Source organism: Microcaecilia unicolor, chromosome 11 (genome assembly GCF_901765095.1).
Source record: "Microcaecilia unicolor chromosome 11, aMicUni1.1, whole genome shotgun sequence".
Classification (NCBI taxonomy): Eukaryota; Metazoa; Chordata; class Amphibia; order Gymnophiona; family Siphonopidae; genus Microcaecilia; species Microcaecilia unicolor.
The window spans coordinates 193,961,780-194,025,495 of NC_044041.1; the positions used below are offsets into that span (position 1 = coordinate 193,961,780).

The 63,716-nt window shown below is 44.1% G+C and overlaps 2 protein-coding genes across 2 annotated transcripts; one reads left to right on the forward strand and one right to left on the reverse strand.

Moving 5' to 3' along the window:
* Positions 1-2,902: 2,902 nt before the first annotated feature.
* On the forward strand, positions 2,903-20,919 carry KDF1 (keratinocyte differentiation factor 1). The gene is made up of 4 exons (XM_030218195.1): positions 2,903-3,036; positions 16,740-17,845; positions 18,511-18,585; positions 18,737-20,919. The coding sequence occupies exons 2-4, from the start codon at positions 16,747-16,749 to the stop codon at positions 18,817-18,819; spliced, it is 1,257 nt and encodes a 418-aa protein (XP_030074055.1). The 5' UTR covers positions 2,903-3,036; positions 16,740-16,746; the 3' UTR covers positions 18,820-20,919.
* Positions 20,920-36,110: 15,191 nt separating this feature from the next.
* Positions 36,111-59,925, reverse strand: NUDC (nuclear distribution C, dynein complex regulator). The gene is made up of 9 exons (XM_030218780.1): positions 59,712-59,925; positions 55,328-55,405; positions 50,919-51,122; positions 50,593-50,676; positions 49,818-49,931; positions 41,246-41,440; positions 40,145-40,228; positions 39,740-39,858; positions 36,111-36,949 (listed from the first exon to the last, which is right to left on the reverse strand). The coding sequence occupies exons 1-9, from the start codon at positions 59,784-59,786 to the stop codon at positions 36,898-36,900; spliced, it is 1,005 nt and encodes a 334-aa protein (XP_030074640.1). The 5' UTR covers positions 59,787-59,925; the 3' UTR covers positions 36,111-36,897.
* Between the last annotated feature and the right edge of the window lie 3,791 nt (positions 59,926-63,716).

The window sequence follows — 63,716 nt, forward strand, 5'->3', positions numbered from 1 at the left end:
AAAGAGGCCAATCAAATGGCTTGTTATTAGTCTTTATTATGTTAGACCATTGAACATAGATCTTACACCCATTCAAGTATGCTTGGATAGAGTAGCAGACTGGTTAACTACACATCAGCTGGTACTGAACCCGGATAAGACTACAACATCTTGGATAGTAGGGCAAGGCACATATCCCTCTGTAGTACCTGTGCTATTTGGTCAGAATATTCCAACAGTTAAGTCTTTTAGATATCTCGGGGTCATTATTGATTCCGCATTGACCTTTGAGGAACAAGTATCCGATGTAGTGAAAAAATCTTTCTTTCATCTGAGACGGCTTCGGTCAGTCAGAAATTCAATAAGTAAGGGCTCTCTCAAAACGCTGACATCTGCATATATTACTTCACGTTTAGACTATTGTAACATTATATATGCAGGGATTACCCAAGCAAATTTAAAGCGATTACAAAGAATTCAAAATACAGCAGCACGTATGATCTGTAGGGCCCGGAGGGATGATCGAGCAACACCTTTATTGCATCATCTGCACTGGCTCCCGGTTGAAGCAAGAATAAAGTTTAAGGCTCTTGTCCTTACACACAAAGCCTTTCACACATTAAACCCCAGCTACTTGTCGAATTTAACAATCCCCTACACCGCTATGCGAACTCTCAGATCCCTAACAGATAACAGGTTAGTCATTCCCCCTCTTACTAAGGCTAGGTGGGAATCTACACGGAGATCGGCTTTTTTCTACCTGTCACCCTCTCTTTGGAATAGCCTTCCAAAGGAGATCAGACTAGAGAAATCTTATCTCCATTACCGAAAACTTCTGAAAACCTTTCTCTTTATAAGCTATGTAGAACAGAACTTGGCATAATGAGATAAGGTCAAAAAGACAAAGAAAAATGGGATAGCTTAATTGTATACTAGATTTTTAATTTGTATTGATTTATTATGTAGTCTATCTTGATTGCTGTGCTTTCCTGTCACGAATGGAATTCCTATGTTTGTTTATTTGTATATACCAATTTTTTTATATATATGTAAACCGTTCTGTTTTGCAGTTGCAACAAGACACGGTATATAAATCAACATAAATAAATAAAATAAATAAATATTAGAGGATTATTCCAAATTGGTAAATCATAGAGAGCTTTCAATTGGTTTGAGAAGTAAAATTTGAGGGCCCCTTTTACCAAGCTGCGGCAAAAGGGGGTCTGTGCTGGCATCAGCGTGAGTTTTTGATGCATGCCGAGGCCCCCTTTTACCACAGCTGGTAAAAGGGTAGTCTTTCTTTTCTACAGGAAATAGCTGTGTGCCAAGTAAAGCACTTGCCACCATTTCGAGTGGGGGGGGGGAGCCTTTACTGCTACCCATTGAGGTAGCGGTAAGGGCTCCCGCACTAACCTGGCAGTGCAAAAATAAATATATTTTCGTAGTGCTGGATATGACGGCGTGCTGGGGGTGGAAGTTACCACCGGGCTGCTGCGATATAGGATGTACTAAATACCTTTCAAAAAGAAGCCAAGTAAGGAAAGAGGGAAGAGAGGATTTCAAATTTAAATGATCATCCATAATATCTTGAAATTGTTAGAGATGTCGCTTTGGTGATTATTGCTTTACCACCAGCCCAAGTTAGTGTTGAGAGGTTGTTCACAGATTTGAGGACGTCCATGAGGGAGGATCTGACTGAGGCGATTATTTATTTTTGAGGACAAATTCTTCAAAGATTTATTTAAAAACGTATCCTGTGTGCTATTCAATTCCCTAATTTGTGGACTTGAGCTGGACATATTACAATAATGTAAAATTTTTGATAGTTACCATGAAGATATAGGTTACTTTGTAACTTATTGTAATGTATTTGGGCCCTGTTTACTAAGGTGCGTTAGTGTTTTTAGTGCACCTACACTTAGCGCAAGCGCTAATCATGTAGGCGCCTATAGGGGATATTGTAGGCACGCACATAGTTAACGCGTGTTTAAAACGGTAATGCGCCTATAACGCTTTATAGTAAACAGGATTCTTAGGATATTTCTTTATGTACAAAATTAAGACTATGTTTCTGTAATTAATCTAATTTCTCATAGATTTACTACACATAGTAGAAGTTGGAGTCAGACAGTAAAAAATTGAGTTGGAGTCAGAGTGAAAGGTTTGGTGTACCAACTCCACAGCTCTGGTAAAAACAGCCCTTAGTTCCGTCACCAGTTTTGCCAGGTCTGACATACAAGATGATTATATGGGAACCTCAAAATGATTCTTTTACAAAAAAAAAAAAGTATATAGATTGATATAGCAGAAATGGGGAAAAATATAATACATCACTAAAAACGGCTGCAAAATAGAAAAATGCATAAATAGATACAGTCAAATGCACAATCTTGCACATCAAAAATGATTTCAAATGCTTACCCTATTAAAAACAATGCTTTAAAGTGTTTACATGATGGTGCTGCTCCTGGTTTTTAATGGGGCAAGCATTTAAAATCGTGGACTTGACTATATGTATTTTTCTACTTTGCTGCCTTTTTGAGTGCTGTATTATATTTAGCTGCATTCTTTTCTTTTCTTTATTTATGAATAATTTTGAGGTTCCCATATAATCGGAAAGGCCATGAATAGGGGCGAACAGTATTGTTAATGAGGGAGGGGGCGGGGACAACCAAGGAGGTTCAATAGTCTATGGCTGCGACCGGAACCGGAAGTAGCGGCGGTCGCTTTACAGCAGGAGGTCAGGCTGTGACGTTTGCGCGTGCGCGGAAGCAGGCTGCGTTTCGGAACCGGAAGTAGCGGCGGTCGCTTTACAGCAGCAGGTCAGGCTGTGACGTTTGCGCGTGCGCGGAAGCAGGCTGCGTTTCGGAACCGGAAGTAGCGGCGGTCGCTTTACAGCAGCAGGTCAGGCTGTGACGTTTGCGCGTGCGCGGAAGCAGGCTGCGTTTCGGCCCACACATTCTTCTCCTTGTCCGCGGCGGTAGTCGCGGGAGCTGAATGCCGAGGCAAGGAGGGAGCGAGGAGGGGGAACGGTGGCTGACTGGCAACTGCAGAGAGGTAACAGTTGGAAAAGGGGGGGAAAGCGCTCTCGTTTTAACGCTGCTCTGCCCTCACTCCTTCCTCTGTGGCAGAAAAGTCGGTAGGGCCTGGCCCGGTTGATCCTCCCCCTTCGCAGCCTACAGAGATCCCAGTGCCAAAAAAATGGGAATTGTTTTGGGTTTCAATCCCATTGCACCATTACAGTAGGCCATGTTATTATTGCCTTTGTACCCTGTGCTTTCCCACACAATGCAGGCTCACATAGTAATTTGAAATACAAAGTTAATAGAATTGTAATAAAACAGTAGTAAAACAATGTAAAGTTGGGCTTAGCAGTGTGTGATAAGTTGAGCTAGATAATATATGACTAGGATAAAAGAGGGTAGACAGGATAGGATAGTGTAATTTGGGAGACAGGGTAAGGAGGGATAAAATTAAGGAGAGATGGAAAGAGAAGGATGGGAGGTTGGTATTTAAGTCAGAACAGAATTGGGGGTGGAAGTTGGCGAGATTGGGTTGGGGCATTGTTGTCAACACGTTTCCCGTTTGTTTTCTTAGACACAAAAACCACGGCAGATTGAGAGGCTTGTGAAAGCATTTTGAACTTTAAAGCTTCTGGGGAGGGGGGGGGGGGGGTCCTGATAGCCCTAGGATTTATCATGAAGTATCAAAGCTTTCAAAAACTCCATCATACTGATGCCATAGAAGAGGGCTGGGGGGGGGATTGTATAAGGCAGCGAAAAGTTTCAGGTTGGCCCTAGTTATGAGATCTGCACCATGGCTGTCCAGTCCATTGAATTTTACTGTTGTTTGTACTTAGCACACCACTTTATCACTACTGCCAAGATCAGCTGGTGCATTTGCACACACACACAAAAAAAAGGAGCTAGGAAGTGTTGTAAGGATGTGCTAAAAGAAGAGAAGGAATGCAGTGGATCATCAAAAGTGTAAGACTAGCAAACTTCTCTGTTCTCCAGTTTCTCTTGGCTTAAGGATAGAGAAGTTGTTCGGGGGGAGGGGGAATGCATTTTGGATTTAACTCATGCCATTTTTCAGTAGTAGCTCAAGGTGAGTTGCATTCAGGCACAATGGGTATTCCCATCCCTGGAGAGCTTATAGTGTAAATTTATACCTGAGGTAATGGAAAGTTAAGTGACTTGCCTAAAATCACATGGCGCAACAGTAGGATTTGAACTGAGTTTCCCCAGGTCTCCCCCTTGTTTATTAACCCATTAGGGCCAAACATTCCCATATGGCTTAGTATGGGAACATTGGGCACTAATGGGTTAAATTGCAGTTTGCTTTTAAGTGCATGTTACTAAAACATGTCACCAAATAATGCTGCTTATGTGTACAGTCTTCCTAGCCAAATATGTAAAAATGGAATAAAGTGTTGATAAGAGATCTACCTCTGACACGTTTAAGAAATCAAACCAAGACTTATGCATCCAGCTTCTCCTATATAAGCACACAACTATGGAACGCACTGCCAAAAGCTGTGAAAACAACCTGCGACCACCTAGACTTCAGGAAATCACTAAAAACCAACCTGTTCAAAAAGGCATACCCCACGGACCCAACATAAATGCCTACACTCTGCAATACAGCAAAACCAAAGCTCACAATGGACACTATATAACCTTTCCTCTCTTTGATCCCCATTGTGCCTAAATACACATACCTTTATTCGACCATAACATCACCTTCTATTTGTTTCTTTACCGGACTTGGCTAACGCCTTTACGGTACTATGTAAGCCACACTGAGCCTGCAAATAGGTGGGGAAAATGTGGGATACAAATGTAACAAATAAAATAAATTATAATGTTTTGAATATTTTAATAGGTTTGGGTGGAAAGGTGGATGTGGGTTGCCCTCTGCTTGGATGGTTTTTTTCTGTGTTTGTTTTTTTATCAGTGGAACTTAATTTGCAGGGCTTGTTCTGCTTAGAATCCAGATTGCAGTTTTTTTAGTAAGCCGTACTTCCTTCCAGTTACAAATAAGACGCATACAAAATGAGATAGGAGGTGTGTTTCAAAATGAAATGCATGAATGAAAATTTCGAACTGAAACAAGTGGTGTGGTACCTGTGTTAATCCACTTTTAAAGGTATTACATAAGAAACATGTTCTGATCTGAAGGGTTACCTTTGAAAGCTAATCAAAAAAATGTATTAAGTGGGTCCAATAAGAAAAGTAGCTTATTTTCATTTTTTATGTTTTGTTTTATTTCTGTTTATTACCTGAACTGAACTGGAGAGAACAAGGTATATGTTTATTTTATTTCTTATTTATTGGGATTTATTAAACGCCTTTAAGAAGAGATTCACCCAAGGTGGTGTACAGCAGGTACAGTTTAATATAAAACTTTCAATTTTGTTAATAGTTTAATAGTAAAATGACCAAATATAAACATAAATACAATAAATAAGGTAAAGTTGGAAACAGCAAATTGAAACCTAATAATAGGACTACAATGAAACAGTATCAAAAATATACACATTTAACAGTACTACAGAACAACCATTTGACAGAATTATGATAAACGTCAGTGCAATACCATGATAGCACGGAAGAACATTCAAATAACAGTATGACAGCAGAAGGAGGACTTGCATGATCCATCCAGTCTGCCCAGCGAGGCGTATTGGGTTTGACAATTTAATTGCTGACTAGATTCTTCTTTTTCTTTTTAATTTTTATTATCAAGACCCATTATTTATTTTTTTGCACACTTTTGAAAGCAAAAGGTGCACTTGGAAATGTGCTGTAAGTAATACAGCAGAATAAAAAAGGATAATAGTATGCTTTATACAGAACTTTATAACCACACAGTTTCAAGGTGTACAAGTGCTTAAGTATTCAGCTAACCCTGGGGATGTGTCATGGCAGATTATTTCTGGCATTTTGTAGAAGATGATGTGTATGTGTGTGTGCTTGTTTGTTGGGGTTGTAAGGCTAAAATAACTGTTATTCCACAGCTAACTGGGACCTCCTGTCTCTTGTTATTTTTGGGATTAGAGCCCACAAGTTTTTAATATTTCACCGACTTATTCTCTAATATAAAAACTAGATCATTCTGTCTGAGGAAAGGTTTCGATGTGACTGGGTTAAATTATAACAGCTTTATGGTCTGTTTTATTTACTCTACAGCAGTATTTTGCTTATAAAATACATAATTGGCAAGCTGTATTTTCTTGTGCTCTAGACAGTCGCAAGGTTGGGCATCCAGAATTAAAAGCAGAAAATCTGGTCAGACATGGTAGGAACCTGGGTTTGATTCCCCAACTCTGCTCCTCCACTTACTGGGTAAGCCAGGGCTGGAGGTGCTGTAGGGGCAGCATTCACAGCACATGTGGAATGCAGTAGAGACACCTAGTGGCTGGAATGGAATACAATACAAGTTTTATGTACTGCAGTCACCCAGTAATTTATTTTTATGTATTCTTTTGTTACATTTGTATCCCACATTTTCCCACCTATTTGCAGGCTCAATATGGCTTACATGGTACCGGAGAGGCATTCGCAACTCCGGTGAGAACAAATACAATGTGATGTTGTGGTAAGACAAAGTTCATGTGACACAGTCAACGGAAGAGTAGTGAAGAAGGGTAGATAGTGGGGTTCCGCAGGGGTCTGTGCTGGGACTGCTGCTTTTTAACATATTTTTAAATGAACTAGAGCTGAAAGTAACTAGTGAGGTAATTGAATTTGCTGATGACACTAAGTTATTCAAAGTTGTTAAATCACAAGAGGATTGTGAAAAATTACAAGAGGACCTTACAAGACTGGGAGACTGGGCGGCTAAATGGCAGATGACGTTTAATGTGAGCAAAGACGAACCCGAACTATAGCTATGTGATCCAAGGTTCCACATTAGGAGCCACCGACCAGGAAAGGGATCTAGGTGTCATTGATGATATGTTGAGCCCCTCTGCTCACTGTGCAGCAGCGGGTAAGAAAGCAAATAGAATTTTAGGAATTGTTAGAAAAGGAATGGAAAACAAATTGTAAGCTCTTTGAGCAGGGACTGTCTCTCTTTGTTAAATTGTACAGCGCTGCGTAACCCTAGTAGCGCTCTAGAAATGTTAAGTAGTAGTAGTAAAACAAAAATGAGGATGTTATAATGCCTTTGTATCACTCTATGGTGTGACTGCACCTTGAATACTGTGTGCAATTCTGGTCACCGCATCTCAAAAAAGATATAGTGGAATTAGAAAAGGTACCGAGAAGGGCGACAAAAATGATAAAGGGATGGGACAACTTCCCTATGAGGAAAGGCTAAAGTGGCTGGGGCTCTTCAGCTTGGAGAAAAAACAGCTGAGGGGAGATATGATAGAGGTCTATACAATAATGAGTGGAGTGGAACGGGTAGATGTGAATCGCTTGTTTACTCTTTCCAAAAATACTAGGACTAGGGGGCATGCAGTGAAGCTGCAAAGCAGTAAATTTAAAACTCTATTGGTTCAGAATGGTTTATGAACATCAAAACCACCAATACAACATGTGGACATTTAAATCTTAGAGATTATATTAATTAAGACATTTCTTTAAAAGGGAAAAGACTTCAGCTGCATATAGTTAGTTCATATTTTATTAGTAGTAGTAAAGAATTCCATCTTACGGCTGCTTGATACGAAAAGGTAGAAGAGAGTATTTTTCTTTTAAATCTACACCTTTAATTGAGGGAAAATTAAGCATCAATTGATCTGAACTTCGTAAAGTGCAGCATAGATGAGAATAATTTAATAAAGTTGTCATAGAAGGTGGAGCCAGTCCATGAAATATTTGAAATTTAAAAATACACAGCTTAAAGACAGATCTAGCTTCTATTGGAAGTCAGTGGAATGGCTCTCACGTTTGTGGGCTCCGCAGCCGTATTTTGATTTGTTTGCAGTTTTGTTTCTTGGACCATCTGTATATCCAAGGTATAAAACATTATAGTAGTCCTGTTGTGTTATTACTAACGTTTGAACCATTGGTCTAAAAGAAATATCGTCGTAATCAAAGTTTTAAAAAAAGTTGTCTTTCTTAGTGTGTTAACCTGGTCCTGGGAAACAAAACAAGCAGATCCTACTGCACAAATAAACCAAGACCAAAACTGCTACAGGGAAAACAAAACCAGTTGTAGGTATAGGCCAGTTCGTTGTTTTTACTACTATTAGATTTTAAATATTTTCCTTGAATAATCAAGGCATCATACTACTTCAGGCAACTACCTGGTATGTTTTGGTGACTATCTGTATCAGGAATATTGAGTATTAATATAGACGAAGATATCTATCCTTCCACCACATCTAAAGATAATCACTAGTCTATCAGCAACCTAAAAGAAAGGAGAACCAGTTCATGAATGGCTTCGGAGCATATAATAACTAAGAACAGTCTGGTGTATCTCCTTCAAGCCCTAGTTATCTTTTCACATCTGGTGAGTAATGGAAGGGATGCAGCAAACCGCCAACATTTTAACCAAAATATCAAACGATACGAAAAAGACATACAAAGCCAGGATAACAATTTTAAAGCCATCATCTGAATTAAAGATCAGAAGCCCAAGTTTAAAATCAGTAAACCTGAGTTTAAAATGAACATCAATAATCACTGTCAACTTCGCAATAACACAAGAGACTTGCATGAGGCCCAAATATCCTACATAGCACCGTCACTTTCAAATATAACTGCCTCCCTATGCTGTGGGTTGCCTTGTACACCAATTTTCCCCATCAAGCCTAGTGCCTGCGATAATGGGACCAATTGTTCAGGCAATCTAATAACGTTGTGCTTTGAACAAACATTTTAAAAAACCCATTACCCCCCCCCCCCCTTTTCTTTCAAAGCTATCTATGCTTTTATTACTGTACTCTATCCCTGATGCAGGCAGTCGTTGAAACGTCAGCTAGTTGGTTAATGATTTTATATTACTACTGCTACTACAAATAATTTCTATAGCGCTACCAGTTGTACGCAGTGCTTCCCAATTGAACATGAAGAATAGACAGTCCCTGCTCAAGAGAGCTTAGTCTAATTCAGGACAGACAGGACACATAGGGATAAGGGACTATTGAAGAGAGGAAGACAAGATAAAGGTTACGAACAAGTGAAAAGTTAGGAGTCAAAAGCAACATCAAACAGGTGGGCCTTTAGCCCGGATTTGAAGGCGGCCATAGATGGAGCTTGACGTAGCGGCTCAGGAAGTCTATTCCAGGCATAAGGTGCAGCAAGATAAAAGGAACGGAGTCTGGAGTTAGCGGTGGAGGGGAAGGGTGCAGTTAGGAGAGGTTTACCTAGTGAACGGTGTTCCTGGGAAGGAGTGTAGGGAGAGATGAGGGTGGAGAGGTAGTGAGGGGCTTCAGAGTGAATGCACTTATAGGTCAATAAGAGGAGCTTGAATTGTATACGGAAACGGATAGGGAGCCAGTGAAGTGACTTCAGGAGAGGGCTGAGATGAGCATAGCGACAATATTTATAACATATTGTTTGTGGTATACTGTTGAAGGTTTTAAATATCCTTTAACTGGTCTGTGCCTATGATTGGTGTTTGGTCTTGATATGGAACCCTATATTTATGGACCCTAAAAGGGAGCCCTGGTTCATGGCTTTTGGTTGAGGACTGTCACAGCAGAAACTGGACAAAACTAATTCTAGTCAGGAGTTGCTACATAATAGGAGAAAGATCCCAAGGTAATTATGACCTAAGGCTTTGGTTCCAGTTGATCTGGAAGCCCAGAGGAGCAGGAAGAAATTGCCAGGTTAAAAATAAATCCTTATGACATCCAGTTTCTTGTTTGTGAAACTTACAAACTTGGACCATTTCCTCTGTCTCTCATTCCATATGCTGTGAGTGATGCCCTCGTTATGCCATTGCATAGTGGCTAGTGTAAGCTAGGCTTTCTCATTGGGCTTTGGGCACTGACTCAGGTCATCTGGATAAGTATCTACCATGGGAGCGTGATGTGTGGTGATCATTAGAAATGCAAGTAGCAGGCAGATTATCTCCCACAGACCCAAACTGCCATCATTTGTGACCCTGAACCGAGGAAAGGAGGACAGCGGGGTATACCTATCCGATCTCCTCTGTGCTGCTTTTATTAGAAACATAGGAAGGATAATTTTTATTGAATATTGTACAGCTTTGTAATCTGAAAGAACGGTGGCTCACAAAACAGAGAAAAACAGTATTAATTGCAGGCCTTCCATGGTTCAGCCCAAGGCAAGTCGAGCACCGAACAGCCATAAAGTGATTTGAGCTATCAGGAGCCACAGTGGGAGATCCGGATAACACTAAAGCTTGTTGTGAGATGATAAAACAGTATATGAAAATTCCAGAATTGCTGGAAAGATCAGTCCTCTGAGACAAAATTGGATGGGCTCAGCCAAAGAACACAGAATGTCACAAGCCTTAGATGTCAGGTTGTGCTTATTTATTATAGAATTGGGACCATTTTCAGTCGAACCACACAAAAAAAGAAGGTGGCAGCTTAGCTTTATGGACTCAAGTTGTGAAATGCAAACTCCCTTCCCAATTAAATCAGTTTGTTCCTCCACAGAAATAAGTGACGTTTTACACGATGAAATGTGAACCAGCACGTTACACAAACTTTTTAACTCCTCTAACTTTTATGTATGATCATAGGTCTCTGCCCATTACTGATCTACCACCCCCTCCATTCACCAGTATCATTCCAGAAAGACAGAATTCCTCTTCTATGCACAGCTCTGAGCCATCAAAAAGTGCCCGCATCTGAAACTGCATGCATATGGAATGTGATTAATTTGGGGTGTATCTGATGATTCACAAATGCTGTTGTTAAATTAAATAACAGTTTCATATTGAATATCCTCATGAGCAATGTGTAGCTGGTGGCACAAGTTTAGAACAATTACCACTCTGAATGTTTTCTGCTTCTGGTTGACAATATCTTTTTCTGAGTTTCACCTAGTTTGAGCCCTTGTTAACTGTTACAAGATTGCACCTCTTCTTGTTCATATTTTGAACCCTTGACTTTTCTTTTCTGCAACCAAGTTGGAAGAGTGGTAGACATAAAACGCAGCTTGGAAAAAAAAATACCTGGAAGAATGGTCCAGGGTTGGGAAAATGAGGCTTAACTTGACAGATCTATTAGTGTCCACTTCCCACAGAGAGTCTTGCAAGTTTCTTTACTGCATAATGTGTACAGTTTTCCTTCTAATAAATCAGAAACCAGTCTGTTGGTTGTTTTGATGGCTGGACAGTTCTAATAGTCATTACTTTATGGAATCTCTTGCTACCCTCGCTCCAATTTGACCCATCTTTTGCCAAGTTCAAGGCAGCCTTAAGAACTCACCTCTTCAGATGAGCCTTTGGAGATGGCATGCAAGGGATGGCTCTGCATTCCCCTCTCCTTTCATGCTTCTCTGCCCCTCACCTTTTGTTTCCTTCATTTTTTGGTTTTCTTGTCCAATAAAATGAAATTCCTTTACAGTTTCTGATTTGATTTGTAAACCACCTTGTTTTGACCTCAAAAAGGCAGTGTATCAAATGGAATAAACAGTGGAAAATTATGCCTTTGGGAGACAAAAATCCATATATTAGCTAGAAAGATTTAAACAAAAGGAATCTAGGTGTAATCATCTCAGATGAGCTGAAGGTGGTTGGTCAAGATAGTAAAGCTATTGGGATAGCTAATAGTAGAGGTGCGAAGGCCAAAACTTTTCATTTTGTTTCGTTTCATGTGCCGTTTATGGGATTTTGCACTGTTGACATGAGGAAAAAAACTTTTGTTTTATTTCCCTGCCATTTTCATTTAAAAAGGACATGGGGTATGTCATGACATGGCCCATATTTCAGACAAATGCACAGCCCTAGTGCTCATTCACTCAAGTAGAAGTATTATCAGTAGGAATAAGGAGAACTTTTCTTTGTAAGGTGAGATCCAAGCATGAGTCTTGTGTTCATATCTGAAGAGTGTATCTTCATAAGGGCATTGGGATTCATAAAAGGTCTACTAGAGTGACACAAGACTAAAAAAAAAAAAAAGCTAAAGACATTTTGTTATTTTTTAAAAATTTATTACAAAAAGTAATTAGTCACCTCCCAGATTTCCTTGAGTTAACGTATGTCAATCCATAAAATATGTGCATGCAAAAATATACTCACTGCATGAAAGAGAGAGAGGATGGGGCATAAAAACTTTCAAGTACTTGATGGCTTCAGTAAAGGTACAGGAAGTTGAAATTTGCAATAGAAAAGGAAGTTCAAGGACAAGAGGTTATAATATCAAGTTTGAGATGAGGGTATGAAAGAAACTTAGAAACTACTTGTTTATCAAGAGGGTAGTGGATGCATGAAATAGCATAAGGGCAACCATGACAGTTCTCATACCTCACACTAACATTATCGGCTTCTGTATCATCCAGATTGTAAACGTCACTGAACCTTGGAAGGGGATATTAGCGGGTATACATGAATTGATTTGATTCACTGCCCAGTGTCTCTGCCTATTGCAGCAGCATTTGGTTTGTCTGACTTGCTACTAATGGAGGCCTCGACTGAAGCAGTTGAGCGGTGTTGCAGGCCCCACTGTTCTTCAGGGAAATTCAGTGCTTGTTAGAGCCTCTCAGGGACAGTTAACATAGCATTCGGTCTTGGGGAGGGAACTTGGGAGCTTTTATTCAGCCTCCACCATTGATGCCAGTGCTGGCTTCTCCACACTCTGCCACAGTTCTCATCAAGAAACCACAGGATTGGTGGCCATTTTGGGGTCTTGACTTCATGGTAGTGATTTCCCTCTGCTCCTGCTGTTTCTGGAGAGGCACTTTCACATCCTCCGAGTCAGTCAGAGGCTGCCTTGGGCTGCCAGTGTTTTAACACCAAAATTTGTTTTGCTGATGCATCAAATATATTTATTGAAGCGGGGTCATGCTTATACTACTACTACTTATTTCTAAAGCGCTACTAGACGTATGCAGCGCTGTACACTTGAACATGAAGAGACAGTCCCTGCTTTACAGAGCTTACAATCTAATTAGGACAGACAAACAGGACAAACAAGAGATAAGGGAATATTAAAGTGAGGATGATAAAATAAGGGTTCTGAACAAGTGAATAAGGGTTAGGAGTTAAAAGCAGCATCAAAAAGGTGAGCTTTTAGCCTAGATTTGAAGACGGCCAGAGATGGCGCTTGACGTACCGGCTCAGGAAGTCTATTCCAGGCATATGGTGCAGCAAGATAAAAGGAACAGAGTCTGGAGTTAGCAGTGGAGAAGAAGGGTGCAGATAAGAGAGATTTACCCAGTGAACAGAGTTCCCGGGGAGGAATGTAGGGAGAGATGAGAGTGGAGAGGTACTGAGGAGCTGCAGAGTGAATGCACTTATAAGTCAATAAGAGGAGTTTGAACTGTATGCTGAAACGGATAGGAAGCCAGTGAAGTGACTTGAGAGGGCTAATATGGGCATAACGACACTGGCGGAATATTAGTCGTGCAGCAGAATTTTGAACAGATTGAAGAGGAGAGAGATGGCTAAGTGGGAGGCCTGTGAGAAGTAAGTTGTGATAGTCTAAGCGAGAGGTGATAAGAGTGTGGATGAGGGTTCTGGTAGTGTTCTCAGAAAGGAAAGAGTCTGCTGTCATCGGCATTTCTTCCTACTGAACTTTCAGCTGCTAAACGAGTCTGTTTGGATCAGGCAGATCTTGCTGATGCCGAGTCTTTTTTTTTTTTTCTTCCCAAATTGCATTTGTTTATTTTATTTTACAAAGCTTGATATACTGCTTTATGCCAAAAACATGACTTCAATGTAGTTCACAATAAAATAATGACATGCTGATGGAGAGGTCTGAACGAGGTTCAGGAGTGAACAAACTAGGCAAGAGAGAAGTGAATGTTCAAGGAAGATTTGAATTTAGTGTAAGAGGGTTCAGAACGGAGTTGGGTGGACAAACCATTCCAAAGCTTAAAACCAGCATAACAAGGCAGATGCACATGAGTTCTGATAACAGAGAGAGGAGGCAGTTGAAGAAGGTTAGCATCTGTTGAACGGAGGGAATGACAAAGTGGTAGAAATAATCTGGGGCAGTTGGAAGGCGAGACTTAAAGACCAAAATCAAGAGCTTATACTGGATGCGTGCAAAGAGGGGTAACCAGATGTCAGCTGTTCCAGGTATTCTCTGCAGGAACCCCTGGAAGAGGGGAAAGTACTACCAGAAGAAGGAGAGGACCCTAAAGTTCTTTGTTTCATAAAGAGGAGCTTTCAACTCTTAACTTCTAACGCTGTAAAGGTCCTCACTGTTGCTGACCCATCAATTCCTCCTCCCAGGGCCCCTCTATTACGGTTGGACAGGAGTCCTTCAAAAGTGTTTTCTATGCATTATGCTAGTCAGGATTTGATTTCAGCTGAGTGGCAGTCTCCGGATGTGGGACTAAGGGTAGGCAGGGCAATGGCATGGTTGTACCTGTAAATTCCTGAAGAAAAGGAGAAGGTGCAATTGCCCAAGGTAGACGCCTTGTTGACTATGGTAACAAAAAAGATTACTATCCCTGTGGAAGCGGGTACAGCACTTGAGACTGTAAGATCAAAGCAGTTTTAAAGCAGTCCTTTGAGGTTGCTTCCCTTGGCCTTCAAGCTACTATTTGCAATTTATTTGCAGCATCAAAAGAGCATATCATTAGAGTCAGATACAGAAGAACCAAGTAATTCTTACGTTTTTCTCTTAGAAGCAGGATTAACTTATATGGCAGATGCGTTCTATGACTCAATTTACAATCTAGCTTGCTGTATAACTTTCTCTGTAATGGCATGTCGTCTGCTGTAGTTGAAAAGTGTGTCTAAAGATGCTGCCTCAAGTCTTACCTGGTCAAACTGCCATTTAGAGGCAAGTTGCTTTTTGGTGAAGATCTGGGGGAATCTAAGCCACAGCGATTGCCAGCCTAAATCCTCCAATCATTCCTGTTCTGCCTTTTCTGTCTCTTGGTTGAGGTATAGAGATGTTAAGGGCTAGAGACCAGGCCATCCTCGGTATCAGTGTTCTCAATTTCAGGCCAGGCAGCCCTCCTTTCCGATGATAAGCTTGTTCCCACCCAGTATATTCAGCAAATATCTCATGCAAGTCCCAGTGATGGAGTTCGGGTCCATATGTAATTCATATTACATGAATTACAGGCAAAGGAGTGGAACTGTGGAACTTAGTGCTGCGAGACACGATTAATAACAGATGATATTTATTTCAGACGCTCACTTAAAACTTGGTTATTCCCTACAGAAACAGTTATGCTCAACTATGTCTAGCTAGTTGTTAAGATGTAATGTAATATATACTGTATACTGAACAGTTCCACTGTAAGTTATTACTAATTAATGTTAGCTAATCTTTTGATAATATTTGTTACATCTGTTGTGTTTGTATTGTCAGAGAGAGCACAGTGGTAAGATACAGCGTCAATGAAGAGTAGGAGAAAGTAAGGGGCTTGGATGCTTAAAGTCTCGTATGATTGAGCAGAGGATGAAAACACACGCCAGTGGACAGAGTGGATGTGCAACTGTATTGGATTAGTTTAGAGCCCTAACAGTAGTAATGGCTGCATTGGACTACCAGGTACCAGTTGGGTACCTGAGAATCATATACTTTGTATAACTGTGGTACCTTATATAAATTTGATTGAAATAAGCCATTGATTGTGCATTGGACTACCAGCGCATGGGTAGCCTTCATGGAATATCTGTGACAACTCTTAACAGAAGCTCTGTGGGAGCACTGGGCTTCCTTGGAGACTAGTAACCCGCACAGAGCAGCTTTGGTTACAATCTTAGCAAAGATGGGGAAGAGAAAGGTAAGGAATATGGCACGGATTATAAATGGGGAGGGGGGGAGTAGAATGATATTTCGGACATCGATATTTTGTATTTGATGCCTTATTGACCCAATTGAAATGTATTGAACAGTTTTAGTTGTAATGGTTTATGTACTGTTTCTTTTAAATATATATAAAAAGCAAGGGTACAAGTGCATCAGGATCTCTGAAAGACTAGGGCGACTTGCCCAAAACAGGCTGTTAACAAGAAAGCTGGGGTAACCTGAAAGCACAGTGGTAACACATCTCTTCAACAAAGCCTACAAGAGTCATCCTCAATGAAACAAATCATTCCTTAAACCAAAAACACCTCTCACACGACCTTACCTGACACCTTTCCATCTAAATCCTCTTATACCTCAGCTTATGATCGACTGTATTTAAATCATGTAACGACTTTATCATAACAATACTCTGTAAGCCACATTGAGCCTGCAAAAAGGTGGGAAAATGTGGGGTACAAATGCAATAAATAAAATAAATATCAAGCTTTCTGGAAGGTTGGAATAGCTTGCATGGAGCACCCATGGGTTAAACCAAACATCAATGAGCATGCAGTAGCAGAGCTTGAACATGCTTGAAACATTTTTACCACTGCCCTCCATACCTAAGGGTTAAGAGTCTGAGTGAAATATAAGGCAGGTGAAAAGGATTGAGGTCAGTTTTTAAGGACAGGAATCTGGATGCTCATCTATGCAATAAAGTAGAGAAAATCTAAATGGGGCAGAATGGAAGCCATCCTTCACATCCATGGAATAAAGAAAACAGACACAGAATTTGGATTACTCAATCCCCCTTTATTGGTCTTCAAGATATAGGTATAAAATGTACTCATAATCTCAAAACTGCAGTTCTGCCTGTATCCTCCTTGATCTGTTGTTTGTTTTTGTTTTCTAGGTAGGCCATGCTGAATGAGAACCTAGGCAACCCCCAGGAATCATGTGGCAATCATCGAACGTACACCTCTCTCCAGGATGGCACACGTAAGAAGAGCTACTTATCTGACACAACTGACATCAGCTTGGAGGTATTTGGGGGGTCGACCCCTGAGCTCAGAACCAGTCGCAGGCTGGCAGCACAGCAAGCTCAGAACCGTCGAGCCCGGAAAGCCAATCCTAAGGACTCCGATGAGAAAGAGTCCGAGACGATCACCTTCATCTCTGGCACGGCCGAGAGAACCTCAGAAAAGACAACATGCTGTTCTTCCACACCGTCTCAGGCTTGGCGCTCCTACAAATCTGTGTTATGCTGTATCATGAGTTGTGGACATAGATTCCAAAAGGATTCCGACTACTATCTGCCCTGTGCACATCCAGCTGAGAGCTCAACTGATGATGTCAAAATTGGAGAAAATGGACGCCCTCCCATCAGTCCTGCCAGTATCTCCCCTAAGGAGACACCTCAGAACCACAGCAAGAAGCCTGACATGAGCGGTAGCTTCAGCTACACAGATGTAAAAATAAAGGGAATGCCAGTAGTCTCTAACATAAGCCCTAGCCACCAGTCTCCTGAAACAGAGTCATGTTACAAAGAGCCACTGCCAGAGCATAATATCAATAGAGACAGTGTGGTGAAACCTCTCAGCCATCGGGGATCTGAAGAGTACTATTCGTTTCACGAGTCTGATCTGGATTTCGAGTTGAGCGGCTCCATGTCCAGCATGGAGATCGATATTCTGATCTTGCGAAAACTGACGGAACTTTTCACAGTACATCAGATTGATGAGCTGGCCAAATGCACGACGGACATGGTATTCCTAGAAAAGACCAACAAGATTTCTGACCTGATTAGCAGCATTACACAAGACTATAACCTGGATGAGCAGGACGCAGAATGCCGACTAGTTCGTGGCATCATCCGTATTAGTACGCGCAAAAGCAGGACCAGGCCAAATATTTCCAAAAACCCTGCCATCAACAGCCGAGAAAACAAGGTCAGCCAGGGAGTCTTGCCAGACAGTGGCAATGAAACCATGATAGAGTCCTTCATAACAAGCCAAGATGGTATGTGCCAATGAGAATGAGATCATGCAGCCTTTCAATTTTATCTGCTTCCATTTATACCCAGCAATGTGCTATCGTAGACTAAGAAAAAGCCTTCCTGTTAAACTCTGAACCAGTTTAAAAAAATGTGAAAACTGTTTTTCCTTAAAGCTACCATAGCCAACACGTAGGCTTTTTCTTTGTCACGTGTCTTCATGCTAACACCATATATTTAAGTTTTGGATTGACATTCCTCCGAGTTTTATGTTTATTGTACAGTTTTAACCTTTTAAGCTAGTTTTAATTGAAACATTTCAAGAACTTCATTCTTAGCTGCCTACTGGATGTTCTAACTTCCCTAGTGGTTTTTTTGTTTGTTTGTTTTAAATATAGAGGGTGGATTAAGGGCAGGATGGGGAGCAATGGTGTTTAGGGATATTGGGAAATCAATGGGAAGATGGGATGGATTGGAAGCTGTGGACTAAAGGACATTCAAAGTAGTCATATTAAGCTTATGCTGATTAAGGACACATTTTGTGGGTAACAGATTTGTGAATAATAATTATGGGACTGTATTGTTTCTTTGTTGCACTGTCAGATTTTATAGAGATTAGTTCCTAGAAAGGCATTATGTGAGCTCCATACACCACCTGATGTGTATACTGTCTTGTTGCTCCTGTTTTTAGATTTAGATATGCAGATTTCTAGCGAAACTCCATCGGACATGATAGCAAGGAAAATGCGACCATACAGTGCCTCAGGTAACAACTTTACAATTTTCTGTTTATATGATGAACGGGAGGATTCAGAAACTACAGTGCACAAGGCTTGTCTCCTGTTACTAGATGTTTCATCTTCTCAGTTCTCTCTTGCTTCATAGGTATTGTATTTTCTCTCTCATTTCATTTTCAGAGTCTCCAGTTGGTAAGGACGATTCTTTCCAGGACACAGAGACTGATTCCTCTGGGGCACCACTGCTCAAAGTTTACTGCTAGGAAAATGGAATCGATGGGATACTTACAGACTCAAAGGTGGCATTCATGTGCCTCATTGCAGGTGGATCCAGGCTTATGACCTGGCCAAGAAACCTGCCTTATCACACTACCTTCCTTTCTTTTCATCATTGCCAAAGCTGGGTTTGGAATTAGCCTCATGAGGGTTATGCGCTGCAGAAAAGGTGACGGAAACAGATTTTGAGGTGTGTAAGTTACAATGCTAAACTTACTCCAGAGTTGATCCGTGCATAAGCAGCATCATGGAAAGAAACAAGGCTGAGTCCTAGCCTGGTTTCTCAGCGCGATTTCTTTCAATTTTAATATGCAGAAGCAAGAAATAATCTTAAATTAGCAAAGGGTCATGATTTGGGATTTAGCTGAGGTCTGCACTCTGTGACAACAAGGCTTCTTCCAGCAATGCTGAGCCAGCGGTGTTCTCACCAGGAAAGGATACTGCAGCTCTAAATGTGTATTTTTTGAAGCTTTGTTGCAATATTTATCATTTTCTGTTTATTGATGAACACTTTTTTTTTATATTAGTAACATTGTCCTTTGTAGCATTTTTGTCAATGACTGACAGGGAGCAAGTCTGATGAGATAGAGCAGTAAAGAGCTGCTATTAATTTTGCACCTACATGAATGTGATTCCAAACTCTGCTTCCTAAGTGCTGTTTGATTAATTTAAAACCTCATTGTGGAGTGTTTCCAGGCAAAAAAGTATCATAGGCAGAACTTTAGTCTTTTAGGAACTGAATAGTTTTTGGAATAATGGGTGGACTTTTTCGGTGGTGGGAAGGACTAGGGGTGCAGAAAGGTTCGAACAATAATCTTTAACAAAGGTTCAAGTGTCTCTGTTGTGTTGCAGTTGCAAAATTGGTGAACCTAATCCCAGCCCTTGTTGGGTGTTTGTATCACAAAACCAGTATACACTTAGGGTTAAGAGTGCGACACATGCCTTTTTTTTATTCCATGTTGTCCCAGTCTCAGATTATCACCTCATTTGTGCATAAGGTTTGGTGATCCTAGAGGCAAAATATTCATAAATTTGAGGCTGTGCAATGGTGTTGGATGTAAAACTGCAGCACATCCTCGTCAGCATTTGATGCAACAAGCTTCATCTTGGAATAACGTTGTTGCCTGTGGCATGCTGACACCTACTACTGCTAAAAACGGTTGTTGGCTTTGTGAAACAGTCAGAATTCAGCTACAGAGGGGGTGTGGCTGGTCAAGATTCAAGTGTATTGGGAGAAATGTATGAATTTCCTTGCAGAAGCAGCAGTGGCTACGGATCAGGATTGGAGAGGAAGAGCTAGTACTCATGTAGCAGGGAGTGGTAAAGGTCAGGATTAAAGTGGCACTGGAAGCGGCCGGTGTGGACTTCCAATACTTGAACCTTAAGGGGGGGCCCATCAATCTGTAATGGAGGTGCTACATGCCACACTGGCAGACCTAGGTGGGAAAATTTACACTGAGTGGTGCCTTATTACTTCTGATTGGTGACATTTGTATGTCACTTAATGAGCACTAAAATTCACCTTGCACTTAAAAACCAAAAGGAGAATAGTCAATCGATGGAGGTATATAAAAGACACATGCTACACAAGACATCCATAATCGGAGCATCAACACTAAGCTGGTGGCATTGAAGGCAGCTGCCCTGCATAACATTTAGATTTATGTTTTTCATAGGAAACTTACTGCCGCTTCACTTTTGAAGGTCTTTTCAGATATAATGTGGAATCAGTGTTGCTGCACCCTTCAAAAGCTCCAGTGCCTTTGCTTCTGGAAAACAGGATTTGTAGGAGGGAAGGCAGAGATTGCTGCCTTGTTCCAATATTAAGTACCAGATTCTTTCTTTGCAGTTGGTCGGCCAGAACCCAAAACCAGCATTAATACTCGTCTTTTCCTGAACCAATATCTGAATGTCTCTGAGCCTAAACTGGAACCAAACTATAAAATAATTGGCACGGGTTCGGAAGGGCAACTGCTGTGGTTTCTCTGGAAGGGAAGGAACCAACGTGGTGGTGGTTGTGAGGGTCCTCTGGCAGCAGGAAAGGGATGCTGACGCTTGTTTTGTATTGTGAAGAAGTAGAATGTAAATTTTTTTTTCAGTCTCAGTTCATTCCAAACCAGCATCAAACTGCAGCAAAATAATTCTGGTTCCCCAGTTTTTATTGGTATTAACTGGAAGTACTTGAGTAAAGCTGAACTGCTGGCTGATCTGGCCCCATTTCCAAAAGTTGTCATTTCTGCTTTTGCCTCTGGTTCCCTCTCGGGAAGGGAAACATTTCAGGTATGTGCTTGCCCTTCACTTTTCATTGGTGGTGGGACTGCTGCTATTGGTCAAGGCCGTGTACAAAGACCAAAGGTGAAAACTAGATGTGGAACCGGTTTCCTTTTGTTAAAAAAAAATATATTACTACTTATCTCTGTAATATGTCTAGATGTATACAGTGCTGTATGGAAGGGCATAGGTTGTACACTTACAGCCTATTTAAGATTTGTACATTTATGAAACTTTCCACTTTTGTACTACTGATTAAAATCAACAAGTCCATACTCTGGGAAAACAATCTAGTCTCAAGACCTGATAATTCTAGAGCCCAACTTGACACCACTCAAGTCTAATGTACTGTGTAGATCTGCTTTTTACCCAGATATGGTCTGGGCCAGTGCTGTTCCTGAAACGAGGGTGAATAAAGTGTGTGAAATGTTGTTACGTACTCTAGATTGGATTGAGGAGACGCATGGGATAGTTTGGCCGACATTACCCTGTGAATGTATTCTGTATTCTAAGCCTCGGTGGTTCTCTGCACAATGCTTAGGGAAATACCTAAAAAGTACTAAGCAAACAAAACCAGCATGACCAAATGCCCAAGTAAGTAGCAAAGCAGGTGCATTCCAGAGATTATGGATTAGACGGTTGACATTTTGGCATTTGAGGCTGCTCTCCAAAGTTTCTTGTCTTTTTGTCTAGAAAAAAATATTCACATATACAATGAAGGCCAGGCCGTTAAGCTCAGCATTCATTTTTACAACTTACCCCTAAAGACAGATGTCTATGCAACTAAAACTATTAGCTATGGGATTCCGCAGTGCTCTCCTGCTGTGCAAGGCAAGGTTTTTAGCAAGTTTTGGGGGGCTAGTGCAGCCAAGAAAGCAATAATATATCCCCATAATTAGTGTTTGTAAATCTATCAAATGGCATTTTCAGGGGAGAATAAAAAAGAGGTTTGGCAATCAAGACTAGATTCTGTATAAGCTCAGACAGCCCTCTTGAGACTTGTTCAATACACTTGACCTGATATGGTTGTAATTTCATACTTCTTTCGGAAAAACCATAGCACGTTCCGTAAAATTATCTGTAATTTCACAAGGTGTTACTGACCCATTTAATTCATTTTGACTTGTACTTCTTTTACAAAGCCACGCTAGCAATTGAGAGGAAGCCCGTAGGAACTGCATGCAAATCTAGCTCATGAATATTCATTGTGGGTATACTGAAACCTGACTGGCTGGGGTGCCTCCAGGACCAGGTTTGGGAACCACTGAGCTATGGGTTTCTTTTACAAAGCCACACTAGTGCTTCCTGTGCAGCAAATGCGAGGAAGCCCGTTCAGTTCCTATGGGCTTCCTCTCAATTGCCATGTGGGAATTGCTAGCGTGGCTTTGTAAAAGAAGCCCTATATTATTTAAAGCACAAGTCAGAAGGAATTAAATGGGTCAGTAACACCCGGCACTGTATTCCTTGTGAAATCACAGATAATTTTATGTTTTTTCAGAAAGAAGTATGAAATTACAACCATATCAAGTCAAGTATATTGAACAAGTCTCAAGAGGGCTGTCTGCGCTTATACAGAATCTAGTCTTGATTGCCAAACCTGTTTCCCCCCCCCCCCCCCCCTCTCATGAAAATGGCATTTGATAGATTTACAAACACTAATTATGGGGATATATTATTGCTTTCTTGGTTGCACTAGCCCAGAACACTTGCTAGAAACCAGTAGTCCAATCTCAATTGCCTTTAACTTCATCTTCATTTGCACATCAGGAGAGCACTGCGGAATTCCATAGGCCAATTCTCGGACCTGCTGGGGCACGTAAGAGATGGGTTAACAGTCATGTACATCGTCTTCTGACCTGACTGCACAGATCTCTGTGCATAACTGCCATTCTTGAATTTTTGGCAGTATATAGTGTGGTTTAGGTGTCTGATGCTTCTTCGAGTGTCATGGGTTAGACAGTGCCTTCTACATGTATGTGAAATTCTTAAAATTATTTTAAATAAAACCTTTTGTGGATTTTTACCTCTGGTATTTCTCTTTCAGTTGTAATTTTTTTTTTTTTTATATTTATTATTTTCAAAATAAACATTTACATAATATAAATGTAGGTAAATCAGGAAAATATATAAGAAAATGTTTATCCTTTACACCAAGGAGAAAGAAATCATATTGTTACTTAGTCCACAATAATATGGTCAAGACACAAGGAATTTTTACTTTATAATAAAAGGGAAAAAAAAAAAACTCTATGAGGGCAGAGACCGTTCACAGCTTGCGGTTTCAGCTCCCTTCTGGGGCGGCCAGGCCTCTTTCGCCTCCACTCTCTTTGGAAACAATAAACTGACGCAGTTTATCTGGTTCAAAAAATACATAATATACAGCATTTAAGGAAATTAAACACCTGCAGGCAAATTTCAATTGAAATTTGCCTGCAGTTGTAATTTTATTCCATATTCCAGGAACCAAACTGCATCCATTGTAATAACAAGGTTTATAGAGTTACAGATCACAGCTCTGCAGATCAGGAGGCTCCCAGAGCTCTAGCAGTGACTCATTTATGTCATACTAGCCGTTGAGCCCGTAAAAACGGGCTGGTATTGGGGTTTTCCTTCCCCCTCCCCGCGAGGTCGCCACCGCTACCGTTCCCCCCCCTCCCCCACCTCCAGAGTCGCCGCCATCCCTCCACCCGGCCCGGGCCCTCTCTCCGCTACTAAACTTACACATCCATTCGCCGGAACGCAGCACGCACATCAGCTGAGATGCAGTCGGCCCTTCCTTCTCTGCCTGTGTCCCGCCCTCCTGTGACGTAACGTCAGCGAGGGCGGGACACAGGCAGGGAAGGAAGGCCGACGGCAGCTCAGCTGATGTGCTTGCTGCGTTCTGGTGAATGGATGTATAAGTTTAGTAGCGGAGAGAGGGCCCGGGCCGGGTGGGGGGGTAACGGTAGCGGCGACCTCGGCGGCGCGATTTCCCTCTCTGTCCCGCCCTCGTCATCACGTATTGACGTGGGGGCGGGACAGAGAGGGAAGTCTCTACTGCGCATTTGCGAGTGAGTCGGTCACTCGCCGTTTATATGTTTGATGATCTCTGATTTAAAGAGGTGGAGCCATCAACCCGACGGGACCCGCTTTCACCATTTAGGCTTCCTGAAACCCGTTCGGGATGCATAAGAGAAGTGCCTGCTATAATATTTTTAAGCTGATCGCACATGTCTATTTTCCCTTCCCTCTTCTGCTTCAGATCCTTTCTTTCTCACTTGTGTTTCTCAAGGATTTGTTCTGTCCTTATTTCTATTTAATCTCTTCTTTAGCCCGCTAGTCACCCTTATTCAGAGTTTCTCTATTAAAGCTCATATCTATGCAGATGATATCCTGTTAAGTTCAGATTATAACACTGAATTTAAAAAAAAAAAATTGTTGCTTTCTGGATTATTTGGTCATCTATCCACCCCTTCCATTGTTCTTTCTCTTTTGGGTTCTCCCCTAACGCTAGCTAACTCTCAAGTAACTTGGAGTCACCTTTGCTTTTTAGCTCCTAGCCACTACTCAATTGCCCTCCCCTTGTTCCTTCCTTCCTTCTCACCCATTACTTCCCTCACCTGTAACTGTCTTGTCTGTCTGTATTATTTAGATTGTAAACTCTTTTGAGCAGGGACTGTCTCTTTGTATCAGGTGTTCAGCGCTGCGTGCGTCTGGTAGCGCTATACAAATGCTAATAATAATAATTTATTTCTCCCAATACTACAACCACTAAGTCTTGGTTCTGGTCTCTCCAACTTATTCGTTCTGTTTGTCCATGTTTGGCTGACAAATCTTGTGCCACTCCTCTATATGCATTGGTAGCCTCCAAATTGGACTACTGCAATGTAATCTACGCCGGTCTACTGCTTACTTCATTAGAGTCTACAGATGGTGCAAAATACAACCATCCGTGTTCTCACGTATGCCCATACATTTGGTCATATCACCCCACTTCAGCATATGATACTTAACTACAAGTCTCTCCATTCCAATTCTCCGCCTTACCTTTCCTCTCGCATTGTTCCCTACACTCCTGATTCCTACATAATCTCGTCATTCCTTCCATTCACAGTTCGAGACACTTCAGTCTACCAGCCGGGCATCATTTTCCTTTACTGCACCATCCCTCTGGAATTCTTTGCCTATTAGCATTCGCTCAGAACAATCCTATCCTAGATTCAGAGCCTTATTGAAAAAACAATTTATCTTTTTGGTCAAGCCTTTCCTAGTTGGCACAGATTTTGGCAGGAGGGAGCATTTGTAGATAGGTCTTCCAAAGCTAAGCATCCCAAGGATCTAACAGCATTACTGTCTTAGTGATCAGTTCTTTTCCATGTGCTATAGTATTTAAAATTGTGAACTGCTTTGATTTTCCAATAGGACAGGTGGTATATCAAGACTGTTAATAAACGTAATACCTTGAAGTGTGGCCGCTTAAGATTACATATCTGGTATTTTGAAAGCACATTATAGACACTTAAAAAGCACTATCAGAGAAAACGTTTTGGAGATTTTTTTTTTTTTGACCGATGAAAGAAAAATGGAACCTGACATAAGCAGGGTTGCTGGGGTCATTTTTCCAACTTTAAAACTAGGTTTGAATTCTCGCTATTTAATTCAAGGTCAGACTTTTCGTTATCTGGGAAGTCACAAAACTTTTACTGTAACTTATCGCTGCCCTTTGAGAGGCTGATTCTCAAAGCTGCGCGCTAAAACCCACAATGTAACACCACCATCAAAATATAGCTCGTGGATGCTTGAAGGGAAGCAGTATGCAAATGATATGTGTGCTTAATCGCACTAGTAAACCAAAGGTAGAGGAGGAATGTGCCTGGCATAAGGCAAGGTAAACAACAAAAGGAAAGTTAGAGGAATAGAAAAGAAAACAAGGAGGCCCAGAAGGAAAAGTCGGACAATACGCACAAAGGTTTTGAGGTAAGTGCAGCCCTTGTGCACATGCCCAGACAAGACCAGACGTGCAAGCACACATTAGCACTGTTCTTCTGCACCTTTTAAATGAGCCTTTCAAAAATAGCACTTAACATTTTGAAAGGCTCATATTTACATGCAGAACAATAGGCACCGATGTGTGCTTTCACTTTCGGTTTTGCTTAGACTTGGCACACATGCTCATCTTCTCACTTTCAGACCAGCATGAGCTTCCTTCCACTTGCAAGAGAACAAAACCTTAGGTTAATGTGACAAATTGATAAGAAGTCTTCTGAAAACCTTTAATGCTACCCCCTGAGCTGGCAGTAAGTTTTTGGCGTTAGAAGCCATCATTTGCTTCTGCGAGTGGCAGTGCTGCTGTCTGAGCATTGGGAAGGAATACTGACCGCCTTTGCATCCATTTAAATGGCATTTCAGTACAAGGTGCATCTGTGTTTTCTGCCTACATCTTAACACCTGCACTCCGCCCCTTGAGCATGCTGATCACAATAATGTGCAAATTGGGCACTAACCCCCTTTTCTGCCGATGTTAAGCTCTGAGCATGGGCCCCTAATTTTGGCAAGTCGGCCACTCCAGGGAAAACGGATTACTTTTGCAGGTCTGGAGAAAAGGGCTCTTGGTGTGGTTCGGTGGAGCCCCAGAGCTTTAGAAATGGCTTGTTAACCCTTTCCAGACTGATAATTTCAGCAACTTTTTCTGTCTCTTATGGACTTTCCTTTGCTTGTGGCATAGTATTCTTGTACAATCTTTGTGATGACTATTTCACTCTTAGGGTAAGGATCAGTATAGAGTAGGGATGCATCGACTATTTGTATTTGGGCACAGTGATTTAAATTTGAATACAAATAATTTGGGGCTGTACTTGATCTCTGATTTCACATTGCTGCTTTTGTTATGTTAAGGCTCAGTGCCTAGTATTCGTATTTGACCGAATAGTAAAATATGCTATTCGATACAGCTCTAATCTAGAGTGAGGTTTAGATTCAATAGGACAGGTTATAATCGGGCCTAGCTGTCTTTAGTCAGCTGAATCCAATTAATCAATTAAATTTGATAAATCATTGCTTAACTAAGGAGGCAGTTACTTTTTCATCTGTGTGTTATGGGTGTTGGATAACTTTGTTCCTTTACACAGTACTTTGTGTTTACTCAGGTTCCCTTTGTCAAATAGTACGTTTCGGATAAAGATCAGAAACCATTCATGTATGCAATAATAGGAGAAATCAAGGGGGAGGAATTCCCCCCACCCAGGAGCGATGCCAGACTAGGACTTTGGTGCCTTTAGCACTGGCATCCTGCTTCAGTACCTCACCTAGTCCATAGGTTGAGCTGGCCCCTGCACAAAGGAAGAATTTCTCAGGAATGGGAAGGGATGGTGAATAAAAAGTAAAGTAAAATTAAATTAAAACACACACACAAAAAAAAACTTCTCCATGTAGCAAATATGTTTACTTTTCACTTGAGAGCTGCTAGACAGTGTAGCCGAAATGGTAAAAATTATTTCAAACATTGGACCTCATACCATCACAGCTGTGCAGCAACACCTCAGCATAACAGCCACTACTACTACTTAACATTGCTAGAGCGCTACCAGGGTTACGCAGCACTGTACAATTTCACAAAGAGAGACAGTCCCTGCTCAAAGAGCTTACAATCTAATAGACACGTGAACGGTCGGACCGATAGGGGCAGTCTGGAGTCACTGAACGGTAAGGGTTAGGTGCCGAACGCAGCATTGAAGAGGTGGGCTTTAAGCAAAGACTTGAAGACGGGCAGGGAGGGGGCTTGGCGTAAGGGCTCAGGAAGGTTGTTCCAAGCATAGGGTGAGGCGAGGCAGAATGAGCGGAGCCTGGAGTTGGCGGTGGTGGAGAAGGGTACTGAGAGGAGGGATTTATCCTGTGAACGGAGGTTACAGGCGTGAACGTAAGGGGAGATGAGGGTAGAAAGATAGTGAGGGGCAGCAGACTAGGTAAGAAGGAGAAGCTTGAATTGAATGCGGTATCTGATCGGAAGCCAGTGAAGTGACTTGAGGAGAGGGGTGATATGAGCATATCGGTTCTGGCGAAATATGAGACGTGCAGCAGCAGTGAATAAGGGTTAGGAGTTAAACGTTTTTAGTGATCAGACTGTTATGACTGTTGGTTGGGGTTGGATGAACGGGCAGGGGATAGGGAAGCCTTGTGGGGCCCTTATCCAGTTATGGGCAGCTCCTTGAAGTCACCTAAGTGCACCATATCCTTTTTTTTTTTTTTGTGGTAATCAGCACTTGCCCCTTTGCTGTTAGTAATTCTACCACAGTAACATACTAACTACTACTACTACTTAACATTTCTAGAGCGCTACTAGGGTTATGCAGCGCTGTACAAATTAACAAATCAGGATGGTCCCTGCTCAGGAGAGCTTACAATCTAATAGATAAGAGTGAGCCAAGAATAGGACAATCAAGCCATTGTGACATCACTGATGAGGTTGGCTCTTAGGCATTGGTGGAATGAGGCATTATGACATCACAATCTCAGCTCTGGTTAAATCACTGCTATATGTACTACTACTACTTAACATTTCTAGAGCGCTACTAGGGTTACGCAGCGCTGTACAAATTAACAAATCAGGATGGTCCCTGCTCAGGAGAGCTTACAATCTAAAGGACGAAATGTCAAGATGGGGCAGTTACGGATTCCTGGGAAGAGGTGTAGTGATTAGGTGCCGAAGGCGACATTGAAGAGGTGGGCTTTGAGCAATGATTTGAAGATGGGTAGGGAGGGGGCCTGACGTATGGGCTCGGGGAGTTTGTTCCAAGCATGGGGTGAGGCGAGGCAGAAGGGGTGAAGCATAGAGTTGGCGGTGGTGGAGAAGGGTACTGAAAGGAGGGATTTGTCTTGAGAGCGGAGGTTATGGGTAGGGACATAAGGGGAGATGAGGGTGGAGAGGTAAGGAGGGGCTGCAGATCGAGTGCATTTGTAGGTGAGTAGAAGAAGCTTGAACTGTATGCGGTATCTGATTGGGAGCCAGTGGAGTGACTTGAGGAGAGGGGTGATATGAGTATATCGGTTAAGGCGGAAGATAAGACGTGCGGCAGAGTTCTGGATGGACTGAAGGGGGGATAGATGGCTAAGTGGGAGGCCGGTGAAGAGTAGGTTGCAGTAGTCAAGGCGAGAGGTAATGAGAGAGTGGATGAGGATTCGGGTGGTGTGCTCGGAGAGGAAGGGGCGAATTTTGCTAATGTTATAGAGGAAGAAGCGACAGGTCTTGGCTATCTGCTGGATATGGGCAGAGAAGGAGAGGGAGGAGTCAAAGATGACACCGAGGTTGCGGGCAGATGAGACGGGGACGATGAGGGTGTTATCAACTGAGATAGTGAAGGGAGAGGAGAAGTGGGTTTGGGTGGGAAAACAATAAGTTCAGTCTTGGCCATGTTTAGTTTCAAGTGGCGGTTGGACATCCAGGCAGCAATGTCGGATAAGCAGGCCAGTACTTTGGCCTGGGTTTCCGCAGTGATTTCTGGTGTGACCTATATAAGTGACCTATATTCCTATGGATGTCTTGTGCTAATCGTTAGTGCAGGCGGAGGGGGCCTTTTACAAAGGGGTGCTATTGTTTTGAGCACATGCTAAAACTAAGTGCACGCTGAGCCTTTTACAAAGGTGCGCTTGCGTGTTTAGCACCCTCTCAGACACCCATATATTCCTGTGGGTGTGTCTAGCGTTTAGCACATTCTAAAAACACTACAGTGCCTTTGTAAAAGACCTCCCCCCCTTAAATCTGTTAGCATACTTTATTTAAAAGGACCTTGTTAGCGCACACCTTTCCAGTGGTAGAAAAGTTAACGTTCAGATACAGTAGATATTTCCTATCTCCAGAGGGTCTACAATCTAAAGTTGTACCTGAGGCAATGGAGGGTTAACTGGTTTTCCCAAGGCCACAAGGAGCGTCAGTGGGATTCGAATCCTAGTCTCACTGGTTCATAGTCTGCTGCTCTAACCACTAGTCTGCTTCACTGTGGTGGATACTTGGAATGCCCTCCCACGGGAGGTGGTGGAGATGAAAACGGTAACAGAGTTCAAACAGGCGTGGGATAAACATAAAGGACTCCTGTTCAGAAGGAATGTATCCTTGGGAGCTTAGCCGAGTTTAGGTGCCAGAGCTGGTGGTGGGAGGCAGCTCCTTTGAGCAGGGACCGGCCTCCTTTGTTAATTTGTACAGCGCTGTGTAACCCTAGTAGCGCTCTAGAAATGTTTAGTAGTAGTAGGTGGGGCTGGTGGTTGGGAGGCAGAGATAGTGCTGAGCAGACTTATACAGTCTGTGCCAGAGCTGGTGGTGGAAGGCGGGGATAGTGCTGGCCAGATTTATACAGTCAGGTACAAATAAAAAGCGCACATGAATTTATCTTGTTGGGCAGACTGGATGGACAGTGCAGGTCTTTTTCTGCCGTCATCTACTATGTTATCTAGTCTGCCTAACAGTCATATTTATTATCAACTCAAGATTAAATCAACAATGAACATGATGTTATATGATTGATCATGGTCTTTCTAGGACATAGACTGTAAAAGTCTACCCAGCTCTATACTTACGTTCCGACTACTGGTGTTGCTGTCAAAGCCTACTCCAGCCTATCCGAATCCTTGTCATTGGCGGGACACGGACCATAAATGCCTGTCCAGCACTGTCCTCACGTTCCGATGGAGCTCTCTCCAGCTCATCCTACGACCAGATTGCTATATACAAGACTCTGACCGTACAAGCCTTAGTTGATTCAGCCAGAGTTGCCCTCTACGCACCACTTGATATGGGTTAAAGGTCAAAGGATGAAATTTAATGTGGACAGATGAAAAGTGGTGCACAGTGGGAAGAATGATCTGAATGATAGTTGCATGATGCTACAGTCCACTGGGGGGGGGGGGGGGGTCAGCACTCAAGAAAATGAGCTAGGTGTAGTTATAGATATGCTGAAATATTGTACCCAGTATGCAGTGGTGGCCAAAAAACGCAAACAGGATGCTATGAATTATTAGGGAAGGGATGGTACATAAGACCAAAAATACTTTGAATGCTTCTGTATCGCTCCATGGTATGACCTCACCTTGTATTCAGTTCTGGTTGCTGTATCAAAAAAGATATAGTGCAATTAGAAAAGGTTTAAAGAAGAGAGACTACAGTGTTGTTGTTTTTTTTGTTACATTTGTATCCCGCGCTTTCCCACTCATGGCAGGCTCAATGAGGCTTACATGGGGCAATGGAGGGTTAAGTGACTTGCCCAGAGTCACAAGGAGCTGCCTGTGCCTGAAGTGGGAATCGAACTCAGTTCCTCAGGACCAAAGTCCACCACCATAACCACTCCTCCACTGTTGCTACTATTTGAGATTCTACATGGAATGTTGCTTTTCCACTAGTGCAACATTCAATGTAGAAGTCGGCCCTTGCAGATCACCAATGTGGCCGCGCAGGCTTCTGCTTCTGTGACTCACAGAAACAGAAGCCTGTGCAGCCTTCTACATGGAATGTCGCTAGTGGAATAGCAACATTCCATGTAGAATCTCCAATAGTAGTAACATTCCATGTAGAAGTCGGCCCTTGCAGATCACCAATGTGGCTGCGCAGGCTTCTGCTTCTGTGAGTCTGACGTCCTGCACGTACGTTCTACATTCCATGTAGAATCTCCAATAGTAGCAACATTCCATGTAGAATCTCCAATAGTATCTATTTTATTTTTGTTACATTTGTACCCCGCGCTTTCCCACTCATGGCAGGCTCAATGCGGCTTACATGGGGCAATGGAGGGTTAAGTGACTTGCCCAGAGTCACAAGGAGCTGCCTGTGCCTGAAGTGGGAATCAACCTCAGTTTCCCAGGACCAGAGTCCACCACCCTAACCACTAGGCCACTCCTCCACTGTTGCTACTATTTGAGATTCTACATGGAATTTTGCTATTCCATGTAGAAGTCGGCCCTTGCAGATCAGCAATGTGGCCGCGCAGGCTTCTGCTTCTGTGAGTCTGACGTCCTGCACGTACGTGCAGGACGTCAGACTCACAGAAACAGAAGCCTGCGCAGCCTTCTACATGGAATGTTGCTAGTGGAATAGCAACATTCCATGTAGAATCTCCAATAGTATCTATTTTATTTTTGTTACATTTGTACCCTGTGCTTTCCCACTCATGGCAGGCTCAATGCAGCTTACATGGGGCAATGGAGGGTTAAGTGACTTGCCCAGAGTCAGGGAATGGAACTCCTCTCATCTGAGGAAAAGCTAGAGGTTAAGGTGCTTCAGCTTGGAAAAGACAGATGAGGGGAGATATGATTACGGTCTGCAAAATCCTGAGTGGTGTAAAACAAGTAGAAGTGAATCTATTTTTTTTTTACTTGTTTCAAAAGTACAAAGACTAGGGGGCCAACTCAAGGAAGTTACATGGAAATATATTTTTCCACTCAGCAAATAGTTAAGCTCTTTACCAGAGGATGCAGTAACAGCAGTTAGCATATCTGGGTTTAAAAAAGGTTTGGCCAAGTTCCTGGAGGAAAAGTTGATAGCCTGCTATTGAGACAGACAGGGGGAAGCCACTGCTTGCCCTGGGATTGGTAGCATGGGATGTTGCTACTATTTCGGTTTCTGCCAGGTGGAAACAGGATACTGGGCTAGATGGAACATTGGTCTGCCCTAGTATGGCAGTTCTTAAGAGTTAAAATTTAAAGATCAAAAGTTTAGAAGGTTAAAAGTCAAATGTAGCTAGACCTATGCAAATGAGGTCCTTAGCTATTCCCTCCCAATACTCAGAAATGAAGCCCTGCCCTTACTGCTGAAAACTTAATGCCAGCTCAGTGCTGGAGTTTGGTACATGAGAAGTCAGCCACCTAACCTGTAGGGAGCAGGGGACATGTGACAGTGATGCTGAAGGTTACAAGTGGGAAGTGACAGTAGATAGTTTTTTTGTAATTCTCATAGGATGATTTTTTGCACCTCCGTGTATTGGTCCTGAAATTTGCCCCAAAGCTCCATTTTTAAAAAATATTTGCCTGGCGCTACCATCCCTGTCACTGCTAACCTATAGCACGTGTGCCAGAGAAGGCACGCAGAGCCCTCTCTGTTGGCACGTGCACCGTCGCCAGGGGCGGGCCTGGTTGGGCCCAGCCACTTTCCCTCCAGGCCCGCCCGCCCACCCAACATCCCCTCGCCTGTCCTCTCCGACGGCACTGATTGGCTGCGTCTTTGAAAGCCCTGCCCGTCTCTAGCCTTCCCTTCGTGAGTTTGTTCCCTCAGAGTCAATTCCGCCCTTGTGGAAATGTCAGAAGGCGGGACTGACTGAGGTAATGAACTCACAAAGGGAAGGCTAGAGACGGGCAGGGCAGAGAAGAGAATTGCTGAGGATGGATGGAGGGCAGGGGAGAGGAGAGTTGCTGGACATGAATGGATGGATGGAGGGGGAGAGCAATTGTTGGATGGAGGGGAGGGAAGACAGGCAGGAGATGCACATGGATGGAGGGGGAGTTCTCAGCATGCATGCAACAGCAAAAAATCACAATTATTCAAAAGCATGGCAAATGCTTTTAAAGTTCTGTTATTCAGGTTAAATTGCCCTGTTGGCACTTTGCGATAAATAATTAGATTTTGGGTTGCTGTTTGGGCACTCTGTCTCTGAAAGGTTTGCCATCACTGGCCTAGAGCCTCTGCCTGAGCATGTGCACAAGAGCTGTGCTTACACCACAGCTCTTCCACACATGCACCGGGTACATTCCTCACACTTAACTTCTCACTGCTCAACATTAACAGCACACACATAATTTGCATGCTATACACTCGTAGTAACTACACTACAAGGCTGGTTTCCTGCCTTCCATTTATCTTTAACATAGTATCTCAGTCTTCCTCTGGTGGAAAAGAAAAATAGGGTCACTGACACATAGGTAACGGAACAGGACGAGGCCAAATAGGAAAAACAACTTCCATTCTACGCCCTGCAAGGTTTGAAGTTCAGGTTAGTGGCTCTGCTGGAAGAGATTAGCTCAGTCACCGTGCCCAGGAACTTCATTCCAAACAACGGTTAGCAAGTCAGGGCCACGTACGTGGCAATGAACAGCAAATTGGTCAATGTTAAGTCCTTTAAAATATTTATGTATAAACACAGCTGCTGCCTCCTGCTACTCTAAGCAGGGAGAGGATCTGAAAAGTTAAGAACCATTTTGCCAAAAGCACACCTATAGTATAAGTAATTCAGTTACTGAAAATAATTCTAGTTCAAATCTTTCAGCTTCAGTGATATTGAGCCCTAGGTAGCCTAGGGGGTAGCAGGAAGGGGAGAAATTTTAATTGTTGTCTTACTGCAACTAGACTAACTTGTGGACTCACTAGATCCATGCAACTCTCCCGAGCATGGAAAAAAAAAATTTAAAACTTCACACTTGAAATGTTAACCATTCTCCTCCTGTCTCAAGGACAGCCAGAACACTCACCAGTCTCAGACATAAACAAACAGTTCTTGGCAGGATGAAAAACAAATACAGCTGGCCCTAGAAAAACAGAAAAAGGCTAACCAGCAGCCTTAGCCCCAGCCTAGGTCTAAGCAAGATAGTCCCAAGGGTAGGATGAGATCAGACTATATTTATTCCACCTTATGTATACACTTAAGAGATGTTTAAATACCTGATTGGCATAAGTGCACCGAAGGCAATCCTTTTCAATTGAAAGGAAGCCCTGCCATGAGGGGGCATAGGATGAAGGTGAAAGGAGATAACTTGGCTGTAACTGGACAAAATACTTCCTTTACCGAAAGGGCAGTGAATTCATGGAACAGCCTCCCGCTGAAGACAAAAACTGTACCCAAATTTAAGGAAGCTTGGGCCAGGTACATAGGATCTCTAGGGCAAAAGAAGGGATAGTAGATGGCATTGCTGGGCAGACGGGGTAGGCCACATGGTCTTTATCTGCCTTCTGTTGTCTCTTTCTATGTCTTACCTCAGAAGCTCACAAGCACTGGGCTCAGTACTCGATGCACTGCAATCGTGTAGGCTCTCAAAGCTGTGGATAACAGAAGAAGGGATCTAGAATTTGGCAGATAAAATTTAATGGTAAAAATGCAAAGTCCTGCATTTGGCCTGAGAAAACCAAAGGGTGTATGGTGTAGGGAGTGAATTTCTAATTACAGAACAGTGGAACCTGGGGGATTATTGTATCTGATTATCAGAAGGTGGCCAAACAAGTAGGTAAGGCAACAGGAAAGCTATACTGATACATTGACAGACAGATGATCAAAAGCCCCGCGCTGTTCCAAACAGCGCTGTAAAATAGCGCGGGGCACTATTAGACCTATGATCAGAGATAATGCGTGCAAATTTAAGCACCACAATTATCTCTGATTATGGGGTAGAAGTGCGGGAGAATTGTGCCTAAATCCTCCCGCACTTGTTTGACAGGTCTGGGCTGGAGACCAATGAAAACATAAGGACGCTGATCACTGGGGATGAATGCGTTAAGTGCTGATTAGCATGCATTTGCAGGCTACTTGCGCTAAGAGCCCTCTGATCATGGGGCGGTAGCAAACGCCGGCGCTAGTATGGCGCTAACAGCCTCTAGCGCCGGCGTTTGCTTTTGATCATCTGCCTGTAGGAGATAAGTGACCCACAGGATAGAGGAGCTGATAAGTGTCTCTGGTGAGACCACACCTGGAGTACTAAACTGGTCAATAATCACAAAGCATAAAGGGACCGTGTTAAAAACATCTAAACATGTATACACTTGAGGAGAGGCAGAAAAGGGAAGCTGGAGATGTTTGAACCTCCAAATGTATAAATAGCCAGAACTCTTGTCAATAAAAGGAGATTCTGCAACAAGAAACAGCAGGGGGAGAGGTGCAGGAGTAGTCTAAGGCAATAGAATGATGGAGGCATGGGCAACCTTCCCAGCAGCAACGAGAACAGTGCCTTAATAAAGCAGAGGACAAACACTAAGAAATTCAGAGGGGAAGGGGATGCAGAGACTGGGCCGTTGGTTGGATGAGCAGTTTGGCAAGGTCTTGTTGTTACTTGAACCAACATGAAGACATCAGATTATCAGTGTTTATTTTTCTTAATACACAGTTTCTATTGTAACAATATTCTCAACATGCAGAATACAGCATATAAAAGTTCACTAAGGAGAAAAGAAAGGGGGGGGGGGGTGGAGGGGTCCCAATAGTGGCAATACAGAAGGGGCTAGGGTCAATTCCAAGATTAGAGATAGCCCCGGCCACTAGCCAACACTGGCTCCTACAGGAAGGATTTAGATTAGAATCCGATTACAGGACTCTAGTCCATGGCCCCCAGCCAAACACTGTCTGTGTAATGACTAGAGCAAAATTGGGACAGGAGTGCCAAAGGAAAAATCCTGATGACATGCCTTATTCTGATTTAGCCACAGACAAATGAGGAGGAAACTGCTGGATGCAATTACAAAAAAAAGGTTAGGAGAGTCAGCTTCAAGCAAACAGAAACGAGGAAAGACAGCTGCTAAGCAACTCTTGCTTTGTGTCTCTGGAAGAAGGTTCATTCCACACCTTGGCTGTGAACTTGCATTAACAAGCCACTGTCCTGTTTCCAGAACTGGTCTTGGGACAGCAGCAGATTCCAAGCTGTGTTGACACCACAGTGGCTTGATAATCTTGCTTCTATTAAATAAGGCTAAGCTCGCTGCTGTTAACAGGACAGCGGTAGAGGTCAGGGTGGGGAAAAAGTGCGGGCAAGTTTCATGCACCGGGTTGCCTGCGTCCTTCCAAAGGCAGAAGTCCTTCCCCAAGTCTCTGTTCCTCAGTTTGATGCCAGGGGTTTTTCCTGGGTTTTGTTAGCATGGAGTTCTAGTTAAATTTGGCTTTGGAAAAGTCCATTTCTGGGTGCTGTTCCATAAACCTAAAGGAGGAGGAAAAAGAACCATATATAAAAAGCAGTTAATAAATCCCAGGAACTAATCAAACAGGTAAAAGCACTAAGCGAGAATCTGCACTAGCACATCAAGAGGAAAAAGGAAAGCCTGGACAGGACTAAGGCCTAGGATGTATGATTAAAAATGTAACTGTTTCTCATAAACTATTCTTATACAAGAAAGCTTAAAAGTATTTTTTCTTAAGACAGTAATTTACCAAGCAGCAGGTGGATCAGTCCAGTGGAGGGGGTTCCGATGATGGCTGCAATCCCTCCCCCCAGTCAGTAGTAAAGCCAATTACCTCATTTAAGAGAGAGGGGCTCTAGCTGCATTGTACTGCTGTCTATGGAGAAGCTCCATTATATGTAAGCAACTCCATCGTCTCCAATCGACACGCAGCATACGTGCAGCTGCACAGGTGGTGATTATCCAACCTAGAGAAGTGGAAGTACTGGGGTAAAGGCACCAAGCAGACACGTTTTGGAGTACAGTTTGTCCAAAAAGTGCGACTGAGGATGAATCAAATGTACGGATGCAGGACTGGGCTTTGCACATATTCACCACATTAATCATGATAGGTTGGCAATGGAGGTAGGCTTGAAGAAGAGGTGCAAAAAAATGACGACACCAGACCGTGGCAGTGGGGTACCTCAGAGGTGGTGATGTTCTGTCTGTCCTTGTGGGGGTGGTGGTATATTGACTCAATAACTGATAAACAATGCAAGGATGCTGTGTGCCAAGGTGGACTAAATGGCTGATGGTAATGGTTTGCAGAACGTTTTCCTTTGAGTGAATTCCAAGGATTGTGTAGGGACAAAGGCCAGCTTTTCCAGGTTGATCAGAAACCGAAGAGGCTATTAGTGTTTTCATTGGTTGGGGGGGGAGGGGGGGCTGTTTCTCATGATCTTGCTGTCAACCAATTGTCCAGGTAAGATAACAGTAAGGCATTCTGTGGCACTGATAACTACTACTACTACTTAACATTTCTAGAGCTCTACTAGGGTTACGCAGCGCTATACAAATGAATAACTAAGGACAGTCCCTGCTCAGAAGAGCTTACAATCTAAAGGACGAAATGTCAAGTTGGGGTAGTCTAGATTTCCTGAGTAGAGGTGTTGTGATTAGGTGCCGAAAGCGACATTGAAGAGGTGGGCTTTGAGCAATGATTTGAAGATGGGTAGGGAGGGGGCCTGGCGTATGGGCTCAGGGAGTTTGTTCCAAGCATGGGGTGATAAGAGACCAAATGGAAGCATGTAGTAGTACTGATCATGCTGCCCCAGGAAAGTGAAGCACAGCAATTTCCAGGGCAGGGGAGGAATGAAAGCTGGACAGGCTTTGCTTAGGAGACGTAGGATGATGCCCATGGAGTTCACTTTGAAAATTTCTCCTCTTATAAACCGAGGCCCCCTGAGTTTTTGAGGAATTAGAAAACACCTGGAATAGCCATTTACAGATCATCAAGAACACAGCTGCTAAGCTTCTTTTTGGGGCAAAAAATATATATATCATGTAATACGTCTAATGGCAACCAGTAATCATTTAAAATCATTATTTCAGCCTATTGAGCAAGGTCTTGGAATCACTCATTCCACATGACTCCATCAGTTTTACATTCATCTTACTGCATATGCATGCACTGCTCTCTCCCTAAGGGGATGGGACTTGATATACCACCTTTCAGCGGTTACAATCAAAGCCGCTTACATATTATCTGGGGCAATGGAAGGTTAAGTGACTTGCCCAGAGTGTCACAAGAAGCTGCAGTGAGAATGGAACCCAGTTTATCAGTGTCTTAAGATTAATTGCACTAAACACAAACCAAAGAGGATTAGTGCGTAATAAACCAGTTACTACCGTTGTGAGATCTTGATGGAGCAAGGTTGGTTTCTTATCTCCATTTACAGGTAAAGAGAGTTTATTGAACTTTTATAGGCAGGTCAGATTTCAGGAGATGCTACCTGTCCTCATATTGTTCATCCTTCGAAGTGAGAGGCAGGACGTTGAGCTCAGAATAAAGACGGAGTGCAAAGAAAAGTTTTGACATCTTCTGTCTCGGAGCTTCTCAATCTGTGGGTCGGGGTCACAAAACCTGCATTTGGGAGGGTCATAATTTGGGTGGGCTCTCCGCTTTGCACCTCAGTTAGGGATACACAATTTTATTTGGCCATAATCATGGTGTCACAGCCACAAAAGGACTGACAGACATTGCTCCATCTGAATGTTGAGGTTTAACATGAAGGCACTGACAAAGGAAGGAGGCCTTTGCCAGTTCATCAAAATGGACCAGAGGGTTGGTTCAAGTAGTAGACTGGTAAGAAGCAAAGCTGCAGATGGCAAAGCCTGACATGGCCCGCAAACAGGTAGTGGAAACCATCAGTAATTAATTTTGGGCATCTTCGCATTAGAAGTAGGAAGAGATTTTTTTAGATTGGGTCAATGACATGGAAGCTGGGGGATCTGTTCTCAAGTTGCCTAGGAGAACATATATACATCTACCCAAAGTGATGTCATCTCAAATTAGGAAGACTGGATGGGACTTCTTATGATGTTATACATTGGCTTGCCAGTTAATTCGATTTGCTGCAATGTTTTCTTGGAGGGGGGAAGAAGGGGGGAGGAGGAATTAGAGGATTATTTTTTTTAAAGAAACCATGCCCCATAGCAAAAATGGTTTTAGCAAATTTAAACTGCGTCAAGACTTGAGTTAAGGACCTAAATGTGCAAGAGTCTCCCACGAGAACCACATGCAGCCTGAGAAGAGTTTGGCTGGTACTCACTTTTTTAGAATGTCCTGCTTCTTCTGTTCTTCCGAGGTGGGGAGGCCCATAGATTTCTGCCTCTGATCATACATCATCTTCTCCACCATGCTGCGGGTCTCGCTGTCCAGATCTGATAACTACAGACAACCCATCACTGTACACTACAAATGCAAAACGTCCATCCCAGCAAAAACCCTTCTACATATTTTCTTTTTCTTCACTTTTTTCTGTGCAATTCCTTCGCCCCGTGTTTCCTCATTTAAAGAAAGCAAGTCAAGGATTTTTTTTTCCTTTTGGATTGTAGTGAATATAATGATCATTACTCTTATTGCTGACATGATGTATGCTGTGATCAATTTTGGTTTATTTTGAAAGCTAATAAATATAACATTTAAAAAATAAAAAAATTAGGAGGTTGCATACCTTAGAGTTTTCTGGGTTAATTTTCCTGGTGTTGATTTCTGGGTCTGTGGAAACTATCTTGCTCCACCATTCCATCTTATTAATCTGAGGAAAGGAGAAAATAAAGCCAAATTAAAATATTTAAAATGTTTGTGTGCCTCAAAAAATTTATTAGAATGAGAGAACAAAAAGTCTGCTCACAACAAACCAAGGCTGACCAGTCTCTGGTCAGGGGATATAACATAACATAAGTACATAAGTAGTGCCATACTGGGAAAGACCAAAGGTCCATCTAGCCCAGCATCCTGTCACCGACAGTGGCCAATCCAGGTCAAGGGCACCTGGCACGCTCCCCAAACGTAAAAACATTCCAGACAAGTTATACCTAAAAATGTGGAATTTTTCCAAGTCCATTTAATAGCGGTCTATGGACTTGTCCTTTAGGAATCTATCTAACCCCTTTTTAAACTCCGTCAAGCTAACCGCCCGTACCACGTTCTCCGGCAACGAATTCCAGAGTCTAATTACACGTTGGGTGAAGAAAAATTTTCTCCGATTCGTTTTAAGTTCAGAGCAGAAAGCCTTAAGACTCAGCTCAATTATGCAATCTCTCCACATCATTTGGTATTTTTCATAAGCAGTGTGTTTCTAATTATCCCCCTCCTCAAAGTTAAAAATCATAAACCTTTTCATACACAAGAGAGCCAACAGACTTTCCACTTCATGTTGTCATTTGCCTTTTACGGCTTCCCCTTTTTCTTTTATGGCTGTGAATTGAAGGCCATCAAACCACCAAGTACAAACAAACTGTGCTCAGTTCTCACAGTGCAAACAGTTCCTGCAGAGTAACCCCATCGTGCCAAGGACACCATTGCCGCCCCCCCCAACTTGGCAGACTGATGGTCAAGGTTCACGAGGAGGTGTTTGTAATTCAGACTTTCAGCACACCACAAGAACAGAGAGGTTGTTTGTTTCTGATAAAGGAGATTACTACGAGTATAGCCTTTAGCAGAGGGAAACAAGGAAAGCAGGGGGCAGACTGCCTGAACTCTGGACTATGAAATCACCAAACTAATCGGGATCAAGTGACCAGATCTATCCTCCTTACACCTGCTCTCCTACCTTCTCCAGATGGACAGTGACAACTGTGCCATCCTCAATTAACCAGGAGCTTTCCTCCACTTTCACTTCATTGAAGAACTCGCCATCGATCACAGGGGCATGGCCTTTCAGCCCCACCTTCAGGTGCCGTCTCTGGATATCCACCACCACATCTTTGCCTTTTAAGCGGAAGTTAACCTGAAAAGGGATAGCCAGCTATCCAAAAAAAAAGAGAGCTGTGAGGAATAGAATCATGGTGGAGGAGGGTCCTTGCATAAAGCACCTTAGGTACAGGAAATGGCTAATAGTCAGAATTAGATACAGGATTGACCAGACAAATTTTCAGCGAAATCAAATGTGAAAATACACTTAGCAAGCTGAAATTTCAAAAAAATGATTACTAATCACCATGAGCTGTTACCATGTGATGTAATTCTAAGATCTCAATAGTCTACGCTTAGCAGCAGATCAAAAATTGTTTTTCTAAGTGCCAGCTTCTTCTAGACTCCGCTATTATCATTGGTCAAAAAACTCCGCCCTTCAGTGTCGGCGTCTTAGAGTCAGTGGACGCCATTTTGAAAGGTTTCAGACACAGTGAAAGGCTGTAATTTGCTTAGCCCCCTGAGGAAGCTCAAGAGTAGAGCGAAACGGAGAGCAGATTTAAAGCTAAGTGTCATAACGTATATATCTCACGATGGGCCTCAGAATGTTATAATCATTATGAAATATCAAGTCATTTATAGAATGAAAATTGATGTCATGAATAAAAACGTGGAGTTTTTTGACCAATGATAATAGCGGAGTCTAGAAGAAGCTGGCACTTAGAAAAACAATTTTTGATCTGCTGCCAAGCGTAGACTATTGAGGTCTTTTTCTCCACAATATTAATTAGAATTACATCACAGAAGATGGACGGCGAGGGATTCGGGTAAAGAGGATCCTTGAAGTATGGAGGAAGCTCGGGAGGGGTAGGGAAAGAGGGGGGGCTATGTGCAAATGCGGTAATATAGCAGATTGGTTTAAATGGGGTAAGATTAGACTATAGGATGGAAGGGGGGTGGGTGATAATTATAAAACACAAACTCTTTTGATGATTGAGTTGGAAGTTGTATGGTTGTAAACATGTTACGAGATTTAATGGTTATATTTGGAATTTTGTGGTTATGTATTATATGCAGAATCATCAATAAAAAAATTATTAAATAATAATTAGAATTACATCACATGGTAACAGCTCATGGTGATTAGTTATTTTTTTTTTATTTCAGCTTGCTAAGTGTAAAATTCGGAATTACCTAAATTTTGCGAAGATAAGCTGTGGCTTATATTTGTTCTTACATTTTGACTAGAGGAGTTCCAGCTAGGTTTCTGCCAGGTACTTGTGACCTGGATTGGCCACTGTTAGAAACAGAATGCTGGGCTTGATGGACCTTTTGGTCTGTCCCAGTATGGCAATGCTTATGTACTTGGGATTCTGAATGGAATCTTGCTACTCTTTGGGGTTCTACATGGAATGTTGCTACACATTGAAATTCTGCATGGAATCTTGTTATTCTTTAAAATTCTAGAATGTTGCTACTCTTTGGGGTTCTACATGGAATGTTGCTATTCTTTGTTTTTCTGCCAGGTACTTGTGACCTGGATTGGCCACTGTTGGAAACAGGATACTGGGATGGATGGACCTTTGGTCTGTCCCAGTATGGCAACACTTGTGTACTTATCAGTACCTATTCTTCTGTGCCTAAATGTGTACTTTCATTTTCAGTTTTGTTTGAATATTTGCACGTTCGTTGCTTACAATCCATATTTAAAACTTACAATTTGCAGCCATCTGTACTGCACTCAAGCATTCGGCGCAGAATAACGTGGACACAAACCAGAGTGGCACCTAATGCATTGGCGTGGCTTACGAAGAGGCACGTTTACACAAGGCAGATTATCTAGGGTGCGGCTTATATGTGTGAAAAGGTAAATTAGGTTTCATACCTGATAATTTTCTTTCCATTAATCATAGCTGATCAATCCATAGACTGGTGGGTTGTGTCCATCTACCAGCAGGTGGAGATAGAGAGCAAACTTTTGCCTCCCTATATGTGGTCATGTGCTGCCGGAAACTCCTCAGTATGTCGATATCAAAGCTCCATCCGCAGGACTCAGCACTTAGAGAATTACACCCACAAAGGGACACTCTGCCCAGCTCACCACCGCCGAAACGGGGGAGGGGAATTAACCCAGCTCATCCACACACAAGTGGGGGAGGGGAATCCGTCCAGCTCATCCCCGCGGAGCGGGGGAGGGATACCACACCTGCCGATGTGGGGGGATCTGGCTTATCCTGCAACCGCAACCGCGGGAGGAGCTGACTGACCCTAACACCGCCGAAGCGGGAGGGGTACAAAGCTGCCCTACAGCCGCACGAAGCGGGAGGGAGTGCCGGCAGAATTTAAGTCTCAATCCAGCCCCGTAAAACGGAGGGGAGAGGAATGCAGCAGCTCACTGTAACACAAACTCGTCTCAACTCTTGAAGAATCCAATTGAAAAAACTTGAACACGAAGTCTTCCTGAAGTAACTGAAGACTAAACTTGAACCTGAAATGCAACCAGAATATAAAGAGTACAGATATCTGGGAGGGGCTATGGATTGATCAGCTATGATTAATGGAAAGAAAATTATCAGGTATGAAACCTAATTTTACCTTCCATTTCATCATGCTGATCAATCCATAGACTGGTGGGATGTACCGAAGCAGTACTCACCCAGGGCGGGACATAGCAATCCCTGATCGCAACACTGAAGCTCCAAACCGGGCCTCCGCCCGAGCAGCCACAGTCAAGCGGTAATGTCTGGAGAAGGGATGGGCCGACGCCCAAGTTGCCGCCTTGCATATCTCTTCCAAGGAGACGGACCCGGCCTCTGCCATCGAGGCCGCCTGAGCTCTAGAGGAGTGAGCCTTCAGCTGTATAGGCGGCACCTTCCCCGCGGCCACATAAGCCGCTGAAATGGCTTCCTTGACCCATCTTGCCACTGTAGGCTTAGCAGCCTGCAGACCCTTACGAGGACCTGCAAACAGGACAAACAGATGATCCGATTTCCGGAAATCATTGGTCACTTCCAAGTATCTGATGATGACTCGTCTCACATCCAGATATTTAAGAGCAGAGTACTCCTCTGGGTAGTCCTCCCTACGAAAGGAAGGGAGACAGAGCTGCTGATTCACATGGAAGCGAGAAACAATCTTGGGCAGGAAGGAAGGCACTGTGCGAATAGACACTCCTGCCTCAGTGAACTGCAGAAAGGGCTCTCGACATGAGAGTGCCTGGAGCTCGGAAACTCTTCTGTCTGAAGTGATAGCCACCAAAAAGACTGCTTTCAACGTCAGGTCTTTCAGAGATGCCCTCAACAAGGGTTCAAAAGGCGGCTTCTGTAATGCTCTTAGCACCAGGTTGAAATTCCACGCAGGCACCACTGAGTGCATAGGAGGACGCAGGTGCTTAACTCCCTTGAGAAAACGCACCACATCTGGATGCGAAGCCAGGGAAGCACCCTTCAAGCGGCCCCTGAAGCAAACCAGGGCCGCTACCTGGACTTTAAGGGAACTGAGCGACAGGCCTTTCTCCAGACCTTCTTGCAGGAATGCCAACACTGAAGAAATTGGAGCAGTGAATGGAGAAAATGAGCCTGCTTCACCACGCTGCAAAGGTACGCCAAACCCTGGCGTAAGCAGTAAAAGTAGAGCGCTTCCTCGCTCTCAGCATAGTGGCGATGACCTTGTCTGAGAAGTCCTTCTTCCTCAGACGCTGCCGCTCAATAGCCAGGCCGTAAGACCAAAGGGGGAGGGATCCTCCATCACCACGGGACCCTGATGTAACAGACCCTGCTCCACTGGCAGCCCCACCAGGATTATCCGGCCCGGATGCTTTGCCAATCGGTCTAGCACCCTGCCCAACATGGGCCAGGGCGGGAACACATAGAGAAGCTCTTGTGTTGGCCACTGTTAGAGGAGAGCATCTACTCCCAGAGATCAAGGGTCCCGTCCTCTGCTGAAAAAGCGCGGCACTTGGCAATTGGCCGATGACGCCATCAGATCTAGGCTCGGCTGGCCCCAGCGCTTCGTGATATCCAAGAACGCCTGAGCCGATAACTGCCACTCTCCAGGATCCAAGGTATGGCGACTGAGAAAGTCCGCCTTGACATTCATGACTCCGGCAATGTGGGCTGCTGACAGCTGCTCCAGGCTCGCTACCGCCCACTGGCATAGATTCATGGCTTCCTTGGCTAGAGGGGCGCTCTTGGTACCTCCCTGGCGGTTGACATAAACCACAGCCGTGGCATTGTCCAACAGGACCCGTACTGGCTTCAACGCCAGTACCGGGATGAACTCCAAAAGCGCCAACCGAATGGCTCTGAGTTCCAGGAGGTTGATAGACCACTTTGCCTCTGCAGGAGACCAGAGCCCCTGCGCTGTCCTTCCCAAGCAGTGGGCTCCCCAGCCCGACAAAGAGGCGTCCGTCAAGACGACAATCCACTCCGGGGTCACCAGAGGCATTCCTGCAGACAACTTGTCTGTCTGCGTCCACCAGCTCAGCGCCTTGCGCACTGCTGGGTCCAAGGGAAGGCGCACAGCATAATCCTCCGACATCGGAGTCCAGCGCTGCAGCAGAGATTGTTGTAGTGGTCTCATATGAGCCCTGGCCCAGGGCACTACATCCATCGTGGCCGTCATAGAGCCCAACAGCTGCACATAGTCCCAAGCCCGAATAGGAGAGGCTACTAGGAACTAGTCCACCTGAGCCTGAAGCTTGACAATCCGATTGTCTGGCAGGAACACTCTGCCCACTTGGGTGTCGAATCGAACTCCCAGATACTCCAGGGACTGAGTCGGGCACAGCTGGCTTTTCTCCCAGTTGATGATCCACCTCAGGGAGCTCAAAAGAGCAACCACCCGGTTCACAGCTTTGCCGCACTCTGCATAAGAGGGGGCTTGGATCAACCAGTCGTCCAGATAAGGATGGACTTGAACTCCTTCCTTCCTCAGGAAGGCCGCGATGACCACCATTACTTTGGAGAAGGTCCGCGGAGCAGTAGCCAACCCGAACGGGAGGGCTCTGAACTGGAAGTGTCGGCCCAGTACTGCAAAACGCAGAAAGCGTTGATGAGGAGGCCAGATGGGAATATGCAAGTACGCGTCCTTGATGTCCAAGGATGCCAGGAACTCTCCTGCCTTCACTGCCGCTATAACAGAGCGGAGGGTCTCCATGCGAAAGTGCCGAACTTTCAAGGCCCAATGGACCCCTTGAGGTCGAGGATAGGCCGTACAAAACCTCCTTTCTTTGGAATCACAAAGAAAATGGAGTAACGTCCCTTGCCAAGCTGATTTTCTGGCACCGGAACGACCGCCCCCAGGCGGATCAGATTGTCCAAGGTCTGCTGCACTGCCACAGCTTTGACCGGAGACTTGCAGGGAGAGAGTACAAACCCGTCTTTTAAGGGTCGGCAGAACTCTAGCTTGTAGCCGTCTCTGATGACTTCCAGCACCCAAGCGTCTGAAGTTATTGTGGTCCACTCGCCCATAAACGAGGACAGCCGTCCTCCACTCTGCACTGGGGCGTGGACCAAGGCCCCGTCATTGGGTACGAGACCCTGGGGGAGGACCGGAGGGAGCACCTCCGGGACGGCGGTCTCTGCGAAAGGAATGCTGCTTGGGGGAGAAGTTCCTCTTGAAGGAAGAGGGGGCAGAGGAGCCCGACCTGCCCGGGCGGTACCGACGGACTTCCTGAAACCGTCCTCTGGAGGTACCAGGGCGAGTACTAGCCCGAGCCCTGACCTCTGGTAACTTCTTGCCCTTAGACGTGCCGAGATCGGTCACGATCTTGTCCAGCTCGACCCCAAAGAGCAGCTTGCCTTTAAAAAGGCAATCTAGCCAGGCGGGATTTAGAGGCGTGGTCAGCAGACCAATGCTTCAGCCAAAGCCACCGCCGCGCAGAGATTGTCTGAGCCATGCCTTTAGCTGAGGCTCTCAAGACATCATACAGCAAGTCTGCCAAATAGGCTAAGCCCGATTCCAGGGCCGGCCAATCAGCCCTCAAGGAATGATCCGAGGGGGGAGCCCGCTGCACCATAGTCAGGCACGCCCTGGCCACATAGGAGCCGCAAACTGAGGCCTGCAAACTTAAAGCAGCCGCCTCAAAGGACGACCTTAAGGCCGCCTCCAATCTTCTGTCTTGGGCGTCCTTTAGGGCCGTGCCACCTTCCACTGGTAACGCCGTTTTCTTAGTCATCGCAGTGATTAAAGAATCCACGGTAGGCCACAGAAAGGCCTCACGTTCACTTTCAGGCAAAGGATAGAGGCGGGACATAGCCCTAGCCACTTTAAGGCTCGCTTCCGGGACATCCCATTGAGCCGAAATTAAGGTGTGCATGGCATCATGCACGTGGAAGGTTCTAGGCGGGCGTTTCGTCCCCAGCATAATGGCAGAGCCAACAGGGGCTGAGGGAGAGACGTCCTCCGGAGAGGAAATCTTCAAAATGCCCATGGCCTGCACTAACAGGTTGGGTAAATCCTCTGAGCTAAAGAGCCGCGCTGCAGAGGGGTCATCCGCTCCATCCGAGCGGGGATCCGTCTCCTCCAAGGAATCCGCAAAGGACCGTTGGGAGAACTCAGATACGCTGCCCTCATCTACATCGGAGGAGACAAAGTCCTCCAAGGCCTGGGAATCAACCCGAGGGTGTTTACCTCTGGGAACCTCAACCTCTTTACCAGACGAGGGAGCAGGGGCAGCGTTTTGCATAAGGAAGGCCTGATGCAGCAGCAAAACAAACTCGGGGGAGAAACCCCCCAGACTGTGCACTTCCGCAGCCTGGGCAACAGCCCTAGACGCACCCTCAACCGGCGCTCGCAAGAGCGGGGGAGAGACATGCTGCGCATCCAAAATGGCGTCCGGCGCGACACTCCGCGAAGGAGCCGCGCGGGAAGAGCGGCGCTTAACTTTAGCCGCTTTGGTGCCGTCGCCCAAATTAAGGGCGTTCATGGCATTAATGTCTCCAACCTCAAGGGCGGCCCAAGAAGAAGCCGTCCGAGCCGCGTGGCCGGCCAAGATGGCGGAGGCGAGGAGCGGGGGATGGGCGTTTATGGCGGGAAAAACCGCCACGCCAGATGAAGGACCGGGACATTCATCGGTCACGAAACTGTCACCCAACAAGGGCGAATCAGGCTTTAAGACCCCCGCATCCCCTCTAGAAGCGCTCAAGCGATCCGGGGAGCGACTCTTTACGCCCTCGCCCTCCGACGCCATATGCCACGTGGAGATAAATCGGGGATCCCCTGCCCGCTATAAAAAGGTAAAAATTACCTGCTTTCCGCTCCGAGCTGTAACGACCTGGAGGCTCATTTTCAAAGCACTTAGCCTCCCAAAGTTCCATAGAAACCTATGGAACTTAGCCTCCCAAACTGCTTTGAAAATATGCCTCCTGGTGTCCCAGTGAGTAGCTGCAATGAACGTTTAAATAAACGTCGAAATAAACGCCTTTAAGGACGTTCAAAATTTTTTTTTTTTTTTTTTAACGGAGCCAGCGGGAGGGGGGAGAAAAGGAGGGACCTGGCACCACCAGGTTTGCACTTGCTCAAAAGAGCCCTCAACCCCAGGCACTCAACAAAACCTAAGAATTAGGCTTGGAGGCCTAGCCAGAGCTGCTGCTGTGTGTGACCACCACCTGCTGAGATAGAGAACATACTGAGGAGTTTCCGGCAGCACATGACCACATATAGGGAGGCAAAAGTTTGCTCTCTATCTCCACCTGCTGGTAGATGGACACAACCCACCAGTCTATGGATTGATCAGCATGATGAAATGGAATACGGTATAGCTTATTGCAGTGGTTCCCAAACCTGGTCCTGGAGCCACCCCAGCCAGTCAGGTTTTCAGGATACCCACAATGAATATTCGTGAGACAGATTTGCATGCAGTGGAGGCAGTACATGCAAATTTCTCTCATGAATATTCATTGTGGGTATCCTGAAAACCCTGACTGCCTGAGGTGCCTCCAGGACCAGGTTTGGGAACCACTGGCTTACTGCATATCTAGGGACCAGATTTAGAGACTGTGGTTGCAGACTTCCAGAAGGAGCCTAGATACATGGAACCAAAGAATTCTGCTGCAATAACTGAAGTACTTATTTGGATTTAGGTCACAGCTTTTCAGTAGTAGCTCAAGGCGAGTTACATTCAGGTCCTAAAATCTAAGTTCGTACCCGAAGCAATGGAAGATTAAGCAACTTGCCTAATATCACAAGCAGCAAGGGTAGGATTTGACAGGGAAGTCAACAAAAGATCATGGCATCAGATCCCAGAACTGAAAGACCCAAAGGGGTACAAAACATCCAGGTCAAAAAGACCCAATTTGAAAGATAGAGTCAAGGTATGTGCCATAGACAGGAGCCCACATTAACAATGCTGTTTTCAGTGTTTTGAAATATACCATGACACCCAAAGCATGAAAAAAGATGTGGCCTCTACCATGATAAATGCTGCAATAACAACACTTGAGTCATTGACCAGGACCCACCTAACACCAGCAGCAAAATGTGAAACTTACGTCCACTTCAGAGAGGGTCTGTGTCCATCTGTAGCTTGGCAGGTCCCCACCATTACCAGAGTTTGGTTTCAACTTCCCTTTATCTTTTTCGTCCTCTTCATCAGAGTTTTCTTCCTATTAATGTACAAAGTACCACAGAACTAAATGACCTCCATCTCTCATTCCTGCATGACTAGAAGTTAATGCAAGGATGCAAACGTTTCAGCATCTGCACAAGTTGTGTGGTGACATCTCAGATTCACCCAGTCCACAAAATATCTCCAGCGTTACACATCAACACAGACTGCGCCCATAAATTTAAGAGTGGAGCAACTGAATAGGCTTTGGAAACCATTTTGTGGAGTGTACCAAAGTGTTGATAATGGTGAAGGAAAACCCACCGTAGAATTAATTGGCAAATGGAGCTGTCAGGCTAGATTTTTTTTCCAGAAAGAGATGCTAAGGTTAGGAACTTACGGGGCTTATAAACTATAAACAAAATAAAGAGGATTATTAAGATATGAGAAGAATAAACATTGTCAGTTTTTTTCTGCATCATAACAACATAGTAAATGACGGCAGATAAAGGCCTACATGGTCCATCCAGTCTGCCCAGTCTACCAGCTACGATAGTTGGGATGAAAAGATGTGAAACGTGTTTCTTAGGTTCCAGGTTATATTATTTATATTGTACAAGCCTGCCGAGACTTGTCTGAAATCTCTAATTTAAAAAAATGTTCCCATAAACTGAGTCAAGAGATGCCAAAAAGCAGGGCCTCAGCCTCAAGCATTTTACCTTTTTGGATTCTGTTAGAGGGGAGGTGGCACTGCTGGGGTCCGTTTTCTTTGATTCCTCATTCTTTTCTTCCTGCTCTTTTTTCTGCTCACAAAAAAAGTGAAACATAGGGCTCACACTTACAGATCCGATCTCCGTAATATAAGACTGTAGCATTTACTACTTTGTTTTGGCAAGGGTGGCATGTTGGGCCTACAATTCCCACAAACCTTTAAAGCCTGGAATACAAATTAGAGATTTATCATCACAGGATCAGAAAGGCAGCAGCAGCCACCGCCCTTAGCATCCTACTGATCAGCCCCAGAGATTTCCCGTTAACAGCTCACCTGGTTGATTTCCTGTTGCAGCCTCTCTGCTTCCTCGTCTGTTAGCTCTTTGATTTGAGGCTCGCTCTCTGCGTTCTTCTGTTCTTTAGCAAGTTTAGCAGCGCGTTCAGCTTGCTCAAAGTGTTTTGCTTTTTGCTGAGCTTCTGCCTCCTTCCGGGCCTTCTGAGCCAGCTGGTTGTGCTGATTAAATGTTTCCCTAATTAGCTGGAAAGAGAAAACAATACCTAATATTTCATACGGCAGAGGAGTTTTCTTGCTATTTCAAAATACAGCTATCAGACTCCTCTGCTACGTCAAGAAATTCAACCACATTAGTCCTCTTAAGAATCATCACTGGTTAGCAATACAAAATCCTTCTGTTAGCCTTTAAAGCCTTTTGCTTAGGACAGCCTTCTTATCTTTTGTCCCTTACCATCCCATATTCCCCCACTCATACTTCCTGCTTCATCAACAACCAGCATATGGTTCTCCCTGGTCCGAGACTTGTGCAACACGAGCGCACAACACATTCAGCCTTTTATTTTCTTGCTCCTACAGTGTGGAACAATCTTGGAGATTCATTGTGAACCATCTTTACCTAAATTTAAAGCAGCCATTAAGACCTGGCTTTTCAGGCAACCCTATCAGTAATCTACTGTGCCAACTGTGGTCCTGTAAATTGCTTTCTGTTTCTTGCTACATGTCTTCTTCTCTGTCCTATCAAAACGATGTGGTTCCTTTCCCACATTTAATCTGTTAACCGCCGGGGTCTGCTTGTCAATTGTAGCAGTATATAAAATTTGAAAGAAAAAATACAAAATAAAGGGATAAGGAACATGAAATCACATCCTTCCTCCATCATTCACTCTGAAGGGACTTCCTGCATGCCTGGTCTGTCCATCTTCATCCTGTTTCGCAAGCTTTCCAGACAGATGATCGTCTATCCCTGCTTGCCTTAGTACAGCATTGTGAAACCCTCCAATGCAATATTCCAACCTTACACTGAAAATGATAATTAGATAATCAAACCAAAACAGGTGATAAGACGTTTTACAGTTTGGGTATGATAGACAGACTTCTGGATACCTAAAAGTGCCAAATAATTCTTCAAACTTACTTAGACTTTGGGCTAATCTGTTATGTTGTTACTTGAATCTACTTTTGGTTTACAGAAATTGTTCTTGTAAATGATAAACAGATTTTAATAATATGTCATCTAAGTTCTAAAATACAGTAAAGTCTTGTTATCTGACCTAAACGGGACCGACCTGTTGTCAGACAACACGGACAACAATGGTAACCCCTCAAAAAATACAGAAACTAAAGCAGTAAAAGCAGGGTCCCAGGATTGGAAAATGGAAACAAGCTGCGTGACATCGCTGGGGGTCTGTCGGATATGCTGGATGGTTGGATCAGCAAAGGTCAGATAAAGACTCTACTGTGTAAGTTATGTAAAATCACTAGAATACTACCAATAAGCATTGAATACTGTACAGAATTTTTTAACACACACTTGTACAACAGTGCACAAGATAAAACTATTTTATACCCTATTTCTAGGGCACTGATAGGTACATCTTAGCCGCATTTAGCAGTCTGACACGTTATAATAATCTTTAAGAAACAGAAAGGAACTCAGTTTCCTAATAGCCCAACTGAAAGACTAATAAAATGTTTTAGATGGAAGTTCCACCTTGCACATATCTGACAACAGAAGTGCTGTCTCACTAAGTCAGGTGTTCCTGATAAAGACCAAACAACAAGCAGCAGGGTCAAGGTCTGTGAGGTAAGAGCCCTGCAGTGCTCCAAAATAATCTGGCTCCCCGCCATGTACAGTGGCAGCAACCATCCCAGGCTCTGATGAACTAGCGGGCACCATGGAGGGCAATGCAGAGCTACAAGCAGCCATTCTTCCAACAGTACCTGAACATAAGAATAGCCATACTGGGTCAGACCAATGGTCCATCTAGCCCAGTATCCTTCCAGCAGTGGGCAATCCAGGTCACAAGTACCTGGAAGAATCCCAAAGAGTAGCAAGATTCCATGTAGAATCTCAAAGAACAGCAAGATTCCGGAACCCCAAAGAGTAACACGATTCTAGAATTCCAAGGAGTAGCAACATTCCATGCTACCAAGCCCAGGGCAAGAAGTGGCTTCCCTATGTCTGTCTCAATAGCAGACTACATGGACTTTTCCTCCAGGAACTTAAAAACCCAGATACACTAACCACAGTTACCACATCCTCCAGCAATGCGTTCCAGAGAGTAACTATTCTTTGTATTTGTTTTAAATGTTATTTCTATAAGTGGAGTGGGGATGAGAACAAAACAGAAAAAGCCGAAGGAAAAGAGAAATGAAGCATTTTAATTGATCAAAAGGCACAAACGACAATTAGACGGGAGTGTGGAGGTCCAGAAGCAAAAGGAAGAGGGCATTTTCACAATGAAGATAATGTACCGTATTTTTCGGACTAGAAGACGCACCGGACCATAAGACGCACCTAGGTTTTAGAGGAGGGAAATAGGAAAAAAAATTTTTTCCTTTTTCCCTCCTCTAAAACCTAGGTGCTCTGGTGCGTCTTGTCCGAGTTCGGGATCGCCCTCCCCCCGGCCCTGTCACCACTTCTCCCCTACTCACGTCACACGATCTTCCCTGGTGGTCTAGTGACGTCGGGGCAGGAAAGAGATTCAAAATTGAATTGAAGTCTCGGCGGCCATTTTGAATCTCGCCGAGACCGTCAGGCAGCATACAGGAGAACGGAGAGCAGCGCGCTGGGCAGGAAAGAGGGGGCTCTTTCCTGCCCCGACGTCACTAGACCACCAGGGAAGATCGCGTGACGCAAGTAGGGGAGAAGCGGTGACCGGGCCGGGGGGAGGGCGATCCCGAACTCGGGGGGAGGGCAGGAGGGAGAGAAATCGCTACCTTTGGACTATAAGACGCACCCCCCATTTTCCTCCCAAAATTTGGGGGGAAAAAAGTGTGTCTTATAGTCCGAAAAATACGGTATCTGTTTTGTAAATGTCCTACCCCAGTAAACTTGTTTAAAATTCCTAGAATACTAGCTCATCTAATAAAGTAATCCATAATTACGCAACTTAAAATAAAAAGCCCACAACCTTCCAACTTGCACTCTCATGTTCCTTTGTCCAGACCACCAAGTCAGGCCAAGGTCATGCATACATCCAAAGCACTTTTCTATCGCTCCATGGTGCGACCGCACCTCGAATATTGTGTTCAATTCTAGTCGCTGCATCTCAAAAAAAAGATATAGTGGAATTAGAAAAGGTACAGAGAAGGGCAACAAAAATGATAAAGGGGATTGGACGACTTCCCTCTGAGGAAAGGCTGAAGCGACTAGAGCTCTTCAGCTTGGAGAAAAGACGGCTGAGGGGAGATATGATAGAGGTCTATCAAATAATGAAAGGAGTGGAACAGGGTAGATGTGAATCGCTTCTTTATCCAAAAAATATTAGGAATAGGGGGCATGTGATGAAGCTACAAAGTAGTACATTTAAAACAAAACCGGAGAAACTTTTTCTTCACTCAATGTGTAATTAAACTCTGGAATTCATTGTCAGAGAATGTAGTAAAAGCAGTTAGCTTAGCAGGGTTTAAAAAAAGGTTTGGGTTCTTAAAGGAAAAGTCCATAAACCATTATTAAAATGGACTTGGGGAAAATCCACTTCTTACTTCTAGGATAGGCAGCATAAAATGTATTGTACTTTTTTGGATGTTGCCAGGTACATGTGACCTGGTTTGGCAACCGTTAGAAACAGGATGCTGGGCTTGATGGACCTTCGGTCTGTGCCAGTATGGCAATACTTATGTACCAGACTGCAAACACAGCAGAAAATCTTCTAGCAACTGTGCATTATACAATGGAAATAGCTGAGGTGTTATTGCCTCACTGCATTCCCAACTGTCACGAGAATACTGAATTAATTTTGCACATATTTCCATATAGCCAGGGGAGAACAGTGTGCTACAGACGGTCAAGCATTGCTATCCTTCAGTCTATTCTCAGCGTCTCCTTAATAAGTGGCAATATTTCAAAACAAATATCTGAAAAGCAAGGACACTGTAAGGCTCTCACAGCACACGAGCCATTCCGTGATCTTGAGCTGGAATGACTCGGGCCTTGAACTAGTAAGCAACTGGAGTCTTAAAATATTCCCACACACCAGAGACACTGCCTCCAGTCAAAACATGTGGTATTTCTATCGCCAGGGTGCCAGCTCTGGGGGTGCTTGAGCACCCCCAAATACTGGGCAAACTCCTGCACTGTGACCATGGAGGGGTCATTTGTACTGAGCTTAGCACCCCAATTCATTTTGAAAAACCCACTTCCTTGTCAAAGTAATTAGCTTTACACACGCACCCCTCTAGGCACAGAAACATGAAAGCAAGATTCCAACAGGTTTTTTTCTTACCTTTTCTGCCATTCCTGAATCTCCTCCCACAAAAAAATCTGTTTTACGTCTAAGAAAGCTGAAGAAAGTATGCACAAGCTGGAAAAAGGGAAGAAATTGATCCTTTTAAATATTCTGTATATCAAAAGCATTTTGCAGTAAGAAAATAAATGCAGGAGCTGGGAACATTGACTGCCAGAAGCAGTTACACGTTTGCTTATGACAAAGAGGAAGCAACGGGTTCTATTTAACCTAGGACTGAACAAACTTTTGGTGTAAAACCTCCAGGGACCAGATGTGCCCACCAGGCTGCAGCCTCTCACCTCTGTTTTGAACAGTGGCAGGAATTTGTATTTTTATCTATTTTATTTTTGTTACATTTGTACCCTGTGCTTTCCCACTCATGGCAGGCTCAATGCGGCTTACATGGGGCAATGGAGGGTTAAATGACTTGCCCAGAGTCACAAGGAGCTGCAGTGGGAATTGAACTCAGTTCCCCGGGATCAAAGTCCACTGCACTAACCACTAGGCTACTCCTCCACTAGCAACATTCCATGTAGAAGTCGGCCCTTGCAGATCACCAATGTGGCCGCGCAGGCTTCTACATGGAATGTTGCTAATGGAATAGCAACATTCCATGTAGAATCTCCAATAGTAGCAACATTCCATGTAGAATCTCCAATAGTATCTATTTTATTTTTGTTACATTTGTACCCTGCGCTTTTCCCACTCATGGCAGGCTCAATGCAGCTTACATGGGGCAATGGAGCGTTAAGTGACTTGCCCAGAGTCACAAGGAGCTGCCTGTGCCTGAAGTGGGAATCGAACTCAGTTCCCCAGGACCACCCTAACCACTAGGCCATCATAGGAAATTGTTAAATATAGATAATATATTATGAGTGGATAATAAAAAATTGATAATTTATAAAATAGAGTAGTGGTTACTATTGAGAAGATAATTATAAAAGTGGTAACTACAAAGTGAGAGAGAGCTCAGTGGTAATAGACAATGAATATGCCCGAGGCAATGCATGCAAATCTCTTTCATTCATATTATTTGTGGATATCCTGAAAATCCAGCTGGTCGGATGTCCCCCAAGGACTGAGTTAAGCATCATACCCAGAGATTCTTTGAACAGCAAGAGGTTAGAAACCAAGTTCAAATGAGCAGTTAATTGGTTATTGCCCTTCTGACAAGACATAAGCAGCATTAACAACCCTATCCATGTTACTGTGCCAGGGCAGGATCTCAAGTGTGTGAGCCCACGAGTGGGGCAAGGGTAGGAAGATGTTCTACTTTCGTTTCCAAACTCCAATCCCCTCTGTCCAGAACATCTCCTCATCAGAACATTCCCCTTCAACTCTGCCACTTGTGCTGTACAGCACCAACAACTCTAATATCAAAATTCTGCACAAGGCTACAATAAAACATTTTTTCAAATAAAAATGTGGGGGGGGGGGGTTCAGCTCAAGGCCTGCAACATCCTACTCGTTCCTCTCATAAGTACATAACTAATGCCACACTGGGAAAAGACCAAGGGTCCATCGAGCCCAGCATCCTGTCCACGACAGCGGCCAATCCAGGCCAAGGGCACCTGGCGAGCTTCCCAAACGTACAAACTTTCTATACATGTTATTCCTGGAATTGTGGATTTTTCCAAGTCCGTTTAGTAGCGGTTTATGGACTTGTCCTTTAGGAAACCGTCCAACCCCTTTTTAAACTCTGCTAAGCTAACCGCCTTCACCACTTTCTCCGGCAACGAATTCCAGAGTTTAATTACACGTTGGGTGAAGAAAACTTTTCTCCGATTTGTTTTAAATTTACTACACTGTAGTTTCATCGCATGCCCCCTAGTCCTAGTATTTTTGGAAAGCGTGAACAGACGCTTCACATCCACCTGTTCCACTCCACTCATTATTTTATATACCTCTATCATGTCTCCCCTCAGCCGTCTCTTCTCCAAGCTGAATAGCCCTAGCCTCCTTAGTCTTTCTTCATAGGGAAGTCGTCCCATCCCCGCTATCATTTTAGTCGCCCTTCGCTGAGTGTGCTTCTTGTTGCACTCTCAAGTGTGCTTCTTGTTGCTAAGGAAAGCTGTATAAAGGAGGACACTACAGGGGAGTGCTCTCGACTCCCCACCCCACCCCCCCCCCCCCACCCCCCCCCCCCCCCCCTGAATGTTGGTATGAGTTGGTGCTACTGCTGCTATTCTACAACACAATGAGGCATATTGTCAAAGCACTTAGCCTTCCAAAGTTCACTTTGGAAGGCTAAGTGGTTTGAAAATATGTCTCAATGGCTCCATGTCTGGATTAAGGTATGGCAGCAGCGCAGTCCAGCGGAATCACAGGACGTTGCCCATCTCAGGTTTTAATTTAGGCATAGACAAATTTGGTCTTTACCTGCCAGTCCAAATGTTTTCTTGAGAATGGGGGTAGGGTAGGATAAGATAAATGAACAGCGCTGACTAGAATGGAAAAAGTTTAATAAAGATTGCCTTTATGGTACACTGGGGATTGCTGAGTGTTTAGATAAATAGTGATAAAATTTATGCCATTTACTCTTACCTGCTCATTTGTTATCTTGTTTGGCTCTACATGATTTTGTACTGTTAAATAACCTCAATAAAAGATGATTTTCAAAAGAAAATTACATCTATAGGAACTGCGCTCCAAGATAAAATTAACACTATAAAATCTGTAACACTAAATGTCTTACAATATCTGCTTGTACTACTATGTCTCATTATTATCATGCTGCCCAAGATCATCTGTAACACTAAATGTCTATTTTCTAATATTTATTTTTATTTTTGTTACATTTGTACCCCGCACTTTCCCACTCATGGCAGGCAATGGAGGGTTAAGTGACTTGCCCAGAGTCACAAGGAGCTGCCTGTGCCGGGAATTGAACTCAGTTCCTCATTATACACGATTTATTGTAAGCCACATTGAGCCTGCAAAGAGGCTTTACTCAAAGCCCACCTCTTCAATGTTGCTTTCGGCACCTAACCTTTATACCTTTCAGGAAATCTAGACTGCCCCTATTTAACTGACTGTACATTTGTCCTTTAGATTGTAAGCTCCTTTGAGCAGGGACCGTCCTTCTAATGTTTAAATTGTACAGCGCTGCGTAACCCTAGTAGCGCTTTAGAAATGCTAGTTAGTAGGAGTAGTAGTGTTCAAAGTGGAGGAGTGGCCCTAGTGGCTAGAACACCGGTCTTGCAATCCAGAGGTGGCCGGTTCAAATCCCGCTGCTGCTCCTTGTGATCTTAGTGGAGTTTAAAAAAGGTTTGGACGGCTTCCTAAAGGAAAAGTCCATAAACCGTTATTAAATGGACTTGGGGAAAATCCGGCACCTACCCACTATACCTCTATTCAGGAAATCTAGACTGCCCCAACTTGACATTTCGTCCTTTAGATTGAAAGCTCCTTTGAGCAGGGACTGTCCTTCTATGTTAAACTGTACAGCACTGCGTAACCCTAGTAGCGCTCTAGAAATGTTAAGTAGTAGTAGTAGTATTACATATAGCAGTGATTTAACCAGAGCTGAGATTGTGATGTCATAATGCCTCATTCCACCAATGCCTAAGAGCCAACCTCATCAGTGATGTCACAATGGCTTGATTGTCCTATATTTGTCTCACTCTTATCTATTAGATTGTAAGCTCTTTGAGCAGGGACTGTCTCTCTTTGTTAATTTGTACAGCGCTGCGTAACCCTAGTAGCGCTCTAGAAATGTTAAGTAGTAGTAGTAGTATTACATATAGCAGTGATTTAACCAGAGCTGAGATTGTGATGTCATAATGCCTCATTCCACCAATGCCTAAGAGCCAACCTCATCAGTGATGTCACAATGGCTTGATTGTCCTATATTTGTCTCACTCTTATCTATTAGATTGTAAGCTCTTTGAGCAGGGACTGTCTCTCTTTGTTAATTTGTACAGCGCTGCGTAACCCTAGTAGCGCTCTAGAAATGTTAAGTAGTAGTAGTAGTATTACATATAGCAGTGATTTAACCAGAGCTGAGATTGTGATGTCATAATGCCTCATTCCACCAATGCCTAAGAGCCAACCTCATCAGTGATGTCACAATGGCTTGATTGTCCTATATTTGTCTCACTCTTATCTATTAGATTGTAAGCTCTTTGAGCAGGGACCGTCCTTCTATGTTAAACTGTACAGCGCTGCGTAACCCTAGTAGCGCTTTAGAAATGTTAAGTAGTAGTAGTAGGTGGGAAATGTGGGATACAAATGCAATAAATAAATAAAATTAGAGATCTGGCTATTCATATGTTTTGGCTACTGTGTTCTCTTGCCCCACTAGAACGTTCATCTCCGCTGAAAACACGTGGACCCGTCCTCCCCTCTGGTGATCTACCAGGTCCCACCCCGCTGCTTTTACCTCTTGCACGCCCCCCTCATGCTGCTGCGCCATGGCCAGCAACATCCCGTCAAAACGGTCGTCCTGGTCGCCCATGATCCCTTCGTTGCTACACACAAACCCAGCAGCAACAGCAGCACGTCTTTTCAACGCTGGTCGTCCGCTACACCACCGGGCCCGATCACTTCCGGTACACAGGAGCCAGCCAAACAGCCAAGCCAACCTCCTGGAATGACGCAGGCGGAAAGAGGAATCGATTGGCCAATCGGATGGAGAGGACGGGTCGCGCGTTTCCTGGAGTCTGTGTCGTAACAGCTAATGTGCGCGGGGTCTGGGGCGAGGCTTGAGGCGCAGGCGGGAGACGCGACTGGTTGGCGGTGGTTGCTATGGTTACTGACTCTTGGGCTAAGTGGGTACACAGACTACTACACCAGCCCAGCCCACTTAATCATTTGTGCTGTACTCAAAAGAGACAGTCCCTTTTCCATAGAGCTGACAACCAGCTGTTCTAAGGGCATATGCCTGAAAAACTGACTTTTTATTGATCTGCTGAGTTGAATGTTAACGGATTTATTTTTATTTGTTGCATTTGTATCCCACATTTTCCCACCTGTGTGCATGCTCAATGTGGCTTACATAGTGCAGTAGTGGCATGAACAAATACAAAGTGAAGTAATGACAGATAATGATCAGAATTGACAGACATTGGGGGGGTCAAGGGGAAAGTAGATCATCAGAGGTGCCAAGTCTTACTAATTAGGAGAGTTGAAAGCTTTCTCACTCTCGCACTCTTTGAGCCCTATTTCTCATCAGAACTTCAGTACCAGTGCACTTATCGTGATCATTGCTGTTATGAGAGGCAAGTCTAAGAGAAGTAAACCAAGTGGCCGCCCAACCATGTAAGCCGCATTGAGCCTGCCATGAGTGGGAAAGCGCGGGGTACAAATGTAATGTAACAAAAAAAAAAACCCCAATAAGAAGACATCTGAGCACACTTTCCTGCCTGCTGCTTCCCCTTGCCCTGACCCTTTCCCCTTTACTGCAAGTTATCAATAGAAATCAAACAAAATAAAACATGGAAAAGAAAATAAGATGATACCTTTTTTATTGGACATAACTTAATGCATTTCTTGATTAGCTTTCGAAGGTTGCCCTTCTTCGTCAGATCTCACTCAAAACAGCCCCAGTCACAGAGGCTTAATATTTCCCAGCATCTAGAAATTTCTTAAGTAAGGGCTCATTTGTCCTAAGTGCATAGGTTACAGTTTGTTTCTGGTAGCAGAAGGGACCTAGTTCAAGGTTGGTGATGATGTGATAAACTCTCAGCTAGTTTCCAGACAGACCATAGCGCTTCAATATGACTTTTTGCCCTTCCTGTAGGATATCCTCAACAAGGGGAGCTGCTCAAATGTTAGATCCCTCAGAGACTTCAGTCCACTACAGTGGCAAATGGCAATGAGATACAAGTCATCATGGGGGGGGGGGGGGGGGTTTGTCCCATTTAAAATCTGGAATGAGGATAAAGCCATTGGCGTGATAAATCTCACTCTTTGGGATGGTTCACCCTTGGCATCTCTGCATTTGGTTAGTCCCAGTATGGCACATCTTATTAAGTTCTTACGGAACTCTGCACATATAGAGTTGATAATCCAGTGGCTTGTTGTTTTCCAGCATCTGCTCTAAACATGTCCCAGGGGACATCACCCTTCCATTCGGCTAGAAATATAAGCACTATGGAGTGCTGTGCACACTGTAAACCAGATTAAATGAGGGCAATTTTTAGATGGTTACATTATTTATTTATTTATTGCATTTTTCACCCCACATTTTCCCACCTTTTTGCAGGCTCAATGTGGTTTACAGAGTGTTATCATGATATAGTCATTACATGATCTTAAATACAATTGATAATAGGCTGAAGGTATATGAGGATTTAGATGGGAAGGTGTTAGGTAAGGTCGTGTGAGAGGTGTTTTTTGATGAACCTGAGTGGTTTAAGGAGTGATTTGTTTCATTAAGGATGTCTTTTGTAGGCTTTGTTGAAGAGATGTGTCTTCAAAGATTTGCAAAAGTTAGTTAGATTGTCCATGGTTTTCAGGGTCATGGGTAATGCGTTCCATATCTGTGTGCTTTTGTACCCAAAAGTAGTGGCATATGACTGTTTGTATTTAATTCCTTTACAGCTGGGGAAGTTCAGATTGAGGAATTTGTGGTAGATTGCTTTGCCCTCTTTGAGGGCAGTTTTCAAATTATACACTTTGTACACCATCTTGGTTTGTTACAAGAAAGGCAGTATATTCAATTCAAAATAAATACCTGGAATCTTGCCAGGTATTTGTGACCTGGATTGGCCACTGTTGGAAACAGGATGCTGGGCTTGATGGACCTTTGGTCTGTCCCAATATGGCTAGGGTTACCATACATCCGGATTTACCCGGAGATGTCCTCTTTTTTAGGACATGTCTGGGCGTCCGGGTGGGTTTTGCCAGATCCACCCATTTGTCCGGATTTCTGGACAAATGGGTGGGCAGGTGGCGGGCCTATCCTAGCCTCCCCTCCCCTTCCCTTACTATCTACTGCCCTGGTGGTCTAGTGACCTCTTCGGGGCAGGAAAGAGCCCCCTCTTTCCTGCCGGGAGCGCTGCCCTTGCCCTGCATCCTGTTGCTGTGTGACGGTCTCGGTATTCAAAATGGCCACCGAGAGTTGAAGCGGCCTCGCGAGACTTCAACTCTCGGCGGCCGTTTTGAATCCTGAGACCATCACAGCAACAGGATGCAGGGCAAGGGCAGCGCTCCGGGCAGGAAAGAGGGGGCTCTTTCCTGCCCCGAAGAGGTCACTAGGCCACCAGGGCAGTAGATAGTAAGTAAGGGGAGGGGAGGGGAATATGTGACCCGGGGGAGGGGAATATGTGACAGAGGGCGGGGTGAGAGCGAGAAAGATCAGGGCGAGGATGTGAAAGGGGCATGGTGTGGGCGGGGCAGGGGGTGACATGTGTCCTCTTTTTCAGAGGACAAAATATGGTAACCCTAAATAGGGCAATACTTATGTACTTATGTAAGTAGCAGTGCACCTATAGTTTGAAACTTGTTTCAGATACAAAGGACCTGCAGTCATTTGGACCTGCTTTTTCTGCAGGTACTTTTTCACAGCCCCTTTATCATTTTCATCACTCTTGTCTGTATCTTTTCTAATTTCACTATATGTTTTTTGAGATGTGGTGATCAGAATTGCACACCTGCCAGAACTGAATATCTGAGTATAACTTTAAACGTAGTGCCAGTGTTTTGCAGCAATGATGACTATGGCTATATCTAAAGAACAATGTGGATCCACTTAGCAGTATCATTGAGAATCTTGCTTTAAATCATGGTTTACATCAGTGATTTAAAATGCCCTGGTTTTAGAAATAGATACAGCAATGCACAAAATCTAAATTAGCATTTTTATTTATCTCTCTTTATTCAAACAAACACAGCAAGGACAATATAAAACATCAACAACAAGACGCCAATGCTAGGGACCTAGGCTTGATTCCTGGGGCCAGTGGTGTTCCTAGCGTGGATGGCACCCGGGGCGGATTGCCGATGCGCTCCCCCCCCCCCCCCCGCCTGCGAAATGACACCTTCCCCCCTCCCCGGCGAAATGGCCCCACACCGCTGGGGAGGGTGCCGCGGCGCGCGCTTGTGGGCTCCGACTTCGCTCGTTTGCTCTTTCGCTGCAGCTCCCTCTGCCCCGGAACAGGAAGTAACCTGATCCGGGGCAGAGGGAACTGCAGCGAATGAGTGAAGTTCGCAAAGTCAGAGTCCACAGGCGCGCACTGCGGCACCCCCCAGCGGCGTGCACCTGGAGCGGACCGCCCCCACCGCCCCTCCCTTGGTATGCCACTGCCTGGGGCACAGCTTCACTCCTCGGGCAGGGCCGCCGAGAGGGGGGCAGGGCCGCCGAGAGGGGGGCAGGGCCGCCGAGAGGGGGGCAGGGGGGGCAAGATTCCCCAGGCCTGGCCTCCAAGGGGGCCCCAGTGAGGGG

Bases quoted from the DNA above. Each gene is read 5' to 3' on its own strand.
- KDF1 (XM_030218195.1), top strand. From the start codon at position 16,747: ATGCTGAATGAGAACCTAGGCAACCCCCAGGAATCATGTGGCAATCAT. The intron at 17,846-18,510 runs GTATGTGCCAAT...TCCTGTTTTTAG, and splicing joins CTTCATAACAAGCCAAGATG to ATTTAGATATGCAGATTTCT. The intron at 18,586-18,736 runs GTAACAACTTTA...TTTCATTTTCAG, and splicing joins GCGACCATACAGTGCCTCAG to AGTCTCCAGTTGGTAAGGAC.
- NUDC (XM_030218780.1), bottom strand. From the start codon at position 59,786: ATGGGCGACCAGGACGACCGTTTTGACGGGATGTTGCTGGCCATGGCG. The intron at 50,677-50,918 runs GTGAGCTGTTAA...TTTTGTGAGCAG, and splicing joins TGCAACAGGAAATCAACCAG to AAAAAAGAGCAGGAAGAAAA. The intron at 40,229-41,245 runs GTAGGAGAGCAG...TCCTTTCCTCAG, and splicing joins TCACTGTCCATCTGGAGAAG to ATTAATAAGATGGAATGGTG.